Genomic DNA, 72089 nt, shown 5'->3' with positions numbered 1-72089 from the left:
AAATTCACTAATTACTAAATGAATTCCTATTTCCCAATTAAACAATGCAATATGCAATTAATTAATTAGTTACTAATTAAGCTAAAACACTAAATGAACAGTTTCACTTAAGAATTACCACTAAGATACTCTTTTGGTATCACTTAGGGGCATAACTCAACCAAATTGAGGTCTCATCTGCCTAGATTACTACGTAGAGTCGTCAATTCTAGGATTTTAGCAATATGGTGAAATAGAATAACAACTCATAATTGAATAAGAATGACACCCAATTAGGTAATTGATTAATCAATTCAATTAAACTCATTCTCTTTAATATACACACAATTGATCAAATAATTGACAAAAGAAAATATAATGACAAGATTAAATGGAGAAAATATTGATAATTCTTGGTTGATCGTGAAGTCTCAAATCTTATCCGAATGCACCGTTTAATTTGAAAATAGATGTTTAATCTACATGTAAAATAGCGTGACGAAAAATAAAGGAAATATTAGATAATTATTCTAAGAAAACCTAGCTATAAAACTAATCTACTCCATTAAAATTTGTGGAACTTTGTCCATGCATGTATCTCCTTAATTCTGATGATAATTGTTGGTTATATAGTGCAAAGTCCAAAGAACAAAGTGCCTCTCCATTTAATCCAGCAATTAATGTTTAAGTTGTAAAACGACCCCGAATTACCCTTAAAATCACAACCAATACGCACAGGAAATCGTCACGACGTTGGGTACTTCCTCGTCACAATGTAGAGCTTGTTTTGGCTTTGTCTTGCATTTTTCTTCAATGTTGCAACTTCCATCCATTGTTGTCACAACAATGGCAACAGTTTCATCCCAAAAGTTTCATTTTCAGCCCTTGATTCATCCTACAGGACCACACAATCTTTATTAGTTGTAAAATAACCTAAGAACTACTAAAAACCATACTTTTACGAAGATTCTAAAAACATAAATTATTACTAAATTGAATCAATTTTACTATCAAAGATGCTAAAAATATGAGCAAAGGGATAACAATTAACATGATAAATCGGGCAAACCAAATCCCCTACACGTAACTTTTTGCTTGTCCTCAAGTAAACCAAGTCTAAATACATAAACATGTAGAAGACGTCCCTTGGATTATATTAGATACTAAGAAACATGGTAAGCAAATATTAAATTTGTATTGGCTCTATCTCACATGTAACTTAATATTGATATTTCAATAATTTGAAAACTCCTAAAGTAAATTTATCTAGTTCATTAAGTTAAATAAACTTACAGGTAATCCAAATGACCAAATATTCAATCATGTTATCATCAATATAAATCATATAGACACATAATAGATACAATCATTTGAATCCAAGTCATTCAACAAGTTAATTATTAGAATTCTAGAAAATTATGTACAAGGGATGCTTAAGTCATATAGGTCTATTGGGCTTGTAACTTTTGAGGCTTAAACGTTATGAGTTCAAACAAAATATGGCTTAAAATTTTTCAAACTGTAACACCCCAAATTTTTGGGAATTTTGAAGAAAATTTGTAAAATTAAAATTCTGTGTTCTGCTTGTTAAGTGTAGGTTTAATTGTGATAGTGGGCCTCTAGAAGGCCCAAGCTTAGGATAACCCGATAGTTTAATTAATTTTAATTCCATAAGAGAAAGGGTTACAGTAAATTGGGCTTTGAGGAATTAATTGTGTAAAATAGATCACAAGGAAACAAGTGGTGAAGTGGCATGTGGCGCCACAGGGAAGGCTATAAGTGGCGTGTGGAAGCTAGGGAGGACCTGTGTTCAAGTCACAATGACAAATCAAGGGATTAATTTTTATGAACAGAAAAGGTAAGCAGTGGAACTGAAGTAAAAGTCTGTTAGGAGGAGTTTGAGTTGCTCAGGAGATTGAGTAAGGAGGGGATAAGGGAGAGGATTTAGGAGCTGATCAAGGAGGATGGTGTTGGCCGAATAGTGGACTCTTGAGGAGCAAGAGTTGGCCGGCCAAGGGTTTCTTTAGGGGGTAAATTTCGGCTAGGTCAAAAGCTAGGTATAAATTCGGCATTTGGAAGTGTTGTGCCGTTTTTTTCTTTTCTGACCATTCTTCCTTCTCTTCCTTTCTTTTCTTTTCTTTTTTTCTCTCCATCTATCTTCCTTCTTCTTTCCCCATAGCCGAATCCTTCCATTATTCTATTCATCTCCACGTTCTTATCATTGTTCTTAAGCCTTATATACAAAAGTCGAAATCCAAAGCTTGATTCTTTTGTGCGATTTCTTTTAACCAAAACCACATCTCTTCTCTTCATCATTTGTGGCCGATTCACCAGCCCTCTAAAACCTCAAGTTTTGACTACAAGACCATAGCAAGACCCTCTCGTTTTACCTTTCTAAACACAAGTTGCAGAAAGCCGAAAACCCCACATTATAAGGGACTTGGCCGAATACTGAAGTCACTGAAAGATCGACTTTTGTTATCATCTGAGGGCTTAGATCTACATCGGGATCGAGTGGGAAACTCATTGGAATCAGTCACTAAGGAATCAGTGGTAAGTCTTCTCCAAAACTTAGTCTTCTTACATATTTTAGGAAAAGCCAAAATCCCTAAAAGTTAGGGAGGTTGTTGATTTGGACTTGTAACCCTGAGGGGTCGTAATAACTATTTTGTTTTGGTAATAGCGTGATTTAGAGGCGGTTGATCAAGAGCTTGGACAGGTGGAACGATCGGATCTTTGGAGTTAACCATCTTTCGGCAGTAAGGTAAGAGCAATAAGGGTTTTAGGCATGTTTTGCCGAATGTGGTAGGGGACTATATACTCAATCTTATTTTGATATTTGGAGTAATATTAAGTGATTCAATTGTAGGCAGTTCGTGTGTAGATCTCGTCGAGGAAATCCCAAAATAGGTGTGTAACTGACACCCTCTCATAGGCTAGATCGGCAAAAGCCGAAAAGCCGAAATGTCGAAAAACCGGTAATTTGGACACTTGCGAGTGTGCGAATGCTCGTAAGACGTATGGGTAATTATTACTGGTAATCGAAAGTGATAAAACTGCAGTACGCGCGATTTCGTGAGTTTTGATATTTTGGGTTTAAGGGGCCAAAACTGGGTCAATGGGCCAACGGGCCCAATTCGGTAAGAACACTCGGTAAGAGTTTCTGGCTAAACGTAATGGCTACGATATGCATGAAAACCTTAGAAATAGTTAGATGTACTAGAATACCCCTATGTATGCAAAATTACCATTATACCCCTATGTATGCAAAATTACCATTATACCCCTATGTATGCAAAATTACCATAATACCCCTATGTATGCAAAATGGCCTTTATACCCCTAGGGTTAATTTTGTCTGAAAAGCATGATGAATTAAATCTGTATGATGTATGCCATGAAGGTATATCTGTTGCATGGGGACATGGGTTATATTATGGAGGAAGCGTCTGGTGGCTATGCCACAAATTATCTGATACGTGGCCACGCCATATATATCTGATACGGTGGCACTTGCCGAAAATATTCAGATCTGGTGACTCTGTCACATTTTCTATATCTGGCGCCATGCTGCATATTTACGTGGCGTGTAGCGGTTGGGTAGGTCGAGTAGTCTCCCACATGGTGAAAGGATGGTATGGGGGTGCACATGGTTGGATATGGTTGGGTTTACGCATAAGCATGATATATACGTTACGATGCATTCGGGCCTATGGGCTTTATTCGAAATGCATTGCGGGCTAAGGCCAACTTATTCATCTCGTGGTTTGAACCGATTTAGGCTATGGTTGGGTTGAATTACACATCGAGTTTCCCAAAACTCACCCTTATTTTCATCCTCGCAGTAATCCTCAACCGTAGTGGGCTTGGAGTCGTGAGAGATTCGGATCGCCACTGTTTCTCTGAACTGGTTTCTTTCTGGTGAACTAGACGTCCTTTTAATTTCACTTATGGTTTTGGGTTTTAAGTGTAATAAGGCCGCTTAATTATTTTTATGGTTTTTTTTACTTTTATTATTTTATTTTATTATGATGAAAGAAAACTATGATAACTAAGGTAAATGAGTTAGCTTTAGGACGCGTTTTCAAAAACATTAAGGGATTTCAAAATAACACGATTACAAGCAAGACTTTCGCTAAGCAAACGTTTTCAAACTTAATCATTTTCTTAAGGTAGACATAACCAGACGGTTTTCTCAAAATTATACGAGTCGTTAAGATGTGGCAATGGTGGTGTGCATGTCTAGGATTGGATCCGAAAGGAGCTTGGAACTTAAGCAGTCCGACGGACTCACCTCCTCTTTTCCTGGTTTCCTACCTGGTGCACAGCTTCTATTCACTTTAACCTACTTTTAAAAGTATCTTTTACAACACCAATTAAGTTTTCCAAACTAAGTAATACGGAACGTTTTGAACGCATCAATATGGCGCACCGGATCCGGACGTAGCGTCTAGGCCGGGTTTGGGGTGTTACATTTAGTGGTATCAGAGCTTAGGTTGCAACAACTCGGCTGTGGATTGGGTTTATAATAACAAAGTTTTTGAAAAAAAAAGTTTTTGGAGACTGTAAAACTCTGTTTTCAAAATCTGGAACAGTGAGTGGCATTTCGAATCTCCGGCCCAAGTCTGTAAGTATTTTGAACTTTTTTTTTCTGAATATATATTATCTGTTTGTACTGAAATACTCTAGATAGGATGCTACTGAAACCCTAGAAAAGCTTGCTAAAAGACTGAAACTATAGCTAGACGTCGATTCTACTAAACCATCTACGAATTCTCATGCGAATCATAAAACATCTGTAATAAACATTAGAATGATATTAATGCATAAAATTCGTAATCAAATAATACGATATGAGTACGCGAGTAGCTCGAGGTAGAGGCCGTGGACGAGGCCGAGGAAGAGATCGAGCGGGATCTTCATCTTCAGGACATATGCCAGCGGCAGAAGCACCGGTACCTTCAGAAATGGAAGTGGAATCACATGATCATGGTGCCGGGGATGATGCCTGTCATGAGCTATGCTTGAGTTACGGAAAGGGTTGCGGGCAAGTTCGAACAGCGGAATTCGAGGATCGATTTACGACGACTCAAGACTAACGGAGCGGAGATCTTTAAGGGTGTATCTGGTGTAGCCCCGAATGTGGCAGAATATTGGTTGGAGGCCACGAAATGAATTATGGATGACTTGGACTGTTCTGTGGAGCAAAAGCTGAAGGGGGCCGTATCGTTGCTGCGAGATGAGGCTTATCGGTGGTGGCTCACCGTGAGGATGGAACCCGGTGATAGGGTTACTTGGGAGTATTTAAGACACCTTTAAAGGAAAGTACGTCGGGGCAAGTTATGTGGACGCCGTAGGAAAGAATTCTGAATCTGGTCCAATGAGGCAAAACTGTTCTTTGAGTACGAGGTGAATTTACGAGGCCGAGTAGGTATCTTTGTGGGAATAGTTGCTATGGAGTATGAGCGTAGCGTTCGCTTTGAGATGGACTCAGAGATGACCTTAAGGTGCTGATTGCTCCGCAGATGGAGCGTGACTTCGCGGTTCTGGTGGAAAAAGCTAAGATTACTGAGGAGGTAAAGCGTACTGAGAGGCAGAACCATGGGAAAGATCGGAACCGTTTCTGGAGGAATTTTGGACCTTCGGGTGGAGCAAACAAGAATGTCAAAAGGGCGAGAGTGGAGGAGCCAGTTCGAGCCGTTCTGATGAATGTGGTTAGACCGCCAATCTATGGGGACTGTGGTAAGGTACACCTCGGTGAGTGTAGGAAACGTTCTGCTGCTTGTTTCCGATGCGGATCTATGGAGCATGAGTTAAGGATCGTCCACGAGAGCCGATCGAGCTCAAAGTTCTTTGTCTGAGGGTTGTTCAACCCATGAGAGGACGTGGACAAGGTAGGGGCGGAAATGGGAATAGAAATGGTCGAGGTCGAGGGCGCTGGCGGGAGCCGAAAATCTTTGAGGCTCGACGGCCCGGCGTTGGTGTATCTGCTCGTGTCGTCGAGAGGAGGCGACGCACTTGATGTCATAACTGGTACATTTTTAGTTTCTAATATGTCGTATACTGCCTTGGTGGATATTGGATCTACTCATTCTTATGTTGCGTGTACCATATCTGGGTCTTTGGGAGTGCATTCTGAAAAGATAGTGAGTGGGGTATCTGTGCTAAGTCCCTTGGGTCACTCGGTTAGGGTAGACAAGCTGTATAAGAATGTACCCTTAGAAACTCAAGGTAGGATCTTTCCTAGCGATCTAATGGAGTTGCCGTTTGGAGAGTTTGATCTCATTCTGGGAATGGACTAGCTTGTTAAGCATAAGGCGACTCTAGACTGTGCTGCTAAGTGAATGGTGCTAAGGACCATGGAAGGGGATGAGGTTATGGTGATAGGTGAGCGAAGGGACTATTTGTCTAATGTGATATCGGCATTGAGGGCTGAAAAGTGGATTCGAAAAGGGTGTGAGGGCTATTTGGCATTTGTAAGTCAAACAGAGGTAGAGGGGCTAACAGTGGATAAGGTTAGAACTGTAAAAGAGTTCCAAGATGTCTTTCCGGAGGAGCTTAGGGATTGCCTCCAAACCGAGAAGTTGAATTTGGAATCGACACATTGCACAGGACAAAGACACCGGTGTCCATTGCACCATATAGGATGGCACCAAGGAGTTAGTGGAGTTAAAGGCGCAAATTCAAGAATTGTTGGATAGGGGCTTTATTAGGCCAAGTGTGTCTCCATGGGGAGCACCGGTGCTATTCGTGAAGAAGAAGGATGGGACGATGCGTATGTGCATTGATTATCGTCAGTTGAACAAACTGATGATTAAGAATAAGTACCCTCTGCCAAGGATTGACGATCTGTTCGACCAGCTTAAAGGAGCTTTTGTATTTTCCAAGATCGATCTTCGATCTGGATATCATCAGTTAAGGGTCAAGGAGGCAGATATTCATAAGACAGCATTCAGGACTCGTTATGGTCATTATGAGTTTCTGGTTATGCCATTTGGACTAACAAACGCTCCTGCAGCATTTATGGATCTGATGTATCGTATGTTCCAACCATTTCTGGATCGGTTCGTGGTCATCTTTATCAACGATATTCTGGTATATTCTGAGACTGAAGCAAAACATGATGAGCATCTCCGCACTGTGTTGCAAGTGTTAAGGGAGAAGGAACTTTATGCGAAGTTCAGCAAGTGTGAGTTCTGGTTGAGGGAGGTAACCTTTTTGGAGAGGGGATTAGAGTGGATCCTCGAAAGATTGAAGCAATTTTGGAATGGAAGCCACCTAGGTCGGTTTCAGAAATTCGAAGTTTCCTAGGGTTGGCAGGATACTACAGAAGGTTTGTAGAAGGTTTTTCTGTGATGGCAGCACCTCGCACAAAACTCATAAGGAAAAGAGTACCGTTTGTATGGACGGAGAAGCGAAGAAGCTTTTGAGAGGTTGAAAAAGTTACATTGAAGCACTGTGTTAATTCAACCGAGTCAGGAAAGATTTTCTTGTATGTACGTGATGCATCACACGTAGGTTTGGGTTGTGTGTTGATGCAAGAGGGTAAGGTGGTTGCTTATGCGTCTCGACAACTTAAGCCTCACGAAGGGAACTATCTCACTCATGATTTGGAGTTAGCAGCAATGATCTTTGCACTTAAAATCTGGAGGCATTACTTGTTTGGAGAAAGGTGTATTATATACACAGATCATAAGAGTATCAAGTATTTGCCGACTTTGAAGGAACTGAACCTTATGTAAAGGAGATGGATCGAGTTGCTCAAGGATTATGATTGTTCAATCGAATATCACCCAGGCAAGGCTAATATGGTAGCCGATGCTCTAAGTCGTAAAGTCAGATCGATCCGAGAGCAATGTTTGCTCGTCTAAGTCTCAGATGATGATGGAAGTCTGCTGGTGAATTGCAAGTAAGGCCAACTTGGGTGGATCGATTAAGGAAGCGGTTGAAAGATGAGTCTTTGGTCCTCGTTTTCAACAAGTTAAGGAAGGAAACTTCGAGTTTGGGTTAAATGATGATGGGGTTACGTGTTTCGAGGTAGAATTTGTGTTTGAAGGACTCGACTTGAGACAGTCAATTTTGAAGGAAGCTCATGGGGACTTTGTGCCATGCATCCCGGAGGAATAAGTTGTACCATGACTTGCAAGAAGCTGATTGGTGGCTGGACTTAGCGAGAGGTAACGAAATTTGTGGGAAATTTCGACATGCCGACAAGTGAAAGTGAGCATCGATTACCTTCGGATTATTGCGGCCAATAAAAATACCACTTTGGAAGTGGGAGAGGGTAACCATGGACTTTGTGAGTGGCTACCCTTGACACCATCGAAGAAAGACTCGATATGGGTGATTGTGGATAGGTTGACCAAGTCAGCTCATTTTATACCTGTTCGCATAGACTTTTCTCTTCAGAAGTTAGCCAAGTTGTATATGGCAGAGATTGTGCGACTGTATGGAGTTCCGATCTCGATCATCTCTGATCGGGATCCTAGATTCACATCTCGCTTTTGGCAAAAGCTACATGAGGCGTTGGGAACACGATTGAACTTTAGTACGGCTTTCCATCCCCAAACTGATGGTCAGTCAGAAAGAGTTATTCAGATTCTGGAAGACATGCTGAGGGGATGTGTTATTGATTTCCGAGGTAGTTGGGAGGATTGCTTGCCTTTGGCAAAGTTTGCATACAACAATAGTTATCAGTCGAGTATTCGAATGGCACCTTATGAAGCACTGTATGGGCGAAGGTGTCGAACACCTAGTTGTTGGACTGAACTGGGGGAGCGACAAGTTCTTGGACTGAGTTGGTGGCGGAATCGAGGATAAGGTCGAGTTAATTAGAGATCGGTTAAAGGAAGTGTCGATAGGCAAAAGTCGTATGCGGTCTGAAGCGTAAGGAGATTGAATACTCGATTAGGCGATATGGTCTTCTTGAAGGTTTCACCTTGGAAGAAGATATTAAGGTTTGGTAAGAAGGGCAAGTTGAGTCCGCGGTTCATTGGGCCTTATCGGATTTTGAAGCGAGTAGGCCCAGTGGCTTATCAGTTGGAATTGCCTTCAGAGTTAGACAGGATTCATGATGTTTTTCACGTCTTCATGTTAAGGCGCTATCGTTCTAACCCTACTCATGTCGTGCCGGTTGCAGAAATTGAGGTGCGAGCTGATTTGACCTTTGAGGAGGAGCCTGTACAAATATTAGATTGAGACGTTAAGGTTCTGAGGAGGAAATCTGTACCATTAGTGAAAGTGCTTTGGCGTAACCATGGCAGAGAAGAAGCTACTTGGGAGCCAGAAGAGGCAATACAACAACAATACCCTCATCTGTTCGGATCAGGTAAATTTCGAGGACGAAATTTCTTTAAGGAGGGTAGAGTTGTAACGCCCCAAATTTTTGGGAATTTTGAAGAAAAATTTGTAAAATTAAAATTCTGTGTTCTGCTTGTTAAGTGTAGGTTTAATTGTGATAGTGGGCCTTTAGAAGGCCCAAGCTTAGGATAATCCGATAGTTTAATTAATTTTAATTCCATAAGAGAAAGGGGTTCTGGTAAATTGGGCTTTGAGGAATTAATTGTGTAAAATAGATCACAAGGAAGCAAGTGGTGAAGTGGCATGTGACGCCACAGGGAAGGCTATAAGTGGTGTGTGGAAGCTAGGGAGGAGCCAGGTTCAAGTCACAATGACAGCAAATCAAGGGATTAATTTTTATGAACAGAAAAGGTAAGTAGTGGAACTGAAGTAAAAGTCTGTTAGGAGGAGTTTGAGTTGCTCAGGAGATTGAGTAAGGAGGGGATAAGGGAGAGGATTTAGGAGCTGATCAAGGAGGATAGTGTTGGCCGAATAGTGGACTCTTGAGGAGCAAGAGTTGGCCGGCCAAGGGTTTCTTTAAGGGGTAAATTTCGGCTAGGTCAAAAGCTAGGGATAAATTCGGTATTTGGGAGTGTTGTGCCGTTTTTTTCTTTTCTGACCATTCTTCCTTCTCTTCCTTTCTTTTCTTTTCTTTTTTTCTCTCCATCTATCTTCCTTCTTCTTTCCCCATAGCCGAATCCTTCCATTATTCTATTCATCTCCACGTTCTTATCATTGTTCTTAAGCCTTATATACAAAAGCCTAAATCCCGAAAGCTTGATTCTTTTTGTGCCGATTTCTTTTAACCGAAACCACATCTTTTCTCTTCATCATTTGTGGCCGATTCACCAGCCCTCTAAAACCTCAAGTTTTGACTACAAGACCATAGCAAGACCCTCTCGTTTTACCTTTCTAAACACAAGTTGCAGAAAGCTGAAAACCCCACATTATAAGGGACTTGGCCGAATACTGAAGTCACTGAAAGATCGACTTTTGTTATCATCTGAGGGCTTAGATCTACATCGGGATCGAGTGGGAAACTCATTGGAATCAGTCAGGAATCAGTCACTAAGGAATCAGTGGTAAGTCTTCTCCAAAACTTAGTCTTCTTACATATTTTAGGAAAAGCCGAAATCCCTAAAAGTTAGGGAGGTTGTCGATTTGGACTTGTAACCCTGAGGGGTCGTAATAACTATTTTGTTTTGGTAATAGCGTGATTTAGAGGCGGTTGATCAAGGGCTTGGACAGGTGGAACGATCGGATCTTTGGAGTTAACCATCTTTCGGCAATAAGGTAAGAGCAATAAGGGTTTTAGGCATGTTTGGCCGAATGTGGTAGGGGACTATATACTTAATCTTATTTCGATATTTGGAGTAATATTAAGTGATTCAATTGTAGGCAGTTCGTGTGTAGATCTCGTCGAGGAAATCCCAAAATAGGTGTGTAACTGACACCCTCTCATAGGCTAGATCGGCAAAAGTCGAAAAGCCGAAATGTCAAAAAGCCGGTAATTTGGGCACTTGCGAGTGTGCGAATGCTCGTAAGACGTATGGGTAATTATTACTGGTAATCGAAAGTGATAAAACTGCAGTACGTGCGATTTCGTGTGTTTTGATATTTTGGGCTTAATGTACCAAAACTGGGTCAATGGGCCAACGGGCCCAATTCGGTAAGAACACTCGGTAAGAGTTTCTGGCTAAACGTAATGGCTACGATATGCATGAAAACCTTAGAAATAGTTAGATGTACTAGAATACCCCTATGTATGCAAAATTACCATTATACCCCTATGTATGCAAAATTACCATTATACCCCTATGTATGCAAAATTACCATTATACCCCTATGTATGCAAAATGACCTTTATACCCCTAGGGTTAATTTTGTCTAAAAAGCATGATGAATTAAATCTGTATGATGTATGCCATGAAGGTATTTCTGTTGCATGGGGACAAGGGTTATATTATGGAGGAAGCGTCCTGGTGGCTATGCCACAAATTATCTGTTCTGGTGGCACTGCCACAAAATATCTGTATCTGGTGACTCTGTCACATTTTCTGTATCTGGCAGCCATGCTGCATATTTCTGTGGCGTGTAGCGGTTGGGTGGGTCGAGTAGTCTCCCCACATGGTGAAAGGATGGTATGGGAATGGTTGGGTTTCTGCATAAGCATGATATATCTGTTCTGATCTGTTCTGGGCCTATGGGCTTTATTCTGAAATTTGTTCTGGGCTAAGGCCAACTTATTCTCATCTCGTGGTTTGAACTGATTTAGGCTATGGTTGGGTTGAATTACACACTGAGTTTCCCAAAACTCACCCCTTATTTTCATCCTCGCAGGTAATCCTCAACCGTAGTGGGCTTGGAGCTGTGAGAGATTCGGACTGGCCACCTGTTTCTACGAACCTGGTTTCTTTCTGGTGAATTGGACGTCCTTTTAATTTCACTTATGGTTTTGGGTTTTAAGTGTAATAAGGCCGCTTAATTATTTTTATGGTTTTTTTTACTTTTATTATTTTATTTTATTATGATGAAAGAAAACTATGATAACTAAGGTAAATGAGTTAGCTTTAGGACGCGTTTTCAAAAACATTAAGGGATTTCAAAATAACACGGTTACAAGCAAGACTTCCGCTAAGCAAACGTTTTCAAACTTAATCATTTTCTTAAGGTAGACATAACCAGACGGTTTTCTCAAAATTATACGAGTCGTTAAGGTGTGGCAATGGTGGTGTGCATGTCTAGGATTGGATCCGAAGGGAGCTTGGTACTTAAGCAGTCCGACGGACTCACCTCTTCTTTTCCTGGTTTCCTACCTGGTGCACAGCTTCTATTCACTTTTAACCTACTTTTAAAAGTATCTTTTACAACACCAACTAAGTTTTCCAAACTAAGTAATACGGAACATTTTGAACGCATAAATATGGCGCACCGGATCCGGACGTAGCGTCTAGCCCGGGTTTGAGGTGTTACACAAACACTAGAAGAAGTTATGCACATGACATTGTTCCCTTTCACCCCTGAATTTATCTTTTAGGTTCGCCTCCTTATTTCTCCTTCTCTTACCTTCCTTATCCTTTCAAACATTTGGAAGATTTAGTTCAATATTTGTGTGTAACGCCCCGAATTTCTGGGCCTAGAAGTATTAGGCCTTGTGCGTGGGAATCACAAGGAGACTGTACATTAAAGTTTATATGTGGAAGAAATATCACAATTGATTGTCTGCTGTAGTGGCTAAGTGATTAGGAGTGTTGGAGAAGTCCTGGGTTCAAACCTGGGCTTTAGCAAAAATTTATGTTTTTCTTTTAAAGGAGCCTTGATGTTAGTGGGTAGGCTTTAAGAATATTGTCGATGAATTTATATCACAAGAAGCAATATGGTCTAGTGGAAGTGACTAGTGGACTGACGTTCGAATCCCCGTTTGTACAAATAGAGATCATTTTTATTGATTGCCATGGAAGGAGGTGGAGTTGGACTGAGACTCTATGGATGACTTGGTTATGAGTGTTTCAAGGAAATTTGAATTGAAGGTTGAGTGATTTAGGGGAGTGTTTCAAGGGAAGAAGATTTGGATAAAGGAGTTTGTTTGTAATTCAAACTCGGTTGGTGGCTTAATTCAAGGAGAAAATCAGGGAATTTGAAATGGGAAGGGTTGGTTGCCGAAATTTGAACTCCCCATTGTGAAAATTCGATCATAGGACCTTTTTTCCCTGGGTGCTGAATACTTTTGTGCCATTTCGGGTTTTCTTTGTTTTCAGTTTTTTTCCTCTTTTCTCTGTATTGCCGTGCATATTCTGGAATTTTACAGTTCGTACAGCCTTTCTACCTATTTTCTGTTTTAGTATAGAATTGAAAGGCCGAATATAGGAGTTGTTCTTACATTTTTGTGGCTATTCTTTTCTTTCATTTCTGAACTGAACTTCTCCACCCTCTCCCTCTCTCATTTATTTTACGTGAACGAATAGCTTTTGGTCTCTTCTCCTCTTTTCTTCCTTCTCTCAATTGCATTTTCCTTCTTTGTGGTTTAGCCGAATAGCACTTGCCTCCTCTCCCTTGCCACTTATTCAGTTTTTCTTGGCTAGCCGATTGTCTTTCTATGTAGAGCTTAATCCCTCTACACTTGAGTAAGGTAATTGTTTTTTTTGGGTTCACGGCTACTCTTCTCTCTCTTTATCTATTTGTTAATATAAGTTTCTTCCTTGACACTATCTTCATCCATTGTTTCTGATAGGAGTGTGACTATTTTTCGTGGGACTCAAATCCTAGAGTGTACCTTAAAAGGCTGAATACTCCTAAGTAGTGGTAAGTTGTTGTTCTTTTGTTTCTAACATTTGTCATTCACATTTTTAGTTAACAAGGTGGTAATGCTACATAGATTTTGTCAAGTTTTGGAAGGCGGCTTTGATCAGTGGTTAAAGAGAGGAATCAGTTTCTATCCAAGCTATGCAGTCAGTACCATTTTGGAATCAGGTGCTATGTAAGGGTGTTAATTTTAACGATTAAAGGACTAACGTGGGATTATGATTGAATCTAGGTTTAATGTCGTGGGGTTTTCTCACTTATCACAAATAGGTGTGTATCCGTACTCTGTAAGCAGTAATAGGCATAAGGCCGTAAATATGTGTGTAATCGTATGCCTTGTTTTGATAATCTACTGAAAAGTCGAAAATGTGTGTGTTGTTTACTCTGTTATGACTATAGATCGGCAAAATGCCAAAAAGCCAGAAATATGGCTTATGATGCCACACGAGTGTGTGATCGTGCGTGTGGTGAATCGAGCTCACAGAATGTGGGTGAACAACGAGGAAAGCCACCATGAACGAGGAAAGCCCTGTTTGTAAAATTATCGAAATACCCTCAGTTTGTAAAATTATCGAAATACCCTCGGTTTGTAAAATTATTGAAATACCCCCAGTTTGTAAAATTATCAAAATACCCTTATAGTGTAAAATTATCGAAATACCCTTATAGTGTAAAATTACCCAAATACCCTTGTAGTGTAAAATTACCGAAATACCTATGTAGGGCAAAATGATTGCCCTTGTGGGTAAATGACCAGCTTAGACTATGAATTTGACAGATTTGACTATGATTGTATGACTGTGTTTTAACTGTTTTGATTGTGGTTATAAAATTGATATGCTTTTAATATATGTTTAAATGATTGTTACTGAGCATGACCATTCTGCATACACGTGTGATGATTGAGCATGACATACACGACATATTGCATGGGGTTGGGACATTGATATGGAGGAAGTACTATTCTGATAGGGTCACACAGGTCGTACGAGATGACTGTGGATCCAGTATTTAACTGTTAAGGTCACATGGGTCGCACGAGACGACTATGGACCAACGGATGGCTTAATGCCGCTTAATCTGATTATAGCTCTATGCCAACCTAAAAATGGTTCTGTGCCATCTTGACAATGGCTTTGTGCCAAATGCATTTACCCGTGGCTATGTGCTTAACATACTTATTGATGATTCTGTGTCGATCATATTTACCCACGGTTGTGTGCCGATTATATTACCGTCGCTAATGGCTATGTGCCAAACATAATACAGTTACTGATGGCTTTGTGCCAATTATAATACCGCTACTGAAGGCTTAGAGCCGCATATATACTAGAAGCTTTGTTGCAATTTGGATTAGTGCCGCAACCGATGCTAACATTGGTGTGCTAGTTGGGTGGGTCGATTTTATCCCCACGTAAGTGTAAGGTTGCTACGGGTGGTGTGTTGGCTGGATCAAGATGGGATGCATCCTCATACTGTTGCATATTTGCTTATGAGATCTGTCACCGTATTGGGCTTAAGCCCACTTGTTCTGTTATTGGTTAGGGCTAGGCCCAATTGATTCTGTTATGGGCTGTGACCTAAATGATATTGTAGTGGGCTTCGGCCCACGTATGCTCTAAACTGGACTGTACTGTTACTGTTAAAGGGCTTGGGCCCAGACTATTTTTGTTTTTGTTTCAGTATACTGACTGTTACTCTAGTAAGGGGATTACACACCGAGTTTTCATAAACTCACCCCGTTTATTAACTGTGCAGGTAATCCCCAGCATTAGGAGGATCGGTGCTATGAGGGACTCAGAGATGGCCACACGACTGCCTTTGGACTTTATTTATTTTTTAGATTCCATTTTGGCTTTTCAAATTTTGTAATAAGGCCTCTCAAAGTGTCTGGATTTTAACTTTGGGTTTTATTTACTTCGATTTATAACTGTTTTTAAACAACACTACGTTTCCGCAACATTCTTGGAACGGTTTCGCAACTTAGTTTTTAACATCACGTTTTTGTAAATCAGTTACTTTTAAAATTAGCTTCACAGCTTAAAAGAAATTTTGGGAGTAGAATTAATAACTTTTCAATGTACCACTTTATAAAATAAACTAACGTAACTGGGATTTTACTCAAGTTTTCAAATAATAAGGGTTTTCAATGAAAACATGGTTTTGGAAAAACACTTCAATGTGACACGTCAGATTCGGGCCTAACTTCTAGGCCGGGTTTGGGGTGTTACATAGTGATTATAAAAAGCTTAGCAAGTTTTAGTGCATTGTAGAAATGAAAAATGCTCTTTTAAGTTTGAAATAATTTTTTGCTTAAGCTTAGTCTAAGTATTCCACACTTTTTCACTCCCAATTCTTTTAACTCCATGCTTTTATCCACTCATTTTGCTTTTAATCTTCACAATGATTTTATATTTCTATTGCATATATTTTTGCAAGATTTCTATACTCACCATAATTGTAACACCCTATACCTGGCCTGGACACCAAGCCAAATATCGAGATGCCACACCACTGTCTCACGTTAATTTTATTGTAATTATCAGAATTGAGATACGTGCAGTTTCATTTTACTTTGATTATTCTAGCATTTAAGAGAATATCAAGTCATGCAAGCTTAGTTTAGCATTTAATCATACTAACATGCAACAAACAAACATAAAATTTACATATCTAAAGCATTGAGACCACTTAGTAAATTTTCCCAAAAATGTTATGTAGGTATCGATACTGCCTCTATGGTATCGATATTTCCTTTAAGTGGTATCGATACCACCTGGAAAAATTGATACCAAACTAGCATTTTGTTTCTCGCCAAATTTTAAAATATTGAAAATTATCGGTACTTTTCGCAAGGTATCGATAAATACATCACGAGTATCGATACTCGAGTCAAGGTATCAATACCAAGTTGATAATCTAACTCCCTGCATTTTCGAAAATACAGAGGTATCGTTCTAAAAACCTTAATATCGATACCTCTGCTTCAAGTTACAAAAATTCAACATATAAGAGCATTTAAATCATTCAAACTTAGTCCCTATGCATCATGCTTCATTCACCTAGTCACATATGCATCAAAATGTATAAACAATAAGCCAAACACTATGTCCAAGTTCACAAGCTTCCCAAACATATGCAATATACAAATAATCCCCAATACATTTTAATAAACTGATATAAATGTCTACCATATTGCCTTTTTATTTCTTAGAACTAGAATAAGCAAAAAACCTACTGTAATGAGTAAAGAATGGCTTGGATCAATCCCTCGATGGCCACACCTCTCACATCAAGAGCGCTACTACTTTGTAAAGGATAAAATGGACTAAGTGTATGATAATTCGGTTCTTGAGTTTATGAAACATAAAGTGGACTCTATCACCACACAACCGATAAACAGGTCTCCAACACACCACACATAGACTCGTAGAGTCAAACATATCCCATAAGTGAAGCATATAGCTAACACTTTCCAAAACACCATACATACAAATCCTAGTGAATGGAGCTTGGCTCACTCCTTTATCTCTCCAAAACTATCCTTGGGCCTCAGCGCCCCATATATCACAATCACAAAAAAAGTAAGTAATCACAATCCTATGGCATGCCAACTATATCCAACGGTTTCATTAAGTCACAAGGCCAAAATATCCATAATGTCATCAAATATTACTTACCGATTATCTGTACATATTCACCGCATAATCACCTCATTGCCACATTGCATGAATAACATACCCTCATATTTACCATCACAACAATCATCTCAACATGTTCACATTTCATCACATCATAATTGTACTACCCCGAAAGTTACTACAGTAAGAAAATGAAATATTGTCCTTGATATAATAAAATTAGAAAATAAAGTGAGATCTATTTCAGAAGTATATTATGATATATTAATTCAAGAAAGGACTAAATCACAAAGGTGAGAAAAGTTTTGTGGCCCAAAAGTAAATACTCAAAATTTGAGGGGTTAAAGTGTAAAAAATTGAAGGACCAATAGTGCAAATATTTTAAGGGTGGAATGATCTAGAAACTAAGGAAAATGGATGAATTAGGACCAAATTGAATAAGTGGAAAAGAATGAGGGGTTAAATAACAATTTTGCCAAAATAAGTGATGAGTCAATAGAGGAATTTTGAAGAATCATAAGGGGCAAAATGGTCATTTAGCAAGAAAGATAATTTTGAAGAGCAATGATGATGTTGGTGATATTTTAAAATAAATAAATAAATATTAGTTTATTAATATTTTGATTTAATTTCTGATTATATTTTATTATTATTTTATTTAGTATATAAGGGAAGAAAGATGAAGAATTCTCTTCATCTTTCCATGCAACCAACGTGAGGAGAGAAAAGAAAGAAAGAAATTTTATTTTTTTTACAATTTGGTCCTTTTACCAAAAATTCACCATTTTTACTTAGAAATCAAAAGAATTTTCATAGCTACCAAGAGAGAAAAATAATAAGAAGACTATGGGGAGCTAGAATATCAAGTCATATTCAAGAAATAGAAGCTGGAGGAGAGAGAAAATCAAGTTAAAGATTGAAATCAATAGGACAAAGTAAGAACATAAAAATTTCAATATATTTTTAAGTTTGATATTATTGAAAAAGCATGAAAATGATGTTAAAGTAAAGTTTTCTTATATAATGTTCTATGTTCTTGATATGTTAGTGAAGGGAAATAAGAGGAAGTGATGGGAAATATTGTAGAGAAAGGAAAGGAGGGTGTTATAAACTTGGTTATCAACATTTTGCACTAAAACAGTTTTGGATAGCAGCAGTAGTCTGACTTTGAAAATTCACCAAAAATTATAGAAATTGAATTAGAGGTTAATTAAAGTATTAAGTTAACTAAATTTTTGTGAGACAAGGTTAGATTGATTTTGGGTTCCCCTATTTTGAATTTGGAAAATCATCAAAATTGTAAAAAAATAATTAGGGGTTTAAATTTATATTTTAAATTCTTAATGAGTCTATTTTAAGAAAAAAATGGAAACATCATCCAAACCTGTACTAAGAGATAATTAATTTTAGTAAAGAAAGGTCGAAGTTGTCAAATAGTAGAAAAGGATAAATTTGAAGGTTTTACTGTACTTATTGGTTAAATTATAAATTTTGAAAATTTTATGGTAGAATTATATTTGAGTCTAGTTTCAAAAATATCAAGGGAATCTTAATTTAGAATTATGTAGCTTAAGATATAAATAATTTAGTGACTATGACTCAAGTGGATAACTTTGATATGAACATATAAGTAAATAGTGGAATTATATATACATTAAGGATGTAGAATGGAGAGGAGGAGGAGAATATATATGAATATTCAGCTAGTATAGGTTTACATTAAAAATTGCTAATTTTCCTATTTTAGGCTCGGAGACTAAATTGAATACAAGTAAAATTTTATGGGCAATTTTGTAAAATGTTAAAATGACCAAATTGCATGAAATGAATTGTTTTATTATCTAAATTAATATATTGAAACAAATTATTAATATTAAGTGAGTTTAGAGCTTTAATTTTGTTGTTTGATGAAATTATAAAGTGATTTTGTTAAATATTAATGTTAGTATCAAATGGTGAAAATAATTAAAATATTAGGGTTTGGTATTAAATTTTTGTTTTATTAAGGGCTATATGATAGCCTAGAATATTTGGATAACTTATTAATTGAGAAATATTAGTTGATTTGATAAATTAATTAGTTAAGAGACTAAATTGTAAAAGTTGTAAAAGTTGGGGTAATTGTGTAAATTTAAAAATTGAAGGTTATAAATTGTGAAATAAATTGGAACTGAAATATATGATAATAATTTTATATTTTAGATCAAGATTCCGTAGATACTCATGAAAAAGAAAAATAGCAGAATAGTCTTAAACTCCTGTAATTATTACAATTCAATTCAAGTAAGTTCGTGTAACTAAATTATGTATATTTATATGTTTGAATTGAATGTTGTATTTGTGAATTGTGTAAATGCCATATACATGAAATTTACCATATATTCAACAATATCTAATAAATAATAAGTGCCAATTGAATAAATGAAATTCAATGGATACAGGGTTCCTGTATTGGTTGTGGTCTTGCATATGTTGCGGACACACCATAGCTCGAAAGAGCATCTGTTATTAGCCTTTTCAAGCTTCCCATTATATGGTTCTTGCAAGCTTCCTGTTAATATCTCTTCTGAGCATCCCGATCGGTTGTGATCCTGCATGTGTTGTGGACACACAACAGCTCTTATGAACGTCCCGATATACGACTCTTCGCGAGCTTCCTATTGATTGACTCTTTCTGAGCTTCCTGATATTGGATCGCTTGAACTTCTTAATATATGGCTATCCAGAGCTTCCTGTTAATGGCTCTACGGAGCTATAGATTATTGGCTCGCATGAGATTCTTAATTATGGCTCTTATTGTAACGCCCTGATTTTTGGGCCTGGAAGTATTGGGCCTTGAGTCTGGATTCGGATAGAAGACGGCCTGAATAAATTGGATGTTATTATTATTATTATTATTTCGTATGTTTAGTTTAGTACTTAAATAAATTGCGAAGGGTTTATGGTGTGGGAAAAGTCAGGGGCTCGGCCCATAGCTTTAGCAAAATTCTTAAATTTTGCCTCTTAAGGGAATCTGGGCAGTAGGCTTTATTAATAATTTGGGCTAAGTTTTAGCACAAACAAGCCCCTGGCCCAGTGGCTAAGCACGCTAGGAGGGTGTGGGAGGTGCCTGGGTTCAAGGCACGGCGCGCGCAAATGGTTGGTTTTTTTAGTATTCAGGTTGCGGTTAAAATAGGGGTTAAGAGGAGTTGCCAACATAACCCAACACAAGGAGTGCCTGTAGCGCAGTGGCAGCAGCGTACTAGGCACGCGGAGAGGGCTTAGGTTCGAGTCCTTGCGCTGGCAAATTCTGTTTTATTTTTAAACGCGGGCTAGAACTAAAGCAGGTAGGGGTTATAAGTTAATTGTGAAAAGATTATGTCATGAAAGGAACTTCGGTGCAGTGGTAAGTAGCGTATGTGTGTGTTTAGAAGGCCGCAGGTTCGAGATGTATAGCAGGTGAAATTTCCTTTTTATTTTGCAAGTAACCGAGGCTTCAGTAGGAATAGATTAAGATTAATTGTGACCCTATATTAGTAAAGAAAGAAGCGTGGTGCAGTGGCCAGCAGCACGGGCGAAGGAGCAAGGGAGGACGAAGGACTGGGGTTCGAGCCTCACCTCACGCATGGAAGGTTTGGGTCTTTTGCTACTCGCGTGGCGAAGGAGTTGGAGTCTGAACCAGACTCTCCTGGCAGCATGCTGAAGCAGTGCAAGGGGTGGATAAGGATGCTGCTAATCAGTGGAAGAGTTTGAGCTGATCAGGGGATTGGGTAAGGAAGAGATAAGGGAGGAAACTTAGGAGCTGATCAAGGAGCTTGGTGTTGGCCGAATGTTGGACTGTTCAGATGCAGGAGTTGGCCGGCCAAGGGTCTTTAGTATAGGCAAATTCAGCTAGGTCATTTAGTGTGGGGAATTTTGGCATTTTGGACTTGTGGCTGCCAAATTCTTTTTGTATTTTTGGGACTGGGTTTTCTCTTTTTCTTTCTTTTTCTAGAAGCAGAAACCTACACCCTATAGCTGTGCCAACTTCTCTTCTTCAAGAACTGAATTCTCTTATCTTCTCCTCTCTTCTTTTCACTTTTCTTTTCTTATCGACTCTCATCTTCTTTATCCCTGTTTCCTCTCAAAACCAAGTACCTGTTGCCGATTACCCCTTGGCCGAACCTAAATCTTTCATATTTCTCTTCTTTTTCTCTTCATTTGTTTCCCTCACATCTAGGAGGCCGAAACTTGCTATAGCCGAACCCCTTTCCTTTTTTCTTTAAAAAGCCGAAACCTTCATACCTGTGGTTTAGGAAGCCGAATCTTTGGCTACTTGAACCTGTTTCTTCTAACTACGATAGATCGGGATTAATATCATAGATAGGAACACTCTTTTGGGCAGAACAACGATTGGTAAGTATTCGAATCACTTTCACTAGTTACTCATGATTTAAGGTAAAAGCCGAAACCCCTTAAGGGTGGCTAACATTGGGACTAAGGGCATTTTTGCCACTTTCTTTTGGTTTTTTATGTGCTAGAGTGGACAAGGGGGTGTACAGTGAAGGGCTTGAAGGCTAACTAGGTTGGACATCTAGATCTAGTCCATATTTCGGCAGAAAGGTAAGAACTTTAGGGTCCAAGGCAATGTTGGCCTTATATGGTAAGGGGGGTAGTGCGTAGTTTGTTTTTTATATGTAGACTGATGTTTTAGTAACTCGATTGTAGGAAACTCGGGTGTGGATCTCGCCAACATATCGTTACAGATCAGGTGTGTAAACGACACCCACTTGTAGACTAGATCGACAAAAGTCGAAAAGCCGAAATGCCGAAGAGCCGGCATCTTGTGAACTTACGAGCGTGCGAGCGCTCGTGAGATAGTTTGTTTGTTAATCCTATAATCTCAAGCGGTCAGATTGCAGAGTGCACAATTTCGTTCACTTCGGTATTTGGGCTTAATGGGCCAAAATCAGGTTAATGGGCCAACGGGCCCAATTCTGTAAAAATGCTCGGTAAGTGTTTCTGTTAATACGTTAATGGCTGTAACATGCATGAAAACCCTAAAATAGTAAATTTACTAAAATACCCCTAAGAATGAAAATTACCATTATATCCCTAGGTTCAAAATGACTATTATACCCCTAGGGTTAATTTTGACTGAAATGCATGATATTCTGATTTTGTTTATTGTATGCCATAACATGTATATCTGTTGCATGGGATGTGGGTTATATTGATGGAGGAAGTGTTCTGGTGGCTATGCCACAAATATGTGTTTCTGGTGGCTACGCCACAAATATCTGTTCTGGTGGCTCTGCCACAATATCTGTATCTGGTGACTCTGTGACAATATCTGTTCTGGCAGCCATGCTACAAATTCTGTAGCGTGTAGCGGATAGATGGGTCCAATAGTCTCCCCACATGGTGTAAGGTTGGTACGGGGGTGTATACAGATGGATATGGGTTGGGTTTTCTACATACATGATATATCTGTTTTGTATCTGTTATGGGCCTATGGGCTTCATTCTGAATTCTGTATAGGATTAAGGCCCAACTTAATCTGTTTCTGTGGTTTGACCTGATTTGGACTATGGTTGGTTTAATTTACAAACTGAGTTTCCAAACTCACCCCTTAATTTCATCCATGCAGGAAATCCCTAACCATAGTGGACTTGGAGCCGTGAGGGATTCGGAGTGGCCACATGTTCTGCAAATTCGGTTTTCTTCTTGTGTTTTGATCAGCACTTATTTACTTTAATTGTTTTGGGTTTAAGTTGTAATAAGGCCGCTTTAATTATTTTTAATTATTTTAGCATGTTTTGCTAGCTTAGGCATGATATTGCTTTAATTGTTTGAAAATGAATAGCTCTAGGGCGCATTTTAAAAAGGTTACTTGATTTCAAAATATCATGATAACAAAGCAAAGCTTCCGCAACGAAAACTTTTTCAAAATTAATAACCTTACTCAAATGGTTTTAAACGAACTGGTTTTACCCCTGAACAATCACTCAGTTAAAGTGTGGCAATGGTTGTGGGCATGTCTAGGACTGGATCCGTGGAGAGCTAGGTACTTAAGCAGTCTAATTGACTCACCTCCTCTTTTTTGGCATCCTACCTGGTGCACTGCTTCCATTCACTTTAATCTATAACGAAGATTTTCTTTAAACACTAAGAAAGACTTTAGATAAAACATGACTTTTCTAGTAACGCTTCAATGTGACACACCGGATTCGGTCGTAACGTCTGGGCTGGGTTTGGGGTGTTACACTTATGAACTTCCCATTATACAACCCGGATAAGCTTCCTGTTGCATCTCTCACATGAACTTCCCATTATATGGCTCGAGAGAGTGCTTCCTGATTATATGCTCTAATGAACATTCCTGAATATGAATTGACAGATTACAGTTGTGTACACTTGTGTGTACTACTCGTGTATCCATCGATATTTTAAATGATTCAATGGGAAAAATTTTGATATGAAACAATATGAGTACAAAATGAATTATTACCTGTATATGCTTGAAATATATATGTATAATGATTTGTACATGTTATATGGACACATGATGTGGAAAGTATATGTATATGAAATTTGATTAATGTTGAGTTCAATATAAACTATTACTAGAATAAATGTACATGAAATACATGGAAATGATGGTACATGAAATATTGATATAATGAAATGAATGATATATGTTTATGAAGAAACAATAAGAAAATGATATGTATCGTGACATGTACATATATGATTATCTTTGATATGTTGATACAAGGAAATTATGTAAGTTGAGATGAGTAATAAACTCAAGTGTGACATGTCGAGAAAATAAGTATATCAATGTTGAATTTATATGAAATATGTGTAAGTACACTAACAAGTGTTGTTGTTTGATGCTTAGACAAGTGTCAAGCTATTGGTTGAATGGTAAAATGTTTATTTATATAATGCATTGAAGTGGTAAGTACTCAAGAGAAAATATGCTAGTGCTCATGAAAAAGTGGTAAGTTTTAAATTGTGCAATTTCTTATGAAATGACTTATCATATGATCAATTCGAAAAAGGCTTTGTTTAAATGCACTAGCTTGTGACCACGATTGAATGGTATGTTTATGACTTGTGTGTCATGCACATGGAATAAGTGTGGAAAGTAAAGAAATGCAAATTAAAATAAAGAAATTTTGTAGAGTTTAAGTTATTTAAATCCTACTATGCTTGGGATAATATGTATAAGTGATGCTGTGGATTTATTCACCTTGTGTGTGGATGAATATAGCTTCATGAGTATTGAAGTATCAATTTTTAATTGTTCTTTAAATGTATAAATTTCATATTGGAAAGAAGTATTATGATTGAAGTTTATACGAGCTTACTAAGCATTCATTGCTTATGTATTTGTTTTCCTTCACTTTTCAAATTATCAGAAGCTCGATTGGGTTGGAAGTTTGTCAGAGTTGTATCACACTATCCATCGGTTCTATCGGTACTTTCGAATGTTTTGATTTTAGTTATAATGGCATGTATAGGTATTTTGCTTAATGATGGTATATATGTAATTTGTTGGGTTTAGCCACTTATTTTGGCTTATTGATATGTGTAATGTTGATTGTAGATTGACATAAAAATTGGGTGAGAAATATCGCTTGTAAAGTGACCTATTTTCATCCACACGGTAGAGACACGAGTGTGTGTCTCAACTGTGTGTGACACACGGCCAGGTGACACAGTCGTGTGTCCCCTGCATCTTAAATTTGCACAAAACAGAATGCTCACACGGTCTAGCACACGGGCATGTCACTTGGCCGTGTGACCCAAGTCAGTATACTCACACGGGTACGGGTATGGGATGAACGGTCGTGTGTCCCTATTTTGAATGCCCACATGGCCTACGACACGGGCGTGTGTCTAAACCGTGAGAGTTACACGACCGTGTGACCCTTGCAATGTTGAAAATTTTAAATATTTTCAAAAAATTTTCTGAGTTTTCGACTTAGTCCCTATTTGTTTCTAATGTGTAATTTGGGCCTCGAGGGCTTGTTTAAGGGACAATATGTATGATTTTAATTAGTTTCTAATATGAATGCTAGATGAAATGAAATGTCTGAAAATTAATTTGTAAACTTTGGTAATCCTCTGTAACCTTATTCTGGTGACGGGTTCGAGTTAGGGGTGTTACTTTATCACAATTCACAAACATATTTATCACACATTTAGCATAGGTAAAAGAATACTTACACTTGAAATTTAGAGAAGGGGGTTTAGGCTACCTCTAAACTCACAAATACACAACGAATTACTTACGAGTAGCTATTCTAAAACACTCACCGAAATATTCGCTTTTGCCAAAAAAATTGAAAGCTTAGACAAGATTCCCTTCGCCATTATCTTTACTTGTTGAAGGTCTTATTGACTCTTACACTTCAACAAGACAAACCACACATATTTAGTCAATAACTCACTCAAACAGCCACAAGCACAAGCCTAAGCTACATCCTTCTCTAACCAAAACCTTTAGCACAACAAACTTAAAATTTGAATAACTCAGTCTACGCTTAATATTTTTGCATGAAATGAATTCCATTCATCTACATATTCATCTACAACTAACCCAACCTTTAAACTTCACAAAACCACGCGTTTTAAGGTATCAAAATTTTTTGACAAGTTTTGGCCATTACAACGAAAATTCATTAAAACCCCTAAAATCCTTGATGAAACTTCAAAGTTATTTTATAAAGCTTCTAATTAGTTTAAAACTAATTGAAAAACACGTCAAAACCAGGCTTTTATCCACAAACTCAAAATTCACCATTAAAGACCCGATTTTCGGCTTTTACCTAAAAACCTGCATTTTAATGGCTATAAATTCAGTTTAAAAAACCAAATAACATTTAAATCTAGTAGGAAAAAAATTGGTTACCTTGAATGCAAGAAAATAGAGCTTTGACTCAAACCAAATAAACTCACGTTTTGGAGAAGATAATGAAGATAGTGGAATTCTTGGGTGATTTCCTTGGTTTTAATGGAGATTTAAGGCTCAAGGGTGATAGGATTCAAAAAGAATTAGGAGTTGAAGATCAAAAGAAAGTGGGAGGGATTTGGGAGAGCAAGAAATGACACAAGCAAATGAGAACAAAAGTTTCGTCAAATAAAACTAGGAATGGGGGGTTTATTAGGATGGTTTTGAAAAATTAGCTTAATTGCTTCATAAAGACTTATAGCTTTGAACCTTTTACAAATCAATCCCTTTTCTAAAATTAAAGACATTTAAAACTCGTTTCCAAAAATTGACTTAAATTTATAAAAACCATTGCCGCAAGCATTATCGAGTACCAACCTTACGATATTCTGAACTTATATAGGCCAAAGTTCCTAAAATACCCCTAAAACTCCTAGTCCCTATTTTTAGGTGTGATAATAATGTCCCATCTCATCACTTCTTTTCACTCAAATTCATTTTTAAACGGCCAGTATGTTTCCACCTAAACCCTCAATATCCATGGCTTGATATCTATATCATAATGCAATGAAGGAACAAGGATAGGGACGGGTTCAAGTTTGAATTCAATTTTGGCTCAAGGTTTCAATATGAATGGTTCATTAAAGAAGAGTAAATAGGCTCAAACATGGGAACTAGAGATACATAGCATAAAGGTAGGCTCATTGAGGAACTGACTATGCAAACAATGCCTTAGGTCATCCCAGGCATTCAACAAAACACAATTTCTTTCAAGCTTTTAATTATACCAATGAACGATGATTGATTTAAACATGATTTATATACAAACATCTATATTAATTATTTATCATACGACACAAAATCAAACATTGCTTACAAAGGTAGTTATTGTTGGAAAAAAATTGGTTCGAAAATAATATTTTTGCACAATGGAAAATATAAATTTTGAAAACTAACCCGGTTTGTGATATTTATAGTAATAAACTATAGACCAAAATTGTACTAGTGTTTTCAAATAGACGAATCCTTTTCATTATTGACTTTCAACCAAATGATCTTCCCTGCTATTCTAGTACCATGAATTGCTTCGAGTTTGGGCCCAAACTGTAACAGCCCGGTTTAGACCCTAGTCAGAATAGTAGTTTTGGGACCACAAATTCAAGTCAAAAAATATTTAATATTAATTTTCGTGTTTATAATATGTGAATTAATATGTGTGAAAGTTTCGTATAAAAATTTTATAGTTTGTGTGCCCGATTTGATAAAAGGACTTAATCTTGTAAAAATGCAAAAGTGACTTGCTATATGTTAAGTGTGCCCATTTGTTATGGCTTATTAAAGAAAAGGTCCTTATGTTGTTATTATGCCATTAATAAGGTTAATGGACATAAATAACCATCCATTAAGTGATCTTATAATGGTTTAATAAAGGTTATTATGGTAATTAGTATATTATGTTAATATAATTAAAACAAAACATGATTTTTGTTTCATATTATCATCTTGTTTGCCGAAAATACAAAAGAAAGAAAGCCATGGATGTGTTTTTTGGGTTTGACAACTTAGAAGCTTGATTAAGGTACGATTTTAACTCGATTTTTGATAATTTCTATGTTTTTGTGATCGTTGCTTAGTAATCTTTCAAGTCCATGCCTCAATTTTTGAATTTGATTATGATTTTAAGATGTGCCATTGTTGATAATGTGATTTTTATGAAGTTTGATAATAGAAAATGAAAGATATGTGTTAGATTACTATGTTTTGTATTGGGATTTTGATGAATTTGAGTATTTTGGACTAAATTGTGAAAATGAGAAATTGAGGGGCTAAAATATGAAATAAATGAAATATGTGGGCTTATATGAGCTAAAGGAAAATTCGACTAGGCATGTGTGAAAGGAAATTATGCACATTTTGTGATTTTATGAAATAGGGACTAAAGTGTTAAAATGTGAAAATGTGAAAATGTCATGGTTAATTTGTAAAATGCCCTAAATATGTGTATATGGATTAAATTGAATGATTTTTTGAATAAAAGAGTTAAATTTGAATTTATATAGATCAAGAACCAAGGAAAATGGAATTAGATTGGGGAAAGTCGAAAGTCGTTGAATAAATTTCGTTTCCATTCATTTTCATACGAGGTAAGTCGGTATACAAATAAATGTGTTTGAGTTGTTTAATTTATGCTTATTTGTGTTTGAATTGTGATGGATGAATATGGAAGATGAATATGTGAAATCCGAGAAAGTTTCTATAATGCGACGATGTCCAAAAAGCCCCGTATGAACCATAGGAACAATTAGGATACATATATCATGATATAGGATTCCGATATGTGATTTCATGTAAGACCACGTCTGGGATGTTGGTATCAATTTGAGATTTACGTGTAAGACCATGTCTGGGACATCGGCATCGTATTTGATTTTGTGTAAGACCCTGTCTGGGATAGTGGCACCGATATTTAATTACATGTAAGACCACGTCTAGGACATTGGCATTGTACGAGCTTTCTGAGCTATTCGCGTACCCTATTTGATTCCGTACGGTTCAATGGGCATCCCAAGAAATGAATAACTATGTGAATGTATATCTGATTCAAGTACATATGAAATGTATATGGAATTTGGCAATGAAAGGTGAGTATGAATATGATCTTTTGACATGTGAGCTACATGGAAATGTGATGTACTTATAAGTAAGTGATTAAGAACAATTTAGCTAAATGAGACATATGAACTTGCTATTGTGTTATGCCATGATACATATGAATGAATTGGTTTATAATTGTGATATTTGATAAGTTTATTTGTATATGGCTTATTAAGCTTTTGAAAGCTTACTTTGTGTGTGTTTGCATTGTTTTATATATCATTGAAGCTACCGAAAGCTCGGGGATCGTCGAGGATCATCACCACACTATCGAACTCTATTTTTATATCTTTTGTAAATGTATATATTGAAGTATGGCATGTATAGGCTAGAGAACTTTGGATATGTTTTGAGATGAGTATATCTAGCCATGTGATATGGCTTGGTTATGTATAAGATTATGAATGAATTTTGGTATATGCTTTGTGTTCAAAAATGGTATGTTTTGATGTGCTCTTGAATGACAAAATGAAATAGTCAATTTTGGTAAGTTTCATGGTTAATTTGGGAAATTGATATGATTTGAAATGTTATAATCTTGAAATGTTTATAAATGCGATATGAATTATATATTTATGGTATGATTTTGGTACATGGAATTAGTATGTTTGAGTTAGAATTGTGTATGGAAATGATTATTGATATTGAAGCATAAATGATGCTTGATGTGGTAATGTTTTGGTTGCATTTTGGTTGTGAATTATGTGCCATTTTGAGGTTGTAGGTATGACCCAAAATGGGTGGCAATTTGGCTTTTCAAATGGCCTATCTTTGTCCACACGAGTAGAGACACGGGCATGTGTCCTAGCCGTGTGTGACACACGGTCATGTTGCATGGCCGTGTGTCCTCTGGGGTACCCTACGATTTAAAGTCTGTATACCCTACAGTTTTGACACAGCTTAGACACATGGGCATGTCTATTGGTTGTGTGTGGTACACAGGCTGGCACATGGTAATTTGGTCGGCTGTGTGACCCAAGTCAGTTTTAACCACGGCCAAGGCACACGGGTATGTCTCTGGCCGTGTGGGACAAGTCAGTACGTATGCTGTATTTTGCCATTGCCAAGACGCACGAGCGTGTCTAATGCCGTGTGAGGCACACGGCCTATTCACACAGGCGTGTGACCTTTGTAAGTTAGAAAAATTGTTTAGCTTTTTAAAATTTTGTATGTGTTCGGTTTAGTCCCGACCTCTTCCTAATGCATGTTTGAGATCTTATTGACCTAAGAAAGGGACCTTATGTTGATATTTGACTTTGATATGATAATGTATGACTTTTGATTTTGAAATGATTGCGAAATGTTCCTATATGTATGGTAATGGCTCTTAACCCTAGTCCGGCGACGAATACGTTTAGTTGATTCTAGGACTAACGTAGCGTATGTTAGTCTAGCTATACATGCTATATTTGTAAACTGCGATAGTGTGATGATTCCTGACAATGAAAAAGTGTTTTTATATAGTAAATGGATCCCGAACAAGCCGTAGCTGATGATGTTGAAAGTAATGCGCCTGCTCCTGCTCAAAAGACAATGCTATCTGATTCTAGACCTACTACTAGTAGCCACGAGGGAGAGGCTAAGCAAGCCTTTTACCAAATGATGAATGATTGGTTGACTCAGTATATGAGAACTAATCCGGCTGTTCCACAACCTTCACCCCCGCTAAACCCTCCACAAGTTCCTGTCATGCCACAAGCTAATCCAATTCAGTTGAGTAAGCCACCTGTTGATAAAATTAGAAAATATGGGGCAGAAGGGTTCTGTGCTACTACTAATGATGATGCTGAGAGAGCTGAATTTTGGTTAGAGAATATGATACAAGTGTTTGATGAAATGTCATGTACTTAGGATGAATGTCTTAAACGTGCCATTTCACTTCTGAGAGATACAACGTATCATTGGTGGAAGATGTTGATATCAGTGGTTCCGAGGCAATGAGTCACTTGGGATTTCTTTCAAGCTAAATTCCGAAAGAAATATATCAAGTCAGAGATTCATTGATCAGAAACACAAAGAGTTTCATGAGTTGAAAAAGAGTCGTATGTCTATTATAGAATACGAACGAGAAATTTGTGAGATTGAGTAAGTATGCACGAGAATGTGTCTCGACCAAAGAATAATGTGTAAATGGTAGTTGGAATTTTGGAAATTAAAGAGTTTGTTGTTCTTGTTGAACGAGTATGTAAAGTTGAAGAACTCGGGAAAGAGAAAAGAAAAGCTGATTCTGAAGCTAAAGAAGTGCGAAAAAGATCATCGAATAAATTATTTCAGTCTGCATCAAAGAAATTCCAAGATGATTATAACCGTTCAAAGGTTAATGTGGGACATTTGAGTAGAGATTGTACTAGATCACATTCAAGTTTCAGAACTCTAGGTACTTCTGTTGCAAGTGTTGGAAATGTCTGATCCGATCGACCCAAGTGTAAACATTGTGGTAAAAGACATCTGGGAATTTATAGATTGAATGGTCGAGCTTGCTTTAGATGTGGATCCTTATATCACTTTATCCGTGAATGTCCTAAGTTTGTAGAACAAGAGATTGTGCAAAATCTGAGGCCGAGTAGCAATACAGCTCGAGGTAGACTGCCCAAAAATACGGGTAAGTTGAGTGGCAGCCAGAGGGGAACTAAAGATACGACTGTAAAATCTGAGGCTCGTACACCTGCCAGAGCCTATGCTATTCGTACACTCGAAGAAGCTTTGTCTCCAGATGTTATTACTGGTACTTTTACTCTTTATGATACTTCTATGATTGCACTAATAGATCCAGGATCAACGCATTCTTATATATGCATGAATTTAGTGAGCAGTAAGACTTTGCCTGTAGAGTCTACTGGATTTGTAATTAAAGTATCGAACCCCTTAGGCTGGTGTGTTTTGGTTGATAAAGCATGTAAGAATTGTCCATTGATGATTCGAGATTCATGTTTTCCGGCTGATTTAATGTTATTACCATTCGACGAATTTGATATAATTCTAGGTATGGATTGGTTAACTTTGCACGATGCTATTGTAAATTGTAAACGGAAGACTATTGAGTTCTGATGTCAGAATGATGAGATTATTCTGATTGACTCGAAAGTGATAGAAAAAAAATTGGATCAGTGTCTATTATCTGTGAATTCCCTGATGTGTTCCTGAAGAACTTCTGGGATTGCCTCTGATCTGAGAGGTTGAGTTTGGCATTGAGTTAATGCCAGGAACTACTCTGATTTTGATAACTCCGTATAGAATGGCTCCGACTGAGTTAAAAGAATTAAAGTCTCAGTTGAAAGAGTTGACTGATAGAGGATTCGCAAGACCGAGTTTCTCAACTTAGGGTGCTCTTATTCTATTTATGAAAAAGAAAGACAGCACAATGAGAATGTACATTGATTACCATCAGTTGAACAAAGTGACTATAAAAAACAAATGCCCTCTGCCTAGAATTGATGATTTGTTTGATAAGTTGAAAGGAGCTACCGTGTTTTCAAAGATAGATCTCAGATCGGGTTATTATCAGTTGAGAGTAAAAGATTCAGAAATTCCAAAAATTCCTTCTCGAATGAGGTATGGACACTATGAGTTTTTAGTTATGCCTTTCGGATTAACAAATGCACTTGCTGTTTTTATAGATTTGATGGATAGAATTTCCAGACCGTATTTAGATCGATTTGTTGTCGTATTTATTGATAACATTTTAATTTATTCGTGTGATAAAATTGAACATGCCGAGCATTTGAGAGTAGTGCTACAGACTTTGCGTGATAAACAATTATTTGCTAAGTTCAGTAAATGTGAATTCTGGTTATGCGAAGTTGGTTTTCTGGGGCATAATGTATCAGCATCTGGTATTCGAGTTGACCCGAGAAAAATTTCAGCTATCTTAGATTGGAAGCTTCCGAGAAATGTTTCTGAAGTCTGTAGTTTTCTAGGACTTGTTGGTTATTATCGACGATTTGTGAAAGGCTTTTCCATGATTGCGACTCCGTTGATATGATTGCTACAGAAAGATGTCAAATTCGAGTGGTCAGATAAATGTTAGAAAAGTTTCGATCAGTTGAAAGCCCTATTGACTGAAGCTTTAGTATTAGTACAACCAGAATCTGGTAAAGAATTTGTGATATATAGTGATGCTTCTTTGAATGGTCTGGGATACGTTTGATGCAGGAAGGAAAAGTTATAACCTATGCTTCGAGACAGTTAAAACCACATGAAAAGAACTATTCGACGCATGACCTTGAAGTAGTTGTGATTTTGTTCGCTTTAAAGATTTGGCATCACTGTCTGTTTGGTAAGAAATGTCACGTGTTTTCAGATCATAAAATTTTGAAATATCTAATGATTTAGAGAGATTTGAACTTGCGACAGAGAAGATGGCTAGAACTGCTAAAAGATTATGAGCTTGTTATCGATTATCATCCGGGAAAAGCAAATGTTGTTGCTAATGCTTGGAGTTAGAAATCATTGTTTGTATTGTGTGTGATGAATGCTCATTTGGTTCTATCTGATGATGGTTTAGTTTTAACTGAATTGAAAGCGAGGCCGTTGTTTTTACAACAGATTTTGTGATGCTTAAAGAGTTGATAATGAGATAATAGCAAAACGAGCTCAGTGTGAAATGAATTCTGATTCAGAATTTATAATTGATAAAGATGATTGTCTGAGATTCCGAGATCAGCTTTGTGTTCTGAGAGATCTAGAGTTGATACGGATGACTTTGAAAGAAGCGTATCACAGTTATTTATTAGTACATCCGGGTAGGACGAAAATGTATAATGACTTGAAACAACTATACTAGTGGCCTGGAATGAAAAGAGATATATCTGACTTTGTTTCAAAATGTTTGATCTGTCAGCAAGTTAAAGCTGAACAATAGATGCCATCTAGTTTGTTACAACCGATTATGATTTCAGAGTGGAAATGGGATAGAATAATGATGGATTTTGTTTCGAGTTTGCCCCTATCTCTGAGAAAGAAAGATGAAATTTGGGTTGTAGTTGACCGATTGACGAAATCAGCTCATTTTATTCTGGTATGACCTAACTACTCACTTGATAAATTAGCTGAGTTATACATTTCCTATATTGTAAGATTGCACGGGGTGCCATTGTCTATTGTGTCAGACAGAGATCCGAGATTCACTTCGCGATTTTGGAAGAAACTACAAGTGGCTTTAGGTACAAAATTACACTTCAGTACTGCTTTTCACCCACAGACGGATGGTCAATCCAAATGGATTATTCAAATTCTCAAGGATATGTTGAGATGTTGCATTCTTGAGTTTGAAGGTACGTGGGAACAATATTTGCCATTGATTGAGTTTTCTTATAATAATAGTTTTCAATCAAGCATTAAAATGGCACCATACGAAGCCTTATATGGTAGAAAATGCTGTACACCTTTGTATTGGACTGAGCTTATTGAGAATAAGATTCACAGGGTTGATTTGATTAAAGAGACTAAACAGAAAGTGAAAATGATTCGTAAAAGTCTAAAAGCAGCGCCAGATCGTTAGAAATCATATGCAGATTTGAAACAAAAAGATATTGAATTTGAGATTAGCGACAAAGTCTTTTTGAAAGTATCTCCGTGGAAGAAAATACTCTGATTCGGCAGAAAAGGTAAGTTAAGTTCGAGATTCATTGGGCAGTATGAAATTATAGAGATTATCGGGACGGTTGCTTATAGATTGTTGTTACCACCTGAGTTAGAAAAGATCCATAATGTATTTAACGTATCGATGCTTTGGTAAGATTTTACGAGACAACAATATCCAACTCTGTTCAACAGTAAGATTTTCGGGGACAAAAATCCCTAAGGGGGAGAGTTCTAACAACCTGATTTAGACCCTAGTTAGAATAGTGGTTTCGGGACCACAAATCCGAGTTGAAAAATATTTTAATATTATTTTCTGTGTTTATAATATGTGAATTAATATATGTGAAAGTTTCGTATAAAAATTTTATCGTTTGTGTGCCCGATTTGATAAAATGACATAGTCGCGTAAAATGCAAAAGTGACTTGCTATATGTTAAATATGCCTATTTGTTACGGCTTATTAAAGAAAAGGTCCTTATGTTATTATTATGCCATTGATAAGGTTAATGGACATAAATGACCATCCATTAAGTGATCTTATAATGGTGGAATAAAGGTTATTATGGTAATTAGTATATTATGTTAATATAATTAAAACTAAACATGATTTTTGTTTCATATTATCATCCTGTTTGTCGAAAATACAAAAGAAAGAAAGCCATGGATGTGTTTTTAGGGTTCGACAACTTAGAAGCTTGATTAAGGTACGATTTTGACTCAGTTTTTGATAATTTCTATGTTTTTGTAATCGTTGCTTAGTAATCTTTCAGGCCCATGCCTTAATTTTTGAATTTGATTATGATTTTAAGATGTGTCATTGTTGATAATGTGAGTTTTATGAAGTTTCATAATAGAAAATGAAAGATATGTGTTAGATTACTATGTTTTGTATTGGGATTTTGATGAATTTGAGTATTTTGGACTAAATTGTGAAAATAAGAAATTGAGGGGCTAAAATGTGAATAAATGAAATATGTGGGCTTATATAAGCTAAAGGAAAATTCCACTAGGCATGTGTGAAAGGAAATTATGCATATTTTGTGATTTTATGAAATAGGGACTAAAGTGTTAAAATGTGAAAATGTGAGGATTAATTTGTAAAATGCCCTAAATATGTGTATATGGATTGAATTGAATGATTGGTTGAATAAAAGAGTTAAATTTGAATTTATATAGATTAAGAACCAAGGAATATGGAATTAGATCGGGGAAAGTTGAAAGTCGAAAGTCATTGAATAGCCGTTTGTTTCCATTCATTTCCGTACGAGGTAAGTCGATATACAAATAAATGTATTTGAGTTGATTAATTTATGCTTATATGTGTTTGAATTGTGATGGATGAGTATGGAAGATGAATATGTGAAATCCGAGAAAGTTTCGATAATGCGACGACGTCCAAAAAGCCCCGTACGAACTATAGGAACAATTAGGATTCATATGTCATGACATAGGATTCCGATATGTGATTTCGTGTAAGATCACGTCTGGGACATTGGCATCAATTTGAGATTTACGTGTAAGACCATGTCTGGGGCATCAGCATTGTATTTGATTTCATGTAAGACCCTGTTTGGGACAGTGGCATCGATTTTTAATTACATGTAAGACCATGTTTGGGATGATGGCATTGTACGAGCTTTCCAAGCTATCCACGTATCCTATTTGATTCCGTATTGTTCAACGGGCATCCCAAGAAATGAATAACTATGTGAATGTATATCCAATTCAGGTACGTATGAGCTGTATACGGAATTTGGCAATGAAAGGTGAGCAAGAATATGATCTTTTGACATGTAAGCTACATGGAAATGTGATGTACTTATAAGTAAGTGATTATGAACAATTTAGCTAAATGAGACATATGAACTTGCTATTGTGTTATGCCATGATTCATATGAATGAATTGATTTATAATTGTGATAATTGATAAGTTTATTTGTATATGACTTACTAAGATTTTGAAAGCTTACTTTGTGTGTGTTTGCATTGTTTTATAGATCATTAAAGATACCAGAAGCTCAGGGATTGTTGAGGATCATCACCACACTATCGAACTCTATTTTGGTACCTTTTGAAAATGTATATATCAAAGTATGACATGTATAGACTAGAGAACTTTGGATATGTTTTGAGATGAGTACATCTAGCCATGTGATATGGCTTTGGTTATGGATGAGATTATAAATGAATTTTGGTACATGCTTTGTGTTCAAAAATGGTATGTTTTGATGTGCTCTTGAATGGCCAAATGAAATATTCAATTTTGGTAAGTTTTATGGTTAATTTGGGATATTGATATGATTTGAAATGTTATGATCTTGAAATGGTTATAAATGTGATATGAATTATATATTTATGGTATGATTTTGGTACATGGAATTAGTATGTTTAAGTTAGAATTGTGTATGGAAATGATTAGTGATATTGAAGCATAAATGATGCTTGATGTGGTAATGTTTTGGTTGCATTTTGGTTGTGAATTATGTGCCATTTTGAGCTTGTAGGTATGACCCAAAATGGGGGGCAATTTGGCTTTTAAAATGACCTATTTTTGTTCACATGGGTAAAGACACCGGTGTGTGTCTCAGTCGTGTGCGACACACGGTCATGTTGCACTGTTGTGTGTCCCCTAGGGTACCCTATCATTTAAAGTCTGTATACCCTACAGTTTTGACACAGCCTAGACACATGGGCATGTCTATTGGTTGTGTGTGGTACACGGGCTGGCACATGGGCGTTTGGTCGGCTGTGTGACCCAAGTCAGTTTTAACCACGGCCAAGGCACACGGGAATGTCTCAGGCTGTGTGGGACAAGGTAGTATGTATGCAATATTTTGCCATTGCCAAGATGCACGAGCGAGTCTAATGCCGTGTGAGGCACACGGCCTGTTCACACAGGCGTGTGACCTTTGTAACTTAGAAATTTTTTTTAGCTTTTTAAAATTTTATATGTGTTCGGTTTAGTCCCGACCTCTTCCTAATGCATGTTTAAGATCTTGTTGACCTAAGAAATGGACCTTATGTTGATATTTGACTTTGATATGATAATGTATGACTTTTGATTTTGAACTGATTGTGAAATGTTCCTATATGTATGGTAATGCCTCTTAACCCTAGTCCGGCGACGGATACGGGTTAAGAGTGTTACACAAACAAAACAAATCAAACACATAAACTAGAAATAGTTCTTTTGTTTTTTTGGGTGAAAACAAAAATTGTCTCTTCAAAATAGAAACTGACAGAATCATTATTCTGGAAAATATATTTAATTCTTAGAGAATAAAAGTCTCTTTATTTTCGGGCAGAATAATGATATCTGAAATTTGTGTTAATATCCCTACCGGTGCCATATTTTTATAGGGAGAGAAGTTTGAACCCATTACTTTAAATTTGATCCAACCCAATATATGTTTTTCTATTTCCTAAAAAATAAAATTCAATTTATTTCCAATTAATTAAAAATAATTTTCTCAACCCAATTCTAATTCAGTTAAAATCATGACGACTTTACTGTAAAAGAATCTATGAAAAAATATATTTAATATTTTTGCATTCAACGATTAACTATGACCAAATGATTTATTTCTATTTTCGAACTTCATTTATTCGAAAAACATAAATTCATTTTTCATGTTATTTTCATTTTTAGTTTCATTTTTCATTTTGGAGAAGACAACATTCATTTCCAAATGATTCAATTTCTCCATTTTCATTTTCATTTTGAAGAAAAGAATAATAATTTCCAAATGTTTTCTCCTTCTCCATTTCTATTCATTTTTGTTCATTTGATTCAACATGCAATTCATTTCTGGTTTCAACGAGCTAACGGAGGGACCGATTGGACATATGCAATTGAGGCTCAAATGATTTATAATTAAGTTCCAACTTTTTTTGTATTAATTATAAACTCATTTAGTTACAAAGTCATTCCACTATAGTATCGTGACCGAGCTCTCCATAAAAACATTCCATTAAGAAGGCAACTCAATCAATGTTTGTCCAATGACCTTGTCATAAGTGTGTTACCCACCTAGGATACTCTTAATCTCTTTGGGATAATATTCGTTCTCCCAATATGATCCTATTTTATCTCATGGTAACCATTACATATTCCTTCATGAAAGTTAAATTATTATCAAATAATAATCAAGTCATCCATCATAATGACAAACTACCCGTGGCCACATTCACTTTTCATCAAGCATGTAATGCTAGTGAGGGGATATCATTTACCCATGTCTTGGGCTATGAATTCCATTATTGTGAATGATGCTACATACTAAAAAAGTCATACACCCAATGTACCAACTTTCGGTTCCTTATCTATTCAAACTCATGCTTTTACTTAAATCAAAGTGTACAAGTCATGCATATATAGTTAGTCATCCACTCAAGATTTAGGTATGTCACACTATGAACATCACAAATGAATAAATCCATAAACGAATCTAGGATATATTCTTCTCAAATCCAGTCCGAAGTACTATTTGTCCAGTCAATCACATCATGTGTCTATCTTCTGGAACTCATCAGTTCTAATGCCCAAGACAAAGCATCTCCTCAATTGGACTTGATAGTCAACATATTAGTCTTTTAACCGATTTGCACATTTTCAATTAGACTAAGGACATGTTTAGATTCGTCTACTAATATAAGTTTTCTTTCTGTATTACGATCTGACTATGTAATACCGCTTAGTATTAGTTTAAATGTTAGACAACCAATAAGCAACATTTACTTCTATTTTGCTTTGCATGCAAAAACCATAAGAGGAAAATCATACAAAGTATATAAATGTAATTAATTAATTTGTTTTATTAACCAATCTATTTGAAAAAAATACAAGTTTACAAATGAATATACTACAGTTAGGGTACCATATCCAACAGTCTCCCACTTGCTCTATGATGTGTGCGTGATAAGTTTTATACTTATGATTAATCGTACTTGAAAACTAACTATTATCACAATGAAGGGAAGCGCACCTATCGAACAGTAGTATAGTTTATAGCAAGACCAAAATGTCAAACACACAAGAATTAAAAGTACTAGTATTACCTTTCTTTTTATTATCTAGCCTAAAAATAAGGGGATTTACTTTATCTAAACTAATTAATTAAACTAAGAATTCACAGGAAAAAAATTGGGGAAATACTTTTGGGAAAACTGATTGATTTGGACAATACCCAAGGAAAAATCCACCTAGACTTCACTTGTTACTTGACTCTGAACCAGACAATTTATTCATTTGACTCGATTCGTAGAAATCCCTAAGTTATATTATTATCTCTCTCGAGACTAACAACGTCTAACCCTAGGTTGATTAATTGAAATCTCTTTCTAATTAAAACCTCTAGTGTTGCATTAACTCGATCTATGGATTCCCTTATTAGGTTTGACCCTAATCCGGCAGATTTATGTCGCCCTATGTCTAGGGTGCAATCAACTCTGCTTAATTATGCTAGATCTACTCTTAGACAGGGACTTTTGCTCCTCTGAATAAGCACATCAAAACTTGAATCAATATCTTGAAATACTAAAATAAGAATTAAGAACACATAATTAAGAACAAATCAAGTATTTATCATATAATTCAGAAAATAATAACAAGATCCGTCTTAGGTTTCATTCCCCTTAGGTATTTAGGGGACTTAATTCATAAGTGTAAAAGGAAACATCTTAGAATAATAATAATAATAAAACATAAAGAAAACCCAAAAACCCCTGAAGAAAATTGAAGGGAGATCTTCAGTCTTGAAGGAGAATCCGGCTTCTGAGATGGATCAATCGGCTTTCTTCGAGTAATTCCTTGCCTCCTACTCCATGTGTGTTTTCTAGGTACCTCATGGGGTGTTTATATAGGCTTTTTAATGCTTCAAAACCCTTAAGAGTGGCCTTTTCTGAATAGGACTAGACTTTGGCTCGACAGGGACACGCCCGTGTGACACGCCCGTGTGAGGTGGCTTAGGCTGTGTTACAATTTGTAGCTTGTGAACTACCCGTGTAAGGAAGTCCAAGCCGTGTTGATTTCCCATGTTGACCCATTTTCTCTGTATTTGGCCCATTTCCCCCTCTTTTACTCTCCTATGCTCTTCTAAGTATAAAACATGAAATTAAAGGATTAGGAGCATCGAAGTCCACAAATCTAATGATAATTCATCCAAAAATATGCTAAGCATGGGATAAAAATATGTATAAATTACGATTTATCAAATACCCTCACACTTAAGTGCTTGCTTGTCCTCAAGCAAAATCCTCAACTCACAATCAAAATAAATCTTCTCAACTTATAATTCTCATCAATAGTATCTCAAAATAATTCATAAGTAATCATACATTGAAAATTCAACTAGAAGAATATCAAAGTTTCAAACATTCCAAGTTAAGCATTTTATCACAAAAACATAGGTGTCTCCCCTCATCTAAGTAATCACATTTGATTCAAAATATCACAGAGTTTCACATCCTTACTAAAGATTCACTCAAATCACTCGAGGTGTTTAAAGACAAGAAATTTAGCACTCAACAGTCAATTGAAAAGTTATTACCATATGCTTGCGTGAAAATCAAGTCTCCACCATTATATATTGAGATGATACATCAATCAAAAGGTCTTTAGAGGGTTGTAACGTGGCTTTGGTTAGGGGGTGTGGTCACAAGCTGAAAGAAAAGGTTATAATCAAGATTGAATTGAAAAATTACCTAACTAGAAAAGTACTAAAACTGACAAATTACATTCCTAATTAGAAGATCCTAGAATTGAGCTTTTCTTTATGGAATATAGAATTAAATAATTAAGCTCAAAAACAAAAAATTACTACTAATACTGACAAATTACATTCCTAATTAGAAGATCCTAGAATTGAGCTTTTCTTTATGGAATATAGAATTAAATAATTAAGCTCAAAAACAAAAATTACTACTAATATGTATGTATGTATGTATATATATATTTTAAGAACAAATCAAAATAACATAGAATTTTCCAACTATCAAAAATAAAACATAGCTAAGCAATTTATTCAAATCAAATTTCGACAAAAATAGGGATCAAATGAGGGGATTTCAACAATAATGGGTTATGGGTTAATATTGAGTGTAAATCAACGAATGGCCTGTTAGGCTCAAGGGGGGTTCACTAAGGTTTAATTATAAGGGTAGACTTTTATGGAGTGAGTGGGTTAAACCTAAGTGTCTTTATCATCTCGACATATCAAATCAATGGTGTGGTCTTAACATGTATAATCGAAGCAAGTTCTAGAATAACAAATCAATATTGACGCACTCATAGCAACAATAAAAGTGAGCATGAAAAAAATAATATATGCTCTAAAGGCTCAAGATCTCACAAAAATTATGGCTTTTTGATGTTAAACTTGTGAATTTCAACTCAAGATAATACTTAAACTTAGGGAAACAACCTAAAAAATTTTAATTCTCAAAAATCAACTTATCATGCTTGATTCTCTAACTCCTTAAAGTTTAAACAATCAATGCATAAATGCCTATGTTTTAATTCAAGACATATCAATAAAAATCATAAATTAATCAAAATTCATTCTAATAGTGATATGAGCGAGTTACGTGAGAATAAGACAAAATTCAGGGATTTTTCTGATAATGATATAAATAACCCCCCACACTTAAGATGTACATTGTCCTCAATGTACAAAGATAGATTTACTAAAAAATATAGATATAAAATCATAAGATAGGAAGAGAAGTGAAACTTCCTGAATGTTAAATGGATTCCTTGAATTGGAGTTATGGAAAGTAATCGGCCAAGGCAAGGATAAGATTGGAGGAGGATACTCCGGGGGTGGTAGAGGTTGGGTTCCACAAGTTCTGCACCAAAAGAATATTATAACTAGTGGTAGCTATGGTTGTGGTCGAGCAGGGCATGATAGTCGTGGAGGACCTTTTTAGTGGAGCTACAAATTCCTAAGTAATAGTGAGCTTTGGAGCTCTTTATAACTGTGATAGAATCAATAATTCTTTAGGAAGTATAAAGTAGCATGATTACTCGTAAAGAAATGGCCGAAAATATAAATTGTTCAATATAAACTATAAAACCTAAGGATGAAATAAAAATAAAATTAAAGATAAATAGAATAAAAAGTAGTTTTAAAAAGATAAAAGTAAAAACATAAAGATAATAAATAAAAATCTTCAAAATCTTCATCGCCAAATGGTTCGCGAGGTGGGGGTGGTAATGAGATGTGAAGGCACTGACAAGTTTGATGTAAGGTTGCCTCAATGTGATCAAATCGCTAAAAACATTGCTGCTCGAATCGAATGAGGCACTTAGAGATGTCAGAGAGTGAAGCCGCCGCATGAATTGGAAGATGAAGAGGTGGAGGCTGAGAGGGTGGATCCTCGTGAGGTGGAGGGACATCATCAGTAATATCCTCTAGGTTCTCCTGCTCGGCTGACTGGATGAGGGAGTACTGGGGTGGACCAAATCCACGTTGTCGCTTGATCATCCTCATTTGGAGCATACTCGAGATGCCCTGTGGGGACATCTGACCAATGAGGGTGAGGGAGGATGCTTGCGCTGCCGTGTTGAGGAGACCGAAGTACCACGCCAGACGAGTCACATAAGGGCCGATAGAAGTAACTCCCTTCCTATGTCGCTCTGTCTGATGGCGAATGGCGAGGGCGATGAAATAAGCGAGGTCAAATACATGCCCATGCACCATGCTCTATGAAAAATAGGCGCCTTTAATGTTGACGACGCCGGTGCTCTCTCGCTGTCCTGTTAGGGTATGGGCTAGGATGGCGTGTAAGTATCTCAGGGATGGTGTGAGAGCTGATGCCTTGGAGCGGCTAGGATCATAAGTGGCCGAAGTAGGAATGAAGGTCTTCCAACAGTTTGAAGGAGAGTAGTGGATGTGGCGATGGAGGCTGTCCAAGTCGTCGTCGTCCATGAACTCCTCCGTGTACAGTCCTAATGCGACTCTGAATTCAGGCACACTCAACTGGCGAACTAAACCGTCAAGACAGAACTGGACTGTTCCAGGATCATCGAACTTTGTCATAACAACTTGAAGATGGAAGGTCAAACAGAGGTCGAGTGTAAGCTCGAGGTACGTCGGCTCGATGATCTCGAAGAAGAGTCCCCACGGGTCAGTAGTCAGGAGAGCCCGAACTGTGTTAGCAAGTTGGATCTACTCTATGGTAGTCCAATTAATGCAACGGCCCACACCTAGGGATCAGGTTCGTAGTATTTGGAATAGTTCCTCCTAGGGTCCCAGGAGAAATTGGAGGAATGGGTGCCTGATTTCGGTGGTAGGACCCAGGAGGATGCTACTCCTTTTCGCTACTTCGATGCTGGGACGACAGTCTTCTTGCCTCTAGTGTTCGTCATAGTGTGCTTGAAAGTTAAAATATTTCAATATCAGTAAACTAAAAACAAACACAACATCAAGCAAACATATTGAGAAAGTTATAAATAAATCGTGTAACTTTTATTTCGGTATGCCCTATGCTCATAACTAAGTGTATACCAAACTAAATGAAACCATCCAATGCACTTAATGGTGAAGAATAAGAAAGAAAATCCTAACATAATTAACTACTAACCAAGCTAAAAACCATCAAAAGAACCTACTATTTAGGACAATAAATGAAATAAAAAATTAGAATAAAAATCAAGCTATTCTATACTTGTTGTTAGAATGAGTGCAATAACAATAGACATAAATAAGAAAGACTACTAATAATAAAACTAAGGTTAAAAGAATAATAATCAAAAGTAAAAGAATAAAAAAATAGAGTAAACTAGAGAATAAAGAAGTTAAAGAACATGGGAACCGACGGTTTGTGGTGGTCGGAGGGCTGGTTGACAATACGAGCGTTGGTTGTGCGAGGGTGATGTGGGTCAGCCACGGGCGTGGGTAGTGAGGCCGTGGGGTGCACAAGGGAGAGAAGAGAGGAGAGGGGAAAGATATATGGGAGAAAATGGAAAAGAAAAGGGAGCTAGGTGTGGCCGGTGGGTGGAGGGGGAAAGAGATTTTGACGGCTAGGGTTAGGGTATTTGGGGAAGAGGGTGATAAATAGTGGGGGTTTATATAGATATTGGGGTACATCACCGTGGGGCACCCCCGTGTGCCCTTATTTTAGCCCGTGTGTTTCGTGATTTTCAAATTTGGGCGTATCTGAGATTCGACCCACGCCCGTATTCTTCGGGCGTGTTGGTGCACACAGCCGTGTCCTACTTCATTTGCTTCTCCCACGCCCGTGTATATGTGCACACGCTCGTGTTATTTTGACAGGTTCAACCATGAGTGGTGGGCACGGGTGTGTCGCACGCCCGTGTTAATTTCTCAGTTTCTACCACGGCTTATAGACATGGACGTGTCACACGTCCGTGTTGATTTGGCAGAATTGCCCACGGCTATGTTGCACGGTTGTGGCAACGTATCGAATCCCATGTTTTGGGAAAATTTTACTTTGTTCTCACATGCCGTATCACACAGCCGTGTCTCCGCCCGTGGTATGAGCACGGCCTAAGGCACGCCCGTGTGCCTGGTCGTGTGGATTTGGAAAACCTGTGTTCAAGGACTCAGTTAATGATTTAGATGTTAAAAAAAAAAACTAAAATTTTTAAAGAAATCAACATTGTTAGTGCTCGGGTTGCCTCCCGAGAAGCACTATTTATAGTCTAAGCTCGACTTACCTCAATTTTGTGTGATTACGGTAGATTAAGGAGTTTAATCTGCTATCAATTTTATCAAAATAAAGTCTAAGTCGAGTATTACTTACCTTAAAAGTTTCGAATACAATATGTGTTACCTCGACTGTACCATGTGGAAAGATGTTCATTACTGTGAAGGGGGTCGCTTTGTCCGTATTGTGCTCTAAAGTAGCAATTTGGAGGTCATTTTCATTTATAAATACTTTGTCCCCAACTTTAGTTTGCTTTGTTTTATCCCTATGTTCATTATGGTGTCGCTTCGATTTTTCGTGTGCTTTTGGTTTCTCCTTGACAGGTGTTCACCATTCATCTAGCTCATCGACCTAAAATCTTCGTTTTTCATAGATGGGTCTTTTGTTGTTACTTGAACATGGTTCATGTATGCTCTTCGAACGTGTTTCCTGCAAAGAAAGTTGCACCACATGATTAGTATTAGTAGCATGATTTATACAACCACCCTCAATATTTGATGTGTTACTCAAATTACGAGCTTGAGGAGTGATTATTTCATTACCCACACGAAGTGTGAGTTCACCTGTACCAACATCAATAATGGTTCTAGCAGTTGCTAAAAAAGGTCGTCCTAAAATCAAAGGTATATTACTATCCTCTTCCATATCTAGAATAACAAAATCTACTGGGTATATGAATTCATCGGTTTTAACAAGAACATCTTCAATGATACCCCTAGGAAATCTAATAGTTTTATCAGCTAATTGAGTGCTCATCCTAGTTTGTTTGGGTTCCCCAAGACCTAGCTGTTTAAACATTTTATAAGGCATAACATTAATGCTCGCCCCTAAATCAACCAATGCATTATTCACGTTCAAACTACCAATTAAACAAGGAATCGTAAAACTCCCTAGATCTTTCAACTTGTTGGGTAGCTTATTCTGTAGAACGGTTGACCAAACTACGTTCAACTCTACATTCGATGCCTCATCCAACTTCCGTTTATTTGCTAAAATCTCCTTTAAAAATTTAACTGCGTTTGGCATTTGCGAAAGAGCTTCAATAAATGGTAAGTTAATATGTAATTTCTTTAATAATTTAAGGAATTTACCAAATTATTCATCCGTGTGGTCTTTTCTTGTCGCAATGGGATATGGTAGGCAAGGTTTGTACTCTTTACTCACCATTTTTCGCTTATTGTGGTCCACCTCACCTTTACCTTTACTTACCACATTTCCTTGCCTCGGTTCTGGTTCAGGTTCAACTAACCCTTCTTCATCTTGAACGGTAATCACATTAAGCTGTTCCCTTGGGTTAGATTTAGTATTACTCAGCAAGCTACCTTGTGGTCATTCAGAAATTAGTTTGGCAAGCTGGCCTATCTGATTTTCGAGCCCTTGGATCAACGCTTGCTGATTCTTAAGTGCAATTTCAGTATTCTAAAAACAAGTTTCTGACACTGAGATGAACTTGTTAGCATCTCCTCAAGGTTCGACTTCTTTTCCTGATGGTAAGGTGGTTGCTAAAAACATGGGGGATGTTGTGGCCTTTGATTTCCCTGGCCACCCCATGAGAAGTTGGGATGGTTCCTCCAACCTACATTATAAGTGTTACTGTATGGGTTATTTTGAGATCTAGAATTATTATTACCCATATATTGAGCTTATTCCTCCTCAGTGCTAGGGTTGAATGATTGATATTTTGTGTGTACTCCTCCTCCATTTGAATCGCACCTCATCACTGGATGTACCTGAGTAGAACCATACAAACCGTCAATCTTTTTATTTAACAGTTCTACCTGGTTAGATAGCATAGTAACCGCGTCGAGGTTGAAAACATCGGCTACTTTTGTTGGCTTTGTTCTCATGATTTGCAACTGATAGTTATTCAGTGACATCTCTTCAATAAATTCATGAGCCTCTTCAGGTGTTTTTTTGTTTAAAGTACCACCGGCGGCTGTGTCGATAAGTTGCCTTGTTGAGGGGTTCACACTGTTGTAAAAGGTCTGAACCTACAACCATAGAGGTAACCCATTATGAGGGCACCTTCGTAATAGGTCCTTGTATCTCTCTCATGCATCATAGAGTGTTTCTAGATCCATCTGCACAAAAAAAGAGATATCATTCCTCTACTTAGCCATTTTAGCCGGCGAAAAATATTTAAATAAGAATTTTTCGGTCATTTGTTCCCAAGTAGTGATTGACCCTTGTGGTAACGAGTTCAACCACTGTTTAGCTGTGTTTCTCATTGAAAAGGGAAACAACCGAAGGCGAATGACATCGTCAGAAATGCCATTAATCTTAGAAGTGTCACAAAACTACTGAAAATTCGCCAAATGAGTGTTTGGATCCTCGTCCTGCAAACCATCAAACTGAACAAACTGTTGTATCATTTGAATTGTGTTAGGTTTCAGTTCAAAATTATTTACAGCAATAGCAGGTCTAACTATACTCGATTCAGCTCCTATTAAAGTAGGTTTAGCATAATCATACATAGGACGTGGAGTACAATTCTGATTTATTGGATCTACAGCAACCATAGGAGGAAGCTGATTATTCTGATTATTAGCCATCTCATCGGTTGTATTATGGATATCTTCCTCTTGTCCTTCCTCTATGTTTCTTAGGTTTCGCCTTATATCTCTTCGGTTTCTGTGAGCTGTGCTTTCAATCTTACTGTCAAAAAGTAATGGTCCTGACGGGTTTCTTCTAGTCATAAACTATAAAAACCTGTCAGAAGAAAACAAAAAAAAAATTAGTAAAATTAATAAAACTAAAATAAAATTTAAATTGCAATAAAATAAATGGCTAAAGTAATAAAAATTAAGCGTTCCTAATATTTTAGTTCCCTAGCAACGACACCAAAAACTTGATGTGTGCGTGATAAGTTTTATATTTATGATTGATCGTACTTGAAAACTAACTATTATCACGATGAAGGCAACATCACCTATCGAACAGTAGTATAGTTTATAACAAGACCGGAATGTCGAACTCACAGGAACTAAAAGTACTAGTATTAACTTTCTTTTTATTATCTAGCCTAAAAATAAGGGGATTTAGTTTATCTAAACTAATTAACTAAACTAAGAATGCACAAGAAAAAAATTGGGGAAATACTTTTGGAAAAACTGATTGATTTGGACAATACCTAAGGAAAAATCCACCTAGACTTCACTTGTTACTTGACTCTGAACCAGACAATTTATTCACTTGACTCGATCCGTAGAAATCCCTAAGTTATATTATTATCTCTCTCGAGACTAACAACGTCTAACCCTAGGTTGATTAATTGAAATCTCTTTCTAATTAAAACCCCTAGTGTTGCATTAACTCGATCTATGGATTCCCTTATTAGGTTTGACCCTAATTCGGCAGATTTATGTCGCCCTATGTCTAGAGGTGCAATCAACTCCGCTTACGTATGCTAGATCTACTCTTAGACAGGGACTTTTTCTCCTCTGAATAAGCACATCAAAACTTGAATCAATATCCTGGAATATTAAAAAAAGAATTAAGAACACATAATTAAAAACAAATCAAGTATTTATCATATAATTCAGAAAATAATAACAAGATCCGTCTTAGATTTCATTCCCCTTAGGTATTTAGGGGACTTAATTCACAAGTGTAAAAGGAAACATCTCAGAAGAAAAATAATAACAAAACATAAACAAAACCCAAAAACCCCTGAAGAAAATTGAAGGGAGATCTTCAATCTTGAAGGAGAATCCGACTTCTGAGATGGATCAATCGACTTTCTTCGAGTAATTCCTTACCTCCTACTCTGTGTGTATTTTCTAGGTACCTCGTGGGGTGTTTATATAGGCTTTTTAATGCTTCAAAACCCTCAAGAGTGGCCTTTTCCGAATAAGACTAGACTTTGGCTCGATAGGGACACACTCGTGTAAGGTGGCTTAGGTCGTGTTGCAATCTATTAAATAGACACGGGCGTGTAAACTACCCGTGTAAGGAAGTCCAGGCCATGTTGATTTCCCATGTTGACCCATTTTCTCTGTTTTTGGCCCATTTCTTGCTCTTTTTACTCTCCTATGCTCTCTTAAGTATAAAACATGAAATTAGAGGATTAGGAGCATCGAATTCCACAAATCTAATGATAATTCATCCAAAAATATGCTAAGCATGGGATAAAAATATGTATAAATTACGACTTTTCACCCTAGTGAAGTAGATAAGTCATGTTATGCATTCCCATACTTTCCACATGTTTCTCAAAACTCCTAGATAGTAGAGTCTTGGTAAACAATTCCAAAAGGTTATCCTCAGATACAACCTTGACCACATCTACAATTCCATCTACAATTGCCTCCTTTTTGATCTAATACTTCAGATCAATATGTTTTTTCCTCTTATGGTTTATCGTCTCCTTCGTATTAGTTATTGTTGCACTATTGTCGCAATACAGTGTGATAGCTTTTCCCATACTAGGAATGAATTCAAGATTCATCAAGAACTTTTGAAACCATATTGCTTTTTTGGTAGCTTTAAAAGTAGGCATATATTCACCCTCATAGTGGATTCAAGAGTACAACTCTGCTTTACACTTCTATACACAATAGACCCACCACCTAAACAAAAACACAGCCTAATGTCAATTTCCTCAAATCCTGACACATTTCAAGTCAGAATCAATATATATGATAGGAGTAAGATTTCCTTCGGAATACACAAGCATATAATCCCTTGTCCTGCATAAATACTTGATATCAACTTACCAATCCAACTGCAAAATAGATATCTGAGGGCATGCATAACATAACATACATGAGACTTCCTATCACCAAAGCATAAGGAACCTTTCTCATGTTCTCTCGTTTTTCCACTATCTTAGGACAGTTCTCTAAAGAGAGATGAAATCCTGATACAAAGGGTTTATTTCCCTTCTTCGATCGGTCATTGCATAATGCTCTAATATCTTGTCTATGTATGAAGCCTGAGATAGTGCTATAAATTTGTTCTTTCAATCCCTTAGGATTCGAATGTTTAGAAAAAATTAGCTTCTCCAAAGTACTTAATGCTAAACTATTGGGTTAACCACAGTTTAACTAATGACAATGTCCCTACATCATTCCCAATTAGTAGAATGTTATCGACATATAGAACAAAAAAGACCACCTTTTCATCCTCTAAATGTTTATAAACACAAGGTTCATCTACGTTTTGCTTGGATCCAAAAGTCTCAATTGCTTAATCAAATATTTGATTCCAGGAGTGGGATGCTTGTTCAAGTCCATATATGGATCTAAGTAGTTTTCAAACTTTATGCTCATTCCCTTTAGCTATATATCCGTTGGGTTGCATCATATATATGCTTTATTCAAGATAGTTGTTCAAGAATGTAGTCTTGACGTCCATTTGCTAGATCTTGTAATTGAGAGACACCACAATGGATAAGAGCATGTAGATTGACTTAACCATGGAAATCAGAGAGAAGGTTTTTTCGTAACCTATACCCTCTTTCCGAGTATACAAGTTTGGCCTTATAAGTTTCCACTTTTTCATCTGTATTTCTTTTCCTCTAGTAGATCAACTTACACCATGTAGGTTTTATCCCTTCTAGTAAGTCTACAAGTTCCCACACTGAGTTGGAGTCCATAGAATCCAGTTCAACTTTCATAGCTATTTCCCAGAGCTTGGAATCAACGCTCTACATCGCTTCATCATACGTGAGTGGGTCATCATCTTCCTGTTCGGCAGACTTAGTGTTAAAAACACTTCCACCAGATTGGAAGAACTCAGGCTTGTGAGAGACCCTCCCACTATGACGAAGCACCCTATGCTACTGATCATTTGTAGGTCTACTATTAAGGTTCGTTTTGGAATCATTTTTATAGGGTTTTGTATATTTCCTGAAAGTTCCTTGAGTACTTCTTTACTCTAAGGTTTAAAGTCATTCATATAACTTCCTTCACGAGAAGTAACATGAGTTAACACTATTATTGTTTGCTTTTTTTGGTTATAAAACAAATCACCCTTTGTTCCCTTTGGACATCTTATAAACATGTACAATTCTATCCGTGAGTCCAACTTCCTTGCATCTTTTTTCCAATATGTGAGTTGGGCATCCCAAAATCCTTAAATGCTTTAGATTTAGCTTCTTATTACGTCACAATTAATATAGAACTTTTGATGCTGCCTCAGTTGGCACATCATTCTGAATATAGTAAGCCATTTGTACTAAAAGAGATTGAACTTAACAACGAATGTTCCATGTTTAACAATGTTCAATTCCTTCTCTCTTTCATGTCATTCTATTACGGAGTGCCCAACATGGTCAACTGGGATAACATTCTCTATGAGGTACCCTAAAAACTCATAAGATAAATATTCCCTACCTTGATTAGACTGAAGTGTCTCTATGGGTAAACCTAATTGTTTCTCCACTTTCACATGAAACTCTTTGAATTTATCAAAGGTTTCACTCTTGTGGTGCATCAGGTATACATACCTATATATGGAATAATAATCAATGAAGATTACATAATACTCGTAACCACCTCTTACACTAATGCTTATAGGGCTACATATGTTAGTCTGCGAAGTTCTAAGAGTTTAATGACCCTCGTTCCTTTTGCATTAAAAGATTGCTTGGTCATCTTATCTTCCAATCAAGATTTACATTATGGAATATCAGTTTCTTTAAGTGAACTTAAGATGCTTTCTTTCACAAGTTTGGTGATTATTTATTGGTTAATATGACCAAGTCTCAAATGCCAAAGGTACGCCTCATTAGAGTGAGAAGTTTTAAGTTTCTTATTCAATATTTCAGTCTCAAGCAGTGCATACATCTTTGGTTTGACAAAATAAAGATGATTTGACATCCATCTAATATAGATAAGATTGCGATTTCTAAATATTGCAATTACATTATCAAAAGTCACGGTCAAGCCATCTTTATATAAACATGCAACGTAAATTAAGTTTCTTTTGAAACTTGTTACATAGAAAATGTCTTTTAAAATAATTTTCCTAAAATTATCAAAATAAAGATGTACATCTCCCACTACTTTAGTTGCCACACTCGTTTCGTTTCTGGTCTATAACAATAAGCTATTATCTCTAAGATCTTTCATCTCTTTAAACCCCTGTAAAGAAGCACATACATGATTAGTGGCTCTCGAATCAATGACACAGTGGTCTATTGAGTCTTCCACTAAACTTTTTTTTTATAATCAAGAGTTTCATACCTTTTCTTTTGGTAGTTAGGTATTTTTTCCACTTTTTATAGTTTTTCTTGAAGTGCCCTTTCTTGTTGCACAAAAAATATTTAGACTTAAATAAGTCTTTAGGTTTTCTAGTTTTCTTGCTTTCCACTTATGGTGACCTAGAGACCTTAGCCTTACCTTTCTTAACATGCTTTCCCTTCCCTTTTGAGGAAGAAGTGACAGCTATATTTGCTTCTACTCTTCAGACTGACTGACTAACTACTATTCAACATCAACTCATAGGATTGTAATCCTTCATGAGTTGGGTAAGCATCAGATTTTTGTTACTAAGATTATATGTGGCCCGAAAGCCAGGAAAGTCCTTGAACAAGCTCTTGAAGACCATCTCAATTTGGGTGTTATGGTCCAAATTAGCCTAATTATCTGTGACCTTAGTAAAGTATCCCATAAGAGTTATCATATGGTATTTGATCAGAGTATCGAGCTTTTGTTGGGCATTTATTAAGCTAGTTATAATATACTGTCGAGCCAAGACATTTTAGCCTTGAAACATGTCTTCTAGCTTATCCAGAATCACTTTGGCAGTCTTACACCTCTTCAGTTGCTTATATAGGGTGCTGGTCATGCTTGCTAGCATAAAGTAACCAGTTATTTCATCATACTACTCCCAACAGTTTCTAGCCTTAGCTTAAGTGGTCGGAGGATACTTATTATCAAAAACTGATTTAAGTTTCTCATAGCTCAGGGCAGTTATCAAGTTCCTTTTTCCATTCCTTATAGTTATTTTCGTTCAGTTTATTTTTTAGTAAGTATGTTCAATAAGTGAGCTGGTATAATTTTTGAATTAAAAATAAAATGTTCATATATTAATATCTTTGCATGAAGCAAATGTTTGAAAATGTTTTGCAACATTGCGATATGCATTAGGATGATACATGCATCTTATATTAAACTTTAAAAACATTTGTAGTCATTGCAAAGATAATTCTTACACCCATTGAATTAAGTCATCCTGGGGGTGATCATGATCAACTAGTAAGAACATGGATTTCCATCCAATTAGTACATAAACCTAATTCTTTAAGCATTCACACATGCTAATAATAATGTAACATTTAACCATCATTCTAACTTAAGTAGAGATCTATGGGGAGTTACTTAACTAGAAGATCTTGAGTGTATAACCATCAACTCAATATCTATCACATCATGCACCACAAATAAGTAATCGTGGGACAATTTCACCGTGTAGCATACTGTGACTAGTTGTCCTCTTTGAAGATAGAACTTCTTGAAATATCGTATGATAGTACCTACCATGAAGGTCGGTCCAACTATTATATGATCACAAGAGAGTTTAATTACTTTCAGGAAATCTTCTTAACCAGATCTACATGACAACCCTATTGTAGGGTAGTTAAATTGTCATGCCATTAAAAGAGACCATTGATGGAGGTCGTAGGTCTTATTCAGGGACCTTCTCCCACTCAGTATTTTTAAAACATGTAAGGGTTTTTAATGTCCAATTTCAATTAAGAATTATCAATATATGCATGACAAGTACATGTGGCATTCTCCATAATCTCGTACCACAAATTACTTCCAGTGTGGGCTCGAACAAAATGAATTGAAATAGAAAATAGAAATAATTTTCTTTTCTTTTTGGGTGAAAACGAAAATTGTCTCTTCAAAATAAAAACCAGCAGAATCGTTATTCCGAAAAATATATTCAATTCTTACAGAATAAAAGTCTCTCTATTTTCGGGTAGAATAATGATATCTAAAAGTTGTGTTAATAGCCCAACCGGTGTCATCTATTTTTAAGGAGAGAAGGTAGAACCCTTGTTGAATTATAATAGTTTATTTCCACTAAAAAAATGGATCCTAGTTCGAGAAGGATGTAGGGCGCAACAACCCTAGTTAATTATACTAGGGTTTTTAACCCAATACATTATAATTTGGTCCAACCCAATATTTATTTTTCTATTTCCCAAAAATAAGCTTCAATATATTTCCAATTAAATAACTTTCTCAAGCCAATTCTAATTCTGTTAAAATTATTATGACTTTACTGTAAAAGAATCTATAATAAAATATATTTAATATTTCGCATTCAATGGTTCATTATGACCAAATGATTTATTTATATTATCGAACTTCATTTATTCGAAAAACATAAATTTTTCATGTCATTTTCATTTTTGAGAAAACCACAGTCATTTCCAAATGATTTCATTTCCCCATTTTCATTTTGGAGAAAACCATAATCATTTTCAAATGTTTCCTATTTCTCCATTTCACCATATCTATTCATTTATGTTCATTAGATTCAACATGCAATTCATTTATGGTTTCAACGAGCTAGTGAAGGGACCGATTGGACACATACAATTGAGGCTCAAATTATTTATAATCAAGTTCCAGCTTTTCACCTATTAATTATGAACTCATTTAGTCATGAAGTCATTCCACTATTGTATCGTGACTGAGCTCTCCCCAACAGTAGATCATTACAAAAGCAACTCATTCAGTGCTTGTCCAATGACCTTATCATAAGTGTGTTACCCTTAAATGATATCCTTAATCTCTTTAGGATAAATTTTTTCTCCCAATATGATCCTATTTTATCTTATGGTAACCATTACATCTTCCTTCATGAAAAGTCAATTACTATCAAGTAGTAATAAAGTTATCCATCATAAAGCCGAATGACCCGTGACCACATTTACTTTTCATCAACCATGTAATGCTAATGAGGTGATATCATTTACCTATGTCTTGGGCTAAGAATTTCACTATTGTAAATGGCACTACATATTGTAGAAGTCGTACACCCAACACACCAACTTTCGATTCCATATCTATTCGAACTCTGGCTTTTACTTACATTATATTGTACGAGTCACACATAAATAGTCCATCATTCATTCAGGATTTAGGTATGCCACACTATGAACATCACAAGTGAATAAATCTATAAATAGTTTAGGATCTATTCTTCTTGGGTCTAGTTCAATGTACTTGTAACAGCCCGGTTTATATTACTTTCTATGCTTATAATATGTAAATTAATATGTGTGAAAGTTTCGTATAAAAATTTGATCGTTTGCGTGCTTAATTTAGAAAAAGGATCGCAGAAAATGCAAAAGTTGCATTCTATTGATAAAAGTGTCCAATTGGTATGGCTTATTTCACGTGAGGTCTTTATATTGATATTTGACCATTGGAATAATTGATGGACACAAATGCCTAATGTTAGTGGAATTTTAATGTTATGAAACAAGGATAATTTAGTAAATGTATAAATTAGTTAATAATTTAAGAAAACAAAAGACAAAATTGGATTCATTCACCTTAATGGCCATCAAAATTGAAGAATAAAATTAGGTTTTGAAGCATAAAAACATTCGGCACTTAGAATATCAATTAGGTATGTGATTTTTGATCCGTTTTTGATAATTTCTACGTTTTTGTGATTGTCGCTTTGTGTTCTATTAAGCCCATGCTTCAATTTCAAAATTTGATGATGATTTTTAGTTATGCCATTATTGATTTTGCTAGCTTTGTAATGTTAATTGATGAAATATGGAAGCTTAATGATAGATAAATATGTTTTGTATTGGGATTTTTGATGAATTTGATTATTATGGGCTAAATTGTGAAATTTGTAAATTGAGGGACTAAAATGTGAAATAAATGAAAGATATGGGCTTATATGAACTTACATGAATATTCGACTAAGTATGTGTATAAGGAAATTTTGTGTATTTTGTGATTTTGTTAATTAGGGACTAAAATGTCAAAATGTGAAAATATGAGGGCTGATTTGTAAAATTCCATAATTATATGTTTTTGGATTGAATTGAATGATTTCGTGAATAAAGGAGTTAAATTCGAATGTGTATAGATCAAGAACTAAAGAAAACAAAGTTAGATCGGGGAAAGTAAAAAATAGTTGAATAGTTGTTCGTTTCTGTTCATTCTCGTGCGAGGTAAGTCTATATACAAATAAATGTGTTTGAATTGAATTATTCATGCTTATTGATATTGAATTGTGATGAATGGTTATAGAAGATGAATATGTGAAATTGAGAAAGTTTCGATAATGTGACAGCGTCCGAAAGCCTTGTAGGAACTGTAGGAATAGTTAGGATACATATGTCATGACATAGGATTTCGATATATGATTTTGTGTAAGACCACATGTAACACCCCAAACCCAGCCCAGACGTTACGGCCGAATCCGACGTGCCACATTGAAGTTTTTAAGAAAACCCATGCCTCTTTCAACGTCCTTCTTAGTGTTTTAAAAGATAGTCTTTGCTAAGTTAATAAAGTGAATGGAAGCTGGGCACCAGGTAGGAATCCGTAACAGAGGAGGTGAGCCATGGAGGCTGCTTAAATACCAAGCTCTTCGATTGGATCCAATCCTAGACATGCCCACCACCATTGCCACACTTGGTTGTATCGAGTAGAAATTTATTTAAGTGAATATCTTTGATAAATCGGATAATCGTAGCGTTGTGTTATTTTGAAAACAGGTATCGTTTGAAAGCACGTCCTAAGTCTAGCCCATTTGAAATTGTTATCAACCAGTTCGAAGTTATTAATAATAAAATAATCCTAGAAAAGAAAAAGAAAATAAAGTTAAAATGACCTTATTACAACCCAAAAAAATAAATAATAAAATAAACTTAAAAAAATCAAACGCTTATTCAAAAGCCCAAAAGCGATCACCATGGCCACTCTGAACCCCCTCCGGCTCCAAGTCCCCAAATCAAGGCTCACTTGCAAGGTTAAGGAAAGGGGGTGAGTTTGGAAACTCAATGTGCAACAAGCCCCTTTCAGAGCCTAAAACAATATCAGCCTGCTGGGCCTAAGCCCAAAACCAATCTCAACATATACTGGGCCGAAGCCTTTTCATATTTCATATTGCATAACACTGGGCCGAAGCCTTTTTCATTAAACGGTATGGCCTGTAGGCCCATTTCAATATCACATGTAAAGTCAATGAAAGAAAGCAAACCCATTTGGGGAGACTACTCGACCCACCATCCGCTACTCTCCACCCGTACCAGCCAAGCTCTCTATGTGGGGAATAACTCAACCCACCCAACCAAAACTTTCCACTAGCAGCATAGCTGCTTTATCATATAACTGGAGGCCTAGCCTCTTTTAATAACTGGGGCATAAGCCCTTTTCGGTAAACTGGGGCATAAGCCCTTTTGCACTTCCTCCATCCATATAAAAACCCAACCCAATGCATTTATGAATACATCATGTGCATATCATACATATCATGTGCATATCGTACATATCATGTGTGTAACACCCCGTACCCGAGACCGTTGCCGGAGTCGAACACGAGGTGTTAACAGACTTAATTCTTTTATTTACACAGTTCATTTTAAAATTTCCAGACAAGCTGGTTAACTGCATCACAGTCACTTTAAAAATCATATCTCGAGTTCCAAAACTCGAAAACTGATTCCGTAAATTTTCCCTGAAACTAGACTCATATATCCATCTACAAATTTTTTTCTAGAATTTTTGGTCAGGCCAATTAGTACATTTTATTAGTTAAAGTCTCCCCTATTTCAGGGTTCGACTACTCTGACCTTCATGCATTACGACTGAGATATCTCCCTGTACAGGGCTTCAATACTTATGCCGTTTGTTTCTAATGAAACTAGACTCAAAAAGGAATCTTTACATATAAAGAATGACTTCTAATTATCTCTGTTTAGTTTATGGTTAACCTCTAAAGTCAGAACAGGGGATCCAGAAATCGCTCTGGCCCTGTTTCACGAAAACTTAAACATCTCATAAAATACGGCTCATATGGTCATTTTGTTTCTTTCATATGAAAATAGACTCATCAAGATTAGATTATATAATTTATTCATTATTTAATTACATTTATAATATTTTTAGTGATTTTTCAAACTCACATCACTGCTTTGTCAAGATCTACTTTAAGGTAAATCTCACCTATTTCATAGTTTCCATGATTCAACTAGCCACTTGACATACATAGCACCAAATATGATCATGATTAACCATTCCAATGGCTAGTCATTACCAAGCATTTCCATACCACTCAATAACCATATATACAAAATGATTATAATGCTATGCTCAAAATATATAAGCCATTTTCGCATGGCTATCCGAATGTATACATTACCAAAAGGTACTTAATTAACAACAAAGGTCAGTCCTATACATGCCACTATCGAAGTTCAACTAAAAGAGTACCAAAAGGGCTTAGATAGTGTGGACGACTTCAAATTTGACAATCCCGAGTCCGATAGCTGACGAACAAAATCTATAAAACAGAGAATTAAAGAAACAGAATAAGCATTTAATGCTTAGTAAGTTTTGAGTAATGAAATTATTTACGACTAAAGTATAGCGTTCATATGACCAAATGAATAATTGCATATATGCATATTCTCAAAATCATACTTACTTCATGCTTCAACCATTATATTCATACACAGGGAATCAAACCTATCTAAAGGCCGGAAGATCGTTAATCAGTTGAGCGAATACTATTAAAAAGGAATCAAATTTTCCGATGCATATACGAAACATACCTTATCGTTTGGATTTTATGAGCGTATTAATTGAAATTATTACAGCAAGATCGCTCATTTCCAAACCCAAGTACCTTCGGAATTTAGCCGGATATAGCAACTCGCACGAATGCCTTCGGGACTTAGCCCGGACATAGTCACTAGCACAAATGCCTTCGGGACTTAGCCCAGATATAGTCACTAGCACAAATGCCTTCGGGACTTAGCCCGGATATAATCACTAGCACAAATGCCTTCGGGACTTAGCCCGGATATAATCACTAGCACAAATGCCTTCGGATCTTAGTTCGGTTATCATTCGAATAATCATGCACATATATCAATAAATCATAACACATCTATATTTCATTTTCATTACTAGAACTCAAACACAAGACACTTATCAACCATTACCATTTTCAGCTCAATAGCCACATACAAAGAGCATGATTTTGATTTACTTCATAACATGATCTCCATACACATTCGGCTGCCCATCATAAGTATAAACTAATTACCTCAATATATAACTCAAGTAGAATCATTATATCACCGTTTATTTGTTATGCTTATGTGTCATGACTTAAACAAATCATAAACTAAGTTCCATTACTCGAAGACTTACCTCGAATGTTGTCGAACGACTTCAACGGCTATTCAATTACTTTTTCCTTTCCCTTATCGGATTTAGTTCCCCTTTGCTCTTGAGCTTAATTTAACAAATAAATTGATTTAATCATCTTGAACATCAAGAGAAATTCAAGGTACTTAGCCCATATATATATTAGACATTAGAGTCATATATATGAAATCATGAATCAAATTCAACATATTAGCTAATATTCTCCTTTAGCCGATTATCTAAGTCAAGATAGAATCATCAATATGCTTACCTATAGCCGAATACATGCAACACCAATCTATGTATTCATTCATGTGGTCGAGTATACATATTCCAATATGATATCATTTCCATTTCATTTAACACTTAACATTTACCACATATCAATTAACCCTTTTTTTTTTATAATTACAAAACTCTTCATCTATTCATGCTCTCATATTCGGTTATCCATACCTATACTAACCATATAACTAAAAATTCTAAGTTTAAACACAATACAATATTTTAGCACCATGGTCGAACACTGCATGAAGTTGCTAAGACCCATCCTTTTCAAATTCTCACACACACTCACATCCAATCCTTTTTGTTAAGCACTCAAACTCTATCATCTTCATACCTCATCAACACAACATCAAACACCAACCAAGAAAGACAACATCCATGGCCGAGTATCATCTCCATCAAATAGCAAAGATTTAAACCATGGGCTAGGTAGAATTCAAACTAACAACTAAAAATATGCATGAATTTCATGGAATAACATCAAACTTACCTCTTCCTAATCATCAACCCACCCGAACATGAAGCAAGAGAATTCTTTTCTTCTTCCTCCCTCAAGTCACGGCAATGGAGGAGCAAGGATGAAACAACTTTGGTTTCTCCTCCCACTCACCTCATGTTTTATTATTCTTAATTCATTATTTTATTTTGTAACTAAAAATGTTAATAGAAAATACATATTACCATTAATAGCCCATACCATGGCCGGCCACTATCAAAGATTTGGCTAATTTGACATGCAAGTACACTTTTTTTGACATCATGCACTATTAGATCCTTATAGATTAACCTATCACATTTCAAAAGTGTCACACCTAAGTCCTATTAACTAAATTCACATGCAATCGACTAAATCGAAGCTTAAAACTTTCACACATTCATATCCACATATTTTAGACAATAAATATTATATTCAAATACTTCGGTGATTCGGTTTAGCGGTCCCGAAACCGCTTTCCGACTAGGGTCAATTTAGGGCTATCACAACTCTCCCCCACTTAAGAAATTTTCGTCCCCGAAAATCTTATCGGTAAATAGGTTTGGGTATCGTTCTTTCATAGAGTTCTCGGTTTCCCAAGTAGCTTCTTCGACCCCGTGTTTGAGCCATAACACCTTTACTAACGGAACCCTTTTGTTTCGTAACTCTTTCACTTCACGGGCTAGGATACGAATCGGTTCTTCTTCATAACTCATATTGGCTTGAATTTCGACCTCGGAGGGATTTATTACGTGCGAAGGATCGGATCTATAACGTCGAAGCATCGAAACATGAAAAACATTGTGAATCTTTTCGAGATCAGAGGGTAAAATCAATCTATATGCCACTGGACCAACTCGTTCGGATATTTCATACGGCCCTATGAACCTCGGACTCAGTTTGCCCTTACGGCCAAATCTGAGTATCTTTTTCCAAGGTGAAACTTTAAGAAACACTTTGTCTCCCACCTGATACTCAATATCTCTTCGTTTTAAATTCGCGTACGACTTCTGACGATCTAATGCTGCCTTCAGACTTTCACGAATTATTTTTACTTTCTGCTCAGCATCTTTAATCAAATCAACTCTGAAAATTTTACTTTCACCAAGCTCGGTCCAAAACAATGGTGTACGGCATTTACGACCGTACAAAGCCTCGTAAGGTGCCATCTTAATACTTGATTGAAAACTATTGTTGTAAGCGAATTCAATCAAAGGTAAATACCGCTCCCATGAACCACTAAACTCAAGGATGCAACATCTCAACATATCCTCGAGTATCTAAATTATCCGCTCGGATTGACCATCAGTCTGTGGATGAAAAGCGGTGCTAAAATGCAACTTGGTACCCAAAGCTTCTTGCAATTTCTTCCAAAATCGCGAGGTGAATCTCGGATCTCTATCCGACACAATAGAAATAGGTACCCCGTGTAATCTCAAAATCTGAGAAACATACAATTCAGCTAGTTTATCCAGTGAATAATCCGTTTGTACGGGAATAAAATGAGTCGACTTAGTCAGTCTATCAACAACAACCCAAATCGCATCTTTCTTACTTGCCGACAATGGCAACCCAGATACAAAATCCATCGTGATTCGTTCCCATTTCCATTCAGGTATCATGATCGACTGAAGTAAACCTGTAGGCACTTGATGTTCCGCTTTCACTTGTTGACATATTAAACACTTCGAAACAAAATCGGAAATGTCTTGTTTCATAACATGCCACCAAAACTGACGTCTCAGATCGTTGTACATTTTCGTACTCCCCGGGTGAATTAACATTCGGCTACAGTGAGCTTTGTTCAGAATCATCGAAATAAGTTCTGAATTTCTTGGGACACACAAACGACTTCTGAACCTCAAACAATCGTCATCATCAATTTGAAACTCTGATTCCACGTTCGAAACACATTCAGCCCGTTTTGCAACCAATTCATCATCGACTTTCTGAGCTTCACGAATTTGATGAATCAACAAGGGTTTGGCCTTTAATTCAACTACTAACACATTGTCGGATAGAACAAACAAGTGTACATTCATCGCTCGTAAAGCAAACAGTGATTTACGACTTAAAGCATCCGCAACCACATTAGCCTTTCCCGGGTGATAGTCAATGACAAGATCATAATCTTTTAATAACTCAAGCCAACGTCTTTGTCACAAATTCAAGTCTCTTTGAGTCATCAAATATTTGAGACTTTTGTGATCCGAATATACATGGCACTTCTGTGACATCCCTAAATCGACCCTAGTCGGAAAGTGGTTTCGGGACCACCAAACCGAGTCATAATAATAATTAACCATCATAATTGATGCTCATTATATGTATATATGCATGTGTGAAAATTTCGTGTTTGGATTTTGTTAATAGTAAGTGAATTTTTATCAAATAGGACTTATGTGAGAAAATTTAGAAATGTGCTAGGCAATTGTAAGGTGGCCTATTAATACATGTGGGAAAATAGTTGTCCTTGCATGTCAAATAACCCACTTCCTAAGGTGAGTGGCCGCCATGACAAGAATATGGGCAAGGGAACATGTTTCCAACATGTTTAGTTAGTGGATTATGTAGAAAAATAAAGAAATGAAAAAAATGAGCATGGATGCCCCCCTTTGTTGCCGTGAGTAGAGGAAAAAGAAAGGAAAAAATTGTTCATCCATTCTCAAAATCTTGGCTGAAAATACTAAGGGAAAAAGGAAGGATTTTTGCTTCATGCTTGGTTTAGAAGAGAACTAGAAGGAGATTTGGTCATACTTGTGTCAAGATTAAGGTATGTTTGAGGTTGTGTCATGAGATTCATGCATGTTTTAGTTGCTAACTTGATGTTCATGTTAGCCCATGGTTCAAATCCTTGTTATGCCATGGAAATGGTATTTGGCCAAGGTTGATATTGTGTTAAAGCCATTGCATGCTAAATGTGAAGCTTGTTGATGATACATGTAATGATGGATTGACTACTCTTGAAATTTCTTTTAGCATTCTTGAGTAAGACATGGAGTTTTCTTTGTTTAACCATGACCAAAAATTGAAAGGGGATGGTGTGGGATGTATTCGCCATGCAATGCTCATAAGTGCGATTTATGCTTGTTGCATGATAGGTAAAAATTTGTGTTTTGATATATGTGTATATGTGTTGTACATGATGTTACAAATGGATGTGAAAATATGCTAGATTGGGAAAATTTGATTAAATGTTCATGAGATGAAATTAGGTGATTAAAAGATGTTAGTTGACATTGTACATATATATATATATTCGCCATTAAAGTGAGTATGTAGGTAATGTTGAATCAAGTTTTTGGTGCATATTCTGTTAGGTGTATAATCGACCAAATGGACGATTAGTAAGAATGGTTGCGAATATACAAGCATACATATGCATGTGTAGTTGAATTATGAATGTTTAGCAAGATGGTTAAACTAGTGATTTATTGATTAAGCTCAAGGAGTTAAAGAAGGAGAATCAAGCAAGGGAAAGACGAAGGTCATCGAGTAGCCGACTTGGAACTATTTTACCCAACACGAGGTAAGTCATTAAGCACGTATTTGATATTGCTTAAATGATTGTAAAATTTATGCAATTGTGTTTAATGGGATGATATATATATATAAATGAAAATGTATGTGTATGGAGTGATGACAATTGTTGAATGTAAAAGAAATAGTGAAATGTGTAGAAAGTTTGCTTTCGGCACTAAGTGTGCGGGCAATACGTGTGTACGGTGACGAGATTGGCACTAAGTGTGCGTGCTGGAAATATATGGCACTAAGTGTGCATGCTGGAAATATATGGCACTAAGTGTGCGAGCTCGAAGGGCATGGCACTGTGTGTGTGCGGGCCTAAATCGCATGGCACTAAGTGTGCGAAATCGAGTATTAAGCACTTTGTGTGTGCACTCTATATATAAATAAATATCTCCAATCGAACAATTATATGGAGGGTGTGTCTCCATCGAGTGAGTATGGACAGCGGATCGGGTAAGTACCTTGAGCTCATGACGAATAGGTAATACGTTCATGCTTGGGGTTGAATTTGGTAAGCCTTAAATCTATGTGATGATTGAAATTGTATGGTTGTGCTGGAAAATGAGTTAATGTGTAAAAATGCTTGATTATCTTGTTGTGTAGAATATGAAATGTGGATGTATGAATTGGTACTAGATTGGACCAAAAGGTCCGAGGTATTATGGTATAGATTCGATATGGACGAGTACCTAGCCTCATTTGTTGTACATGTAGTAGTAACTTTATCGATGGATTGACGAATGCTTATGACTTACTGAGTTGTAAACTCACTCGGTGTTTTCTTGTCACCCATTTTAGGTCTCTTGGACTCGTATTGTTATGTGCTCGGAACCGTCGTTGAAGTCATCACACCGCTGAAATCTTGTGGTATTGTTTTTTGTTGTTGAAGAACATTTGGCATGTATAGGCTATTATATTTTGTCGAATTGTGGGTTGTAAACTTTAAGCCATGTGAAAATGGCCTATGTGGTCGTCGAGTGGGATGCTAGAACCTATAGCCACGAGTCTTAGAAACTCAAATTTTGTTAAGGTGGCCATAATTTGTGTCATGTATGATGGATGATTAAGGCCAAGGAAAAATTCATGAAATTGGCATAGTCTACTGCAGTAACTGTTGCGGACAGCAGCAGTGAGATGAGATTGAAAAATCACTAAAAATAGTATAAGTAGAATTAAATAGTGAGTAAATTATGGAACTGATCCTTGATGAATCTATTTTATATGGACGAAACGAAACGACCATATGAGCAGTATACTGGGAGATATTAAAGTTCTCGTGAGACAGGGCCAGAACGATTTCTGGGTCCCCTGTCGCGACTTTGAAAATTTACCATAAATTATCCAGAAAGAATTAGGAGTCATACCTTATATGTACAGATTCCATTTTGAGTCTAGTTTCATTAGAAACAAACGGAACCAGTATTAAAGCCCTGTACAGAAAGATATTCAAGTTGTAACGCGCGGAGGTCAGAGCAGTCGATCCCTGTAACATGGGTGACTTTAACTAATAAACTGTACCAATTGGCCCAACCAAAATTCTAAAATAAATCCATGGATGGGTATATGAGTCTAAATTCAGGAAAATTTACGAAACCAGTTTCCGAGTTTTGGAACTCGAGATATGATTTTAAGGCGACGGTGACGCAGTTTTCCAGCCTGTCCAGAAATGCCAAATTGGTCGGTACTTTAAGAGGATTTGTCTCGTTAACCCCTCGTGTCCGACACGGCGTCGGTCACGAGTTAGGGTGTTACAATTTTATTGGTATCGAGCTATGGTTTAGTCGGTTCTAGGACTACCATAGCGCGTGTGAGTCTAGCTATACATGCCAAATTGATAGTGCTTAATAATGTGATGACTTGACGGTTGAAATTTTTGTTTTGATTAGCGATGGAACCCGGGTAGAGACCCTTGGCGGATGACGTTGAAAGTGTAGAGGCTGCTCTGCGCAAGGGACACCGCTGTTGAGCCTCGATCATCCGCGAATAATCAAAATGAAGGGCGAAACAAGCCTTTTTCACTATGATGAATGAGTGGGTCGCGCAATATGCCCGAACCAACCCGGCTGTCCAACCATTCCCGAATTTAAATACTCCACCCCAAGACTCCGCAATGCCTCCGATTCTTGATCCCGTGAGGCTGAGTAAACCACCGTGGACTTGATTAGGAAGCGTGGGGCGAGGAGTTCAAGGCCATAGTTACCGATGATGCCGAAAAGGCCGAGTTCGCTCGATAACACCATTAGAGTGTTAGATGAATCGTCATGCACACCCGACGAATGTCTTAAGTGTGCTATATCCTTGTTAAGAGACTCACTTACTATTGGTGGAGGACTTTAATTTCCATAGTCCCAAATGAACGAGTTACTTGGGATTTCTTCCAATCCAATTTCGAAAGAAATACATTAGTCAACAGTTCATCGATCGAAGCGTAAGGAATTCTTGGAACTCAAGCAAGGCCGGATGATCAGATCGAATACGAACATGAGTTCGTAAGACTTAGTCGGTATGCTCGGGAGTGTGTGGCTGATGAGGTTGCGATGTGCAAAAGATTTGAAGAAGGATTGAATGAAGAGTTAAAGTTACTAGTGGGAATTTTGGAGATAAAGGAGTTCGTGACACTAGTCGAACGAGCACGCAAGGCGGAAGAACTTGGGAGGAGAAGAAGAAGGCTGAATTTGAAGCAAGAGATTACCGTAAAAGATCGACGAGTAAAGCTCCGTTCTCGGCTGTAAAGAGGTTCGGGGAGGACACCAAGAAGTCGAGGACGATCATGCGGGAATTTCCATTAGAGCCCGACCATTGACGGACTCCAGAGCTACTTCAGTAGCTAGTGTGGCAATAATCGTCAAGAGAGACCTGAATGCCCCCAATGTGGAAGACGACACCTAGGTGAATGTTGGGGTAAGTCTGTTAATAGGGCTGTTATGGATGCGGTTCAAGGACCACTTCATTAGAGATTGCACGGAGCTAGATGAGAGGAATAAGACGCAAGGTGCAAGACCTAGTGGAACGACGGTGGAGGTAGGCCCCGAGAATCTCTCGGAGGTAGGGGTGGTAATCGAGAGGAGCCTCTAATACTACCGTCCGATCCGAGACCCGTGCTCTGCTAGAGCATATGCCATCCGCATACGAGAGGAGGCATCCTCCCCGACGTTATCACCGGTACTTTTACTCTCTTTGATACTATTGTGATTGCATTGATTGACCCCTCTCTACTCACTCATATGTATGTGAAACCTTAGCATCCAAAGAAGACTCTACCGTTGAGTCTCTTGAGTTCGTAATTGAGTGTCAAACCCTTTGGGTCAATACGTGCTTGTTGATAAAGTGTGCAAGAGATGCCCCTAATAATTCGAGAATCTGCTTTTCCTACCGATCCGATGCTTCTACCATTTCATGAATTCGATGTTATTCTTGGTATGGATTGGTGACCGTACATGATGCAAGTGGTGGATCGCAAAAGGAAAACCATTAATTTGAGGAGTGCAAATAATGAGGTAGTCCGAGTCGAGTCTCTTGATTTAAAGGGAGTGCGAATAATATCTTCTATGACCGTCAAGATATGTGAAAAAGGTGTGAAACATACCTTGCGTATGTGTTTGGGAGTAAAGAGACGGAAAGGAAACTCGAATCGGTACCAGTGGTTTGTGAGTATTCGATGTTTTTCCGAGGAGTTACCGGATTGCCACCGGTTCGAGAAGTGGAATTCGACATCGGTTGTACCGGGTACTACGCCGATTTCAATAGCCCCGTGTCGTATGGCATTAATCGGAATTAAAGGAATTGAAGGTTCAATTGCAAGAATTGACGGATAGAGGTTTCGCTCGACCGAGTTTTTCTCCATGGGCGCTTTGTATTGTTTGTGAAGAAGAAGGACGGAACCATGAGGTTGTGCATCGACTATCGTCAACTCAATAAAGTGACGATAAAGAATAAATATCCATTGCCACGAATTGACGATTTGTTTGATCAATTAAAGGAGCCTCGGTGTTTTCAAAGATAGATTTGAGGTCGGGTACTATCGGTTGAGGGTCCGAGAATCGGACATACCAAAACCGCTTTTAGAGCGAGGTACGGTCACTCTGAATTCTTGGTGATGCCGTTTGGGCTCACTAATGCCCTCGGTGTTTATGGATTTAATGAATAGAATTTTCAGGCCATACTTGGATCGGTTCGTAGTTGTATTTATCGATGACATTTTGGTCTATTCGAGAGATGAAATCAACATCTTGAACACCGAGGCTAGTGTTGCAAATCTTACGAGATAAGCGCTATACGCAAAGTTCAAGAAATGTGAATTTTGGTTGAAAGAGGTTAGCTTTTAGGGCACGTGATGTCCGCATCGGTGTCGAGGTGGACCCGAACAAAATTTCGCCATAGTCGATTGGAAACCACCAAGGAATGTTACCGGGTTAGGAGCTTTTTGGGGCTTGCTTATTATTACCGACGATTTGTAAAGGTTTCTCGACGATAGCCACGCCAATGACGGCTTCTCCAAAAGGATGTTAAGTTGAATGGACGGAGAAATGTCGAAAAGTTTCGATCAACTGAAAGCTTATTTGATGAAGCCCCAATTCTAGTGCAACCCGAATCGGGCAAAGAGTTTGTCATTTATAGTGACGCATCCCTACTTGGGTTGGGTTGCGTATTGATGCAAGAAGGGCGAGTTGTGGCCTATGCGTCGAGACAATTAAAGCCACATGAGAAAAATTATCCGACCCATGATCTCGAATTGGCTGCCATCGTATTCGCCTTAAAGATATGGCGACATTACTTATTTGGTGAGAAGTGCCATGTGTATTCGGATCACAAAAGTCTCAAATATTTGATGACTCAAAGAGACTTAAATCTGCGACAAAGACGATGGCTCGAGTTGTTAAAAGATTATGAACTCGTTATTGATTATCACCCGGAAAGGCCAATGTGGTTGCGGATGCCTTAAGTCGAAATCACCGCTTGTTTTACGAGCGATGAATGTACACTTGTCTATTCTACCCGACAATGTGTTAGTAGCGAATTGAAGGCCAAACCATTGTTGGCTCATCAAATTCGGGAAGCTCGAAAGTTGATGAGGAGTTGCTTGCAAAACGGGTGAGTGTGTTCGAGCAAGGAATCGAGTTTCAAATTGATGATGACGATTGTTTAAGGTTTAGAAGTCGTCTGTGTGTTCCAAAGAATTGAACTTATTTCGATAATTCTAAATGAAGCCCATTGTAGTCGAATGTCAATCCACCCGGTAGTACTAAAATGTACAATGACCAAACGCCAATTTTGGTGGCCCGTATGAAACGAGACATTTCGAATTTGTTTCAAGGTGTCGATATGTCAACAAGTGAAAGCGGAACATCAAGTGCCATCGGGATTACTTCACCGATCATGATACCCGAATGGAAATGGGATCGAGTCACAATGGACTTTGTATCCGGACCGCCATTGTCGATGAGTAAGAAGGATGCGATTTGGGTCGTTGTCGATAGACTAACTAAGTCGGCTCACTTTATCCCGTGACGTCGGATTTTTCAATGGACAAATTAGCGGAATTGTACGTTTCTCGATTGTGAGATTACACGGGTGCCTATTTCTATCGTGTCGGATAGAGACCCAAGATTTACGTCGCGATTTTGGAAGAAATTGCAAGATGCTTTGGGTACCAAGTGCATTTTAGCACCGCTTTTCATCCCCAAACCGATGGTCAATCCGAACGGATAATTCAAATACTCGAGGATATGTTGAGATGTTGCATCCTTGAGTTTAGTGGTTCATGGGAGCGGTATTTACCTTTGATTGAATTCGCCTACAACAATAGCTTTCAATCAAGTATTAAGATGGCGCCTTACGAGGCTTTATACGATCGTAAATGCCGTACCCCATTATTCTGGTGAACTTAGTGAAGGTAAATTCTTGAGGTTGATTTGGTTAAGGATGCCGAGCAAAAGTTCGAGTAATTCGTGAAAGTTTGAAAGTCGCCGGATCGCCAAAAGTCGTATGCGGATTTGAAAAGAAAAGATATTGAATATCGTGTTGGAGACAAGGTCTTTCTCAAAGTTTCACCTTGGAAGAAGGTGCTTAGATTTGGTCGTAAGGGCAAATTGAGTCCGACGCTTATCGGGCCATATGAAGTATCCGAACGAGTTGGGCGATCGATATCGATTAATTTTGCCCTTGAGCTCGAAAGGATTCTAACGTTTTCATGTCTCGATGCTTGACGATATAGGTCTGATCCATCGCGTAATTGCTCCATCTCGAGATTGAGATTCACCTAATTTGAGCTATGAAGAGGAACCGGTTCGCATTATGAGGCGTGAAGTAAAAGAGTTGCGCAATAGGAAAATCCCGTTAGTGAAGGTGTTGTGGCATAAACACGGAATGGAAGAAGCCACTTGGGAACTTGAGGACTCTATGAAAGAGCGATACCCGAGCCTATTTACTGTAAGATTTTCGGGGACGAAAATTTCTAAGTGGGGAGAGTTGTGACATCCCTAAATCGACCCTAGTCGGAAAGTGGTTTCGGACCACCAAACCGAGTCATAATAATAATTAACCATCATAATTGATGCTCATTATATGCATATATGCATGTGTGAAAATTTCGTGTTTGGATTTTGTTAATAGTAAGTGAATTTTTATCAAATAGGACTTATGTGAGAAAATTTAGAAATGTGCTAGGCAATTGTAAGGTGGCCTATTAATACATGTGGGAAAATAGTTGTCCTTGCATGTCAAATAACCCACTTCCTAAGGTGAGTGGCCGGCCATGACAAGAATATGGGCAAGGAACATGTTTCCAACATGTTTAGTTAGTGGATTATGTAGAAAAATAAAGAAATGAAAAAAAATGAGCATGGATGCCCCCTTTGTTGCCGTGAGTAGAGGAAAAGAAAGGAAAAAATTGTTCATCCATTCTCAAAATCTTGGCTGAAAATACTAAGGGAAAAGGAAGGATTTTTGCTTCATGCTTGGTTTAGAAGAGAACTAGAAGGAGATTTGGTCATACTTGTGTCAAGATTAAGGTATGTTTGAGGTTGTGTCATGAGATTCATGCATGTTTTAGTTGCTAACTTGATGTTCATGTTAGCCCATGGTTCAAATCCTTGTTATGCCATGGAAATGGTATTTGGCCAAGGTTGATATTGTGTTAAAGCCATTGCATGCTAAATGTGAAGCTTGTTGATGATACATGTAATGATGGATTGACTACTCTTGAAATTTCTTTTAGCATTCTTGAGTAAGACATGGAGTTTTCTTTGTTTAACCATGACCAAAAATTGAAAGGGGGATGGTGTGGGATGTATTCGGCCATGCAATGCTCATAAGTGCGATTTATGCTTGTTGCATGATAGGTAAAATTTGTGTTTTGATATATGTGTATATGTGTTGTACATGATGTTACAAATGGATGTGAAAATATGCTAGATTGGGAAAATTTGATTAAATGTTCATGAGATGAAATTAGGTGATTAAAAGATGTTAGTTGACATTGTACATATATATATATATTCGCCATTAAAGTGAGTATGTAGGTAATGTTGAATCAAGTTTTGGTGCATATTCGGTTAGGTGTATAATCGACCAAATGGACGATTAGTAAGAATGGTTGCCGAATATACAAGCATACATATGCATGTGTAGTTGAATTATGAATGTTTAGCAAGATGGTTAAACTAGTGATTTATTGATTAAGCTCAAGGAGTTAAAGAAGGAGAATCAAGCAAGGGAAAGACGAAGGTCATCGAGTAGCCGACTTGGAACTATTTTACCCAACACGAGGTAAGTCATTAAGCACGTATTTGATATTGCTTAAATGATTGTAAAATTTATGCAATTGTGTTTAATGGGATGATATATATATATATAAATGAAAATGTATGTGTATGGAGTGATGACAATTGTTGAATGTAAAAGAAATAGTGAAATGTGTAGAAAGTTTGCTTTCGGCACTAAGTGTCTGCGGGCAATACGTGTGTACGGTGACGAGATTGGCACTAAGTGTGCGTGCTGGAAATATATGGCACTAAGTGTGCATGCTGGAAATATATGGCACTAAGTGTGCGAGCTCAAGGGCATGGCACTGTGTAAAAGGGCCTAAATCGCATGGCACTAAGTGTGCGAAATCGAGTATTAAGCAATCGTGTGCGTACTCTATATATATATAAATATCTCCAATCGAACAATTATATGGAGGGTGTGTCTCCATCGAGTGAGTATGGACAGCGGATCGGGTAAGTACCTTGAGCTCATGACGAATAGGTAATACGTTCATGCTTGGGGTTGAATTTGGTAAGCCTTAAATCTATGTGATGATTGAAATTGTATGGTTGTGCTGGAAAATGAGTTAATGTGTAAAA

The 72089-nt window shown here is 37.0% G+C and overlaps 1 non-coding gene across 1 annotated transcript; it reads left to right on the top strand.

The window, feature by feature from the left end:
• Positions 1 to 47094: 47094 nt before the first annotated feature.
• Positions 47095 to 47201, top strand: LOC128281122 (small nucleolar RNA R71). Its single transcript, XR_008271336.1, has one exon. It is a non-coding gene; the product is annotated as a small nucleolar RNA R71 (small nucleolar RNA).
• The last annotated feature ends 24888 nt before the right edge of the window (positions 47202 to 72089 follow it).

This window comes from Gossypium arboreum, chromosome 9 (assembly GCF_025698485.1).
Source record: "Gossypium arboreum isolate Shixiya-1 chromosome 9, ASM2569848v2, whole genome shotgun sequence".
In the NCBI taxonomy this organism is placed as follows: Eukaryota; Viridiplantae; Streptophyta; class Magnoliopsida; order Malvales; family Malvaceae; genus Gossypium; species Gossypium arboreum.
This window is presented reverse-complemented; position numbering and strand designations above follow the sequence as displayed.